The sequence below is a fragment of the Antennarius striatus genome, chromosome 9, assembly GCF_040054535.1.
Source record: "Antennarius striatus isolate MH-2024 chromosome 9, ASM4005453v1, whole genome shotgun sequence".
In the NCBI taxonomy this organism is placed as follows: domain Eukaryota; kingdom Metazoa; phylum Chordata; class Actinopteri; order Lophiiformes; family Antennariidae; genus Antennarius; species Antennarius striatus.
The window spans coordinates 3,293,011-3,365,099 of NC_090784.1; the positions used below are offsets into that span (position 1 = coordinate 3,293,011).

General features: G+C 44.0%; 2 protein-coding genes across 2 annotated transcripts in view; one reads left to right on the forward strand and one right to left on the reverse strand.

The window, feature by feature from the left end:
• LOC137601779 (pituitary tumor-transforming gene 1 protein-interacting protein) overlaps positions 1–5,592 on the reverse strand; it is a 10,588-nt gene extending 4,996 nt beyond the window's left edge. Inside the window, exons 1-5 of the mRNA XM_068324181.1 lie at positions 5,266–5,592; positions 5,069–5,115; positions 4,092–4,200; positions 2,799–2,913; positions 1–44 (exon numbers count right to left, since the gene is read on the reverse strand). The exon at positions 1–44 is cut by the window's left edge and continues 22 nt beyond it. Of these exons, the coding sequence (XP_068180282.1) occupies positions 1–44; positions 2,799–2,913; positions 4,092–4,200; positions 5,069–5,115; positions 5,266–5,380 (430 nt within the window). The 5' untranslated portion in view covers positions 5,381–5,592. The remainder of the gene's footprint in view (positions 45–2,798; positions 2,914–4,091; positions 4,201–5,068; positions 5,116–5,265) is intronic.
• Positions 5,593–32,322: 26,730 nt separating this feature from the next.
• Positions 32,323–47,975, forward strand: LOC137601387 (sperm-associated antigen 1-like). The gene is made up of 19 exons (XM_068323553.1): positions 32,323–32,424; positions 32,852–32,958; positions 33,217–33,376; positions 33,502–33,624; positions 33,705–33,775; positions 33,943–34,055; positions 34,173–34,278; positions 34,460–34,590; positions 34,715–34,821; positions 35,696–35,813; positions 36,259–36,714; positions 37,499–37,598; positions 38,353–38,505; positions 39,369–39,526; positions 42,577–42,718; positions 43,595–43,721; positions 43,982–44,140; positions 45,985–46,308; positions 46,834–47,975. The coding sequence occupies exons 1-19, from the start codon at positions 32,323–32,325 to the stop codon at positions 46,960–46,962; spliced, it is 2,886 nt and encodes a 961-aa protein (XP_068179654.1). The 3' UTR covers positions 46,963–47,975.
• The last annotated feature ends 24,114 nt before the right edge of the window (positions 47,976–72,089 follow it).

A 72,089-nucleotide genomic window follows, 5' to 3' on the forward strand; every position in this document is an offset into this window, starting at 1 on the left:
TCTCTTCTCTCTTCCTGTTGAATAGCTCCTCATCTCTGTCGGGCCTGAAGACACACAGACAGACAAGAAGAGACAATCAGAAGCACACAACGATACAAAACAGTCACATATTTGGAGCAAATCACACACGCCTACACAATGCAACAACTGCATTTCACATCTAGACCTTCAGTGATGTTCCCCTTAGTCAAACTTGCATAAAGACATCCCAAAATACTGTAAACGGCTCCTACCGCTGCCACCAATGTAGCATTCAGGACTTCCCTCAAAGTCCTGAACGCGTTCAGGACTTCTATAAAACAGGCTATCTAGCAGAGACACAGGTCTCTCTGTGTATTTCTACTACAATCACACAACTACACAAGTGTGCCACATTATTTACACACATTGCAGAAGAGCAAGCATTTTTCTTCAGTATATTTGTCATTTTATTTCGTTATAATTGATTTGATATAAATGAAATTGAATTACAAGAACATTAAATATGAAAACTTAGATAAATTAACAGCTGTTCAAATGGCTGACTTAAACACAAAATCCATTCTCCTTTCTTTCCTCAAGAACACGCCGTTAGCTGTAACAGGTTAGCTATAACAAGTTAGCTAGAACAGGTTAGCTAGAACAGGTTAGCTAGAACAGGTTAGCTGGGACAAGTTAGCTAGTTCAAGTTAGCTAGTTCAAGTTAGCTAGTTCAGGATACAGGTAAGGTAGTATAGGTTAGCTAGAAAAGGTTAGCTAGAACAGGTTAGCTACAACAGGTTAGCTAGAACAGGCTAGCTAGAACAGATTACCTAGTTCAGATTGCCTAGTTCAGGTTAGCCAGAACAGGTTACCTACTTCATGTTAGCTAGTTCAGGTTAGCTAGTTCAGGTAAGCTAGAACAGGTTAACTAGAACAGGTTAGCTAGTAAAAGATTAGCTAGTACATGTTAGCTAGAACAGGTTAGCTACAACAGGTTAGCTAGTTCAAGTTAGCTACAACAGGTTAGCTAGTACAGGTTAGCTAGAACATCTTATCTAGAACAGGTTAGCTAGTTCAGGGTAGCTACAACAGGTTAGCTAGAACAGGTTAGCTACAACAGGTTAGCTAGAACAGGTTAGCTTCAACAGGTTAGCTAGTTCAGGGATCGGACCCTTGTCTCACTCGAACTTCAAATGTACGTCTGCACATTGTCTGCATAGCTCCGCCTTGTCGGAGTGAGAATCCAATCACAGGACACGTGCATGTCAGGACTACGTGGACTAGCTAGCAGGTCCTTGAAGGCCTTTTCGTGATCTCATTGGCTATCACATCTGTCTATTAACTACAGTGATACCTCTACTTGCGAAATTTTCTACTTACGAAATTTTTCTGTAGGAAAATATTACATCTACTTACGAAAGAAATTTCCACTTACGTAATGTAAAAACACAGTATTGGCTGATACTCGAATCTCCTACAGGTTCCTGAACGCAACATTGTCATAGCTGCTCTTCCATTAGCTATTACCTATTGCGTATCTTCCTGGCATCCCATTGGCTAAGAGGGATGCCACTCCTCCTCTGTGTGGATCTAGATCAGGTGCTTATGGAGTGTTCGGCATTCGGCACTCGACCTGTGAGGTAGTCTGATAGTTTTGCGCAAATATGTGCAATTTCCTCTGGGATTATTAAAGTATCTATCTATCTATATAATAACTTTTTGAGTACGCATTCGCTATGGACCCCAAGAAAGTGACGGAGAAAAGATGAAAAGAAAAGACGAAGAAAAGAGTTTTTTTGTCCATACAAACAAAGCAAGAGATCATAGAAAAGCATAAGAAAGGGATGCGTTTGGTTGATCTCGCCAAAGAATATGGCCTAAATGCATCTACAATCGCCACGTTATTAAAACAAAAGGAAGTTTAAGGAGTTTAAGGCATTGCGTGGGTGGTTGGAGAAGTTCAAAAGGAGGACTGGAATTCACTCTGTTGTTCGGCATCGTGAGATAGGAGCGCATGAACCAAATAGGACAAAAAACAATGGGAACAGCTGTTAAAAGGTAAATGACCGTCATTATTATTCTTTATTCTTTGTTTTTTACGTTATACACAACTCTCATTTATTGTGTAATAATCTAATCGTAACATGTATTTGTTACATTTTTGATGCATTTTTATGCTTTATAAAACATTTATGTTGGAATTTTTGGGGGCTTGTAACGGATTAGGGCATTTGCTTGGAAAACGCGTCTCTACTAACGTAATTTTCTACTTACGTACTTTTTTCCGGAACCAATTAATTTCATAAGTAGACTCACAGTGCAGGGAGACCTGCATTCTAGATTCTTAAGGTCCTGGGCAGATTTCATTCAACCTGGCAACACAAGCTAGCTGAATTCTGATTGGATAAAACCTCTCCAACCTAAAAATAGAACACCAACCCAGTGTTGGTCTATGTCATATTACATCCAAATGTAATTATATATTTATACATTTGAATATATTTAAGGAAACTGCATTAAAATATAATTTTTATCATAAATATTATCATGATTTCTTGTTATGTTAGACCAGCAGAGAAGGCCTTGCTGGCCCTGACCCCCCACCACTTCTTAGCCAGGTAATCAGATTACCTGGCTACGAAGTAGCTTGTGAGGCAGAGACAGTCTAGTCAGGTAGTCCTGGTAAATTGTAAACTCCAGGGTTGTCAACATTAGAGACTGTTTTTGAAACTGTCGGGGTCAGACCCCACCTGAAGGGTCCCCCCAGGGGACCTGGTGGCTCTCCTGCCACACAAAAATGATTCCATCCACACTGCTGACGTTTTACACAACCTGACCTGGATTGGCGCTTCTTGTGGCAGCGACAGCAGCAGCAGCAGCAGCAGACAGTAATACTGACCAGGATGACCCCCCCCAGGACACCCAGGAGGATGACCAGGGCTTCAAAGCTCACTGAAACACACACACACACACACACACACACACACACACACACACACACACACACACACACACACACACACACACACACACACACACTATGTAATATATGACACATACACAGCGTTACACAAAAGTACAATCAGTTTGTGTGACAATGGCGTCACCTGTTGGTTTTTCATTGCACTACAGAAGACTGATGTCCCACTTTCATTTCCAGTGAAAACAGAGACGCTAGACAACATTTAGGCAGACAGAGTACAGCAGTAATAAAATAGTTAACTCAAGTCAATAATAAACCATCTGAAATCACACCAGTAATCACATTATTACCTCAACTGAAGTTATATTATCACAGGGTGAACTAGGGTGAACTAGAGTTTATTAACAGTTAACACAATGGTTTTCATTGTTACGTTTTCATGACAGTAGCCACACCACTCTCCCCATGAAGGAAGCTGACCCTGTGTGGAACCTCTGTCTAGTGGGTTTTAAGGATACTTAAGTAGTTTTAACCAGATGTCACACACTGTTCCAGACCAGGGAAACCTTTTCACAGAAGAAGGAACCCATCAGTTAGAAAAACTGGAGTGAAACTTCAGCAGCTGTAGAAAGAGCGTTGAAGCGGAACTCCGCTTAAAACAGACACGTTCAGGAGAAACAAACAGTACCGCCTGCTTAGAACCACGAGTATGGCTGCTGAGGACACCGGTGTCAGCAGATCCGACATATATTCTACATTAATCCTCCCTACATGTATAACAGAACATAACATATGGTTGGTATTCTAGACGCTTCAGTGAGGATTGTTGGTTGAGTGTTGAGAACTTCCCATAGTGTACATATCCTACAGCTACTCCTCACATAACCAACGAACACATGCTTCAGATGTAGCTGTAGAACTTCTACCTGTTTATCGATGTGAGTCAACACATTATCATTTATTGCATTGGCATGTATTTTAATATGCCAATGCACTACACTGAGATAAATGAATTGTAAAATATTATAGCACAATCTGTGTTTCCCTGACAGCGATCACTTGATGACTGATTACAGGTACCACCTGACCGTTAGGTTCAATCGTTTCCTTGTCATGTGTAATCCATTAAAAACTTTGTACATCCTTACTGTACCTGTAAAAATAACACCACTGGAACAATACATAAAAACATGAAATAAGAACTCACTCCAGCACAGAGCCCAGCGGGCCTGGGACAATGGACACTGTGACACTGGAGGAAGCAACCAGCTGACTGGATACTCTGTGCAGTTGTTGGTGGAGAAGCACCACAGACACTGGAAAGAAACACAACTGTTAACGCTTCAAAATATTACTATACCAAAATGAGGGGAAAAGAATCATTTGAAATGGAAACCACTTGACAGAACTACACAAATGGAGGGCACACCATTTCCTCAAATGTAACAAACACATACTGTTCCAAAGGTAATCCCTAATCTGCATTGAACATTCCATAATTATGACTGTGCAGTTGCTCCCCATTCATGTGACAAATATTAAAACCCAAAGTCACAGAGACTAGAGGAATTATTCTATGTCAGGGGGGTCAAACTCAGTTTAACTGAGGGCCACATCAGCATATTGGTTGTCCTCAAAGAGGCAGAATTAATCAATGTAGCTAAATGTAACTCATTGTAATTTAACATAAATGTAACTACTCCTAAATGTTAAATGATAATAACTTATTACTAATTCAAGTTACAAACATTACAGTTACATTTAAAGACAAAAGAGAGTAAAGAAAAATAACATCAAACACAAGTTAGGATGTTAACTTTGTTCGAAATGTTTTTGTCCAAGTTAAGATGGTCTGAATTACTGCATTGTGGGAAATGTAGTTTTTGTTTAAAGCACTTTTGACCTATTTATTTTTAGACACTCTGACTTTAGAATGATGTGGTGGGCCACATGTGGCCCCCGGGCCTTGAGTTGGACACATGTGTTCTAGGTTGGAAGCTGTTGGTTTTTAAGGTGACACCTGTCCACCAGCTGACAGGTTTTTAAGGTGACACCTGTCCACCAGCTGATCTCTCGGGGGGGGGGGGGTTAGTAGGTCGGTGTGCAGAACAACATTCTAGCATTATTTAACTTTAATGGTCGTTAGCGGTGAAGGTCCACTGCTCTCAGCCCGGCTAGCCTCACCTTCCGGTGGGGAACACACGTCTCACAGCTGTTGGACACGGAGCAGGCTGGAGGAGACACACATACAACACACATGACTCCACTGTCACCAACAAAATCCACCGACATTTATCAGAAATGTTCAGCCTGGTTTTATTTCTGACCCGTCCTGGAACAGGACCGGACCATCTCTGCTCATCACACCGGAGATCACTTACGGGTCGGCGGCGTCGGACTGCTTTGGCATTCCCCATGGCTAACGAAGCTAACGCACAGCACGGCAGCACACAAAACGAACCAAGAAGGGGTCCGTGTGGTTAAAATAGACGGCATGGTTAGACCAGCAGGAGTTAGACGGCTCCTAAAACACACAGACTCGGTTTGACGGCTGACTCCAGCCCCGACACAGTTATTGTTGTTCAGCCCCAGAATACTGCTGTCACTTCCTGTTCCTGTGAGATGAGCGCGTTTTATTAACCTATACCGCCCGGGCGGCGGGAGTTATGTGTTTGACTTGGGATACACATTACCACCCGCGTGGTTTCATATTTTAAATAAAACATTTGCTTCTGTAGTACGTTCTTCACTTCGATACGCCCACCGTTTGGAATGTTTACATCAAAGCACTGATCACCGATAGGCTGACCCTCATCACATGACTTTTGACTCAGAAAACACGCCCAGAGAATCTGGATCATGTTGGTATCAACATTATTTGTTCTAGAAAAAAGAATTTAATCACTGATTGCGGTTTGTTTGTTTTTTTCACGATGTACTTCCGTAATCTTTGAAGGTAAAGTCAAGACCAAACTGAATCGGTACAGAATCATCTTCAAATGAATCCACCAGAAGTCTGTAGGTTCAGGTCTTGGTTATCCGCAGGCATTAAAGACATTAAAGAACCTGAAGAACCAAAAGTCTTAAACAATTAAACTAAAATAAAAAGGTTTTTAAAATAAAAACTGGATTGTAGGTTGGGTCATGCCCCACCTCTCCAACAAATATGATCACTAAAAACACAAGAACTGTTAAAAAAAAAAAAAAAAAAAAAGCCTCCTTGGAGGTTATACGATAAATTAACAACTCTATTTCTGTCTAACTATCTGTTTTTACTGGGAGACTTCGATGGTAGAGCGGGTTGTCCAATGATCGCAGGGTCATTGGTTGGCTGTTCGATTCCCGCTCCCGCCCAGTCACCTCTGAGTGTGAGCTGACAGAGGGAGGTGTCAGCTCAACTCCCGACCACTGCCAAGACGCTCTTGAGCAAGACGCCGTCTCCTTTATAAGTTTCTCATTAGGGCACACCACTCAGGAGCTGCCCACCACTCTACCCCCCTACACTCCACAGGCCCCGTGTGTGTGTGTGTGTTACAGGCCTGTACACACTAATATATATATATATATGAGACATATATATGAGACATATATATGAGACTAAAACTAATAGTGTGATCTAGAGTGTGCTCATAATTTCCCTATAGGGACTATTAAAGTATATTACATTTACACATTACATTTACACAAGTTACACTTTAGTAGAGATCGCCCTGCGCTGGCAGTATGTCCGGAGTGTCTCAAGCCGTTTCTGCTCGGATAGGCTCAAGCAACCACCGTGACCCGTGAAAAGCAGAAACTAAACGGAAAATGAATGAATAAAGAAAATAGAAAGCAGTGACAAAAGTACATCTGGCACAACACAACACAACACAACACACAACAAAATGATAACAATTAAATATAAAGACAGATTTATGAAGAATAGATGTAAATAATAGTTATCATTTAAAGATCACACTGTTCTTCCTGTCCAAAGATTCAGAATTCAGTTTCTGAATAATTGTCAGTCTGAAGGTTTGACATGTGACAGGCAGAAATGTTGAAATTGGTCCTGACGATCCCATAAGATCAAATAAAATAAGACAGAATGTCATCATTTGCTCATCAATTTTGACATGTCAAAAGTGTAATGTGGTTATTATGGTGCCAAAAGCATGTTTCACACACACACACACACACACACACACACACACACACACACACACACACACACACACACACACACACACACACACACACACACACACACACATATACACTTGACAGAACTACACAAATGGAAGGCACACCGTTTCCTCAAATGTAACAAACACATACTGTTCCCAAGGTAATCCCTAATCTGCATTGAACATACCATTATTATGACTGTGCAGCTGCTCCCCAGTCATGTGACAAATATTAAAACCCAAAGTCACAGAGACTAGAGGAACTATACTATGTCGGGGGGATCAAACTCAGTTTAACTGAGGGCCACATCAGCATATCGGTTGTCCTCAAAGTGGCAGAAGTAACTAATAAATGTAACTAAATGTAAGTCATTGTAATTTAACGTAAATGTAACTACTCCTAAATGTTAAATAATAATAACTCATTACTAATTCACGTTACAAACATTACAGTTACATTGAAAGACAAAAGAAAGTAAAGAAAAATGACGTCAAACACAAGTTAAGACGTTAACTTTGTTTGGAATGTTTTTGTCAAAGTTAGTATATAGTGTATAGTATACATATACTATACACTATATGCTATATTCCTCTTCCTTTTTAAAGTATAGTATATACTATACTTTAAAAAGGAATTCAAAATCTGATTGTAGTTTTTTTTCTTGTAGTTTGTAATTGTATCTCACATTCTTCATCAGTGGATGAGGTTTTGTTCATGTGAGGGAGTTGGTTCAGTTGTCGCTGATGAACATCATGACTTGTAGCTGACAGCTCAAGAGGAAAGCTGGTGACACTTTGGTTTTATGTACCAGACATCAAAGAAAAAGAGATTCCCTTCACCAAATTCACTCCCAATTTGGAGCAGAATTAATTTTGGTCCTGACAGGCGTGATCCTGAACCAGATCTCATCAGACCCACTGAGGCTTGAGCCCACTCCCACACCAGAAGGCACTTGTTTCATTGTGAATGTCTCTCTGAATAACTTCACAGATGAAATGAGTGAATTCACTCATTTTCTCTACTCGGTTCTCGGCTCCGTAAGAAGGTCTATCCAGGGCTGGGACTGTGTGCAAAGGGTTCCAGGAAGTACAACCAATCTGCGTGGTGATGTCCTCACTTCATGCCTCGGCCCAAACTCAGACTCACTGGTGGGCCAATACATCAAAACACAAACATGTTCTCATCAAACTTTAATGTGGAGTTTCTCTGTTGTCGTCTGTTAGCAGAGCTGAACATCTTCCCTCCTGTGAGTCTCCAGGTCACCTGGAATCTGCTCTATCATGATCCCATCCTTCATGAATGATTAAAAATAGATATATATTCTATTAATCTCGAAGTACATAGTTAAAGTTAGTTCTACTAGTGTTAACGGTGGCTTTGAACTTAAAAACTAGCAATGTTTCTAACTACAACATATTACAGGTGAAAATGACACATTTGAATGTTAAGAATTGATTTTATTTGTAGATCTGGCCAATAGTTATAATTAATCTTTAGTATATCAGACTTCTGTCTAGACTAATGAACCTTTGTTACAGCTCTGGTTCTGCTGAGTCAGCTGTTCATAATTATTTCCATTTTGCTTGCAGTAAAATAAACCACAGAGAGACTCTCCAGTGTAAGGAAGGCATTGATTATCTGGAGCTCAGTGATCGATCACTGATGAAACTCTGAGGTCTGTTGTCTCGTCTTAATGTGTGAAGTTCTCAGTCCAGGTTGTCCTGAGAGCTTACCGAGACACTTTATTGACCTTTGCCCTTTTTGTGTCATCCATGTCTCACCACACGGTGGCGCTCCAGCTTCATGTGAAACAAACACACCCGTTTCTCTCATGAAGGGAAATCACGTTTACTTGATGACTCTAAAAACCGCTGATGATGGAAACAGGTTCCCAAATCTAAGGTGTGGGTTCAGGGTTCAGGAATTAGGTGGTGTTAGTTTGTTGAGCATATGTTCGTCACTGCAAAATCAATATACTGTGTAACATCTCATTGGGATTTAGTTTGGACACATCCTGAAGGCTAGCCGGATAAGATAGAAAGATGAGGGAGAAGGCCAGTGTGAGTAAGACCATATGCACTACATTTGATCTATGGTCAAAGCTATTGCATAGCTTTAATCTACCCTGAGAGGTCAAAGCTATGCACTAGTCAGGTACTACTTTCAGGGTACCCTGACCTACCCTGGAAGTAGGTCAGGATAAGTTGCGGAATGTTGCAGTCTCTGACTGCATTGGTTCTAGTTGTTAATAATAGTACTCTCTCCAGACATCACCAGTGGTTCCTGTAACACTCCAGCCGTTGGCAGCTTTTCATGGGTACAGCTTTGTTCCTGTAGAGGCGGTCCGGTACATGGGGACTTGGGACGACTTACAGGACCAACCCTGCAGTCGCTTGATTCCCTGGTTTCCTGACAGTTGGGTGTTTCCCTTCATTCTGCATGGAGTGTCATCATTCATTAGCTTTCTCTTACTCTGTGCTTACACTTACCATTAATACCATTAATGAGGAACCATGATTAAATAATTAGTGGCAGTAATGTTATAACAATAATGATGTTTATAACAATAAATCAATAGAAAACACCTCCTGATAACAAAAATATCTGTAACATCTGATCGAGCTAACCACACAATAAGTTTCTTCCATAAAATTTATAATGACATCATCCATGAGATGATGCATGGAGCCACAAATTGTTCAAATTACATGACATGATTTTGAAAGTATAATCTGTCTGTAAAGACAGACTAGGTTGCTGAAGTGTGCATATATTATAGCATTACCGCTTCACAAATGAAAGGAACAGGTCAGTGCAGGTTGTAATCATTTATTAATACCTGACATCATGGCTGAGCAATTAGGCAGAACAGTTGTGTACTTTCCTGATGAACAATGGGTGAAGAAAACCTCCCTGAACTGTCACATCCATCACCCAGAAACATTACAGACTTCTTCAAAGACACACACACACACACACACACACACACACACACACACACACACACACACACACACACACACACACACACACACACACACACACACACACACACATACACACACACACACACACACACACATCCTGCCGTTGCTGGTCCGTTGGAGGTGTTTCCATCGGTTTGATGAGTTTCTGGCTGATGTGCTCAGCCTCCCTGCTGAATGCGTGGCTGGCTCTTCTGCGCTTCCTCCTCCTCTTCATCTTTTCTCCTTGTCAACACAATCCCTACATCCATATGTCCTGAGGCGGGGCACGGCAGGGGCCACTTCGCCCCTTGTAGCCTGCTCTGGGGGTTCTTTGCCGTTCTTCTGGCCCCCTTCCCAGTGCACACACACGTTTATCTGTGGTTACATGTGGGGAATTCACATCCTATCACTCTGAAGAAGTTGAAATTATAGTGAAACATAAAGCTAAACTTTATCATGCCTATTTATGAACATATTCAGTTAAAACTAACCAATTTCTTTAACCAAAAACATTTCTGTAGCTTAACAGTTTTCAAGAGGTTTTAATAGTAATCTAGACTGAAAACAAGTACCCTTACATCCATATAGATGACATGAAAATTGGATATATCACACAAAAATGCACCTTGGGAGTTGTGAATGTTAAACTGTGTTTCAAAAGTGCCTTTTTAGTCTCAGTGACCACTGAGTATACTTTACAGCACAAACCTGTAATCTCCTTTATGAGTATATTTATATGGAGCCCACCATGGATGGAACCACCTACTCATGAGGACCTGATGTGAACACAGATGTTATTACAGCAGATGAACAGAATTAGAATTAGGTGGCGAAACTCCAACTTCAACATGTGTTTGACTGATGTACAAACGTTGACCGCCTGTACCTGGAGGCTCTGGGTGGATGTTGTGTCAGAGGCGGAGCACATGAAACAGACGCAAGGCGTCTTTGGTGATGATGGAGAATAACTAATTATATTATACATGTGTTCATCAGTGCAGCTCAACATAACTAACAAGCTTGCTTTACGCTATTCCCAGTCTGTGGTTTCTGGTTCTGTTTTTTTTTTTGTAGTTTGTTCTGTATTTTTTGTTTGTTTTGCTTTGCTTTGTTTTGTTTTGTGTTTTAGTTTTTGTCTTGTTTCTTTTTTGTTTGTTTTTTTTGTTGTTTTTGTTTGTTTGTTTTCTTTATCTTGTTTTTGTTTAGTTTTGTTTGTTTTTTGTGGGTTTTATTTGTTTAGCTATTGTTTTGTTTTCTTGTTTTTGTTGTTTTGTTTTGTTTTTTGTTTTGCTGGGAGGAAATAGTGTATCTTGTTTAGTCTGGCCTCTTTTTACTTGATTCTGTTCCACAAAGCAAGTTCAACATGATAACTGTGTAAACCTATGCTGGGTATGTAACGCTTTCCGAAGTGAAACAGGTGCGAGAGTCAAGGTGTCAATTAATCAAAAACCTTTAATCACTAGGTAGTCCAAAATCCAAGATGGGGTCAAAACCAGAAAATCAGGGAAGAGAGGGTACAAAGGAGGCAGGCAAAATCGTAATCCAACAGACAGGCAAAAGGTCATACACGGGGCATCCAAAGACAAAAATCTTAGTCAACAGGCAAAGGTCAAAATTCAGAACAAACGCAGAGAAGGCAAGGGAAAACTCATGGTCGTACGGAAGCGGTCTAGGAACAACAATCACAATCAGGCATACAAGATTCTCTGCTCTAATGGACACTGTGTTATGCTGCGACAAACGTGAACTGAAGTGATGTGCCTTAAATAGAGGAACCAGGGTGATATGTTAGTTGCAGGTGGAACTAATGATACTCTAATTGACTAGGGGAAGAACTAAACACGGATTGGTTAACGACCAAACGAAACAATCAGGGGAAATAAACCAGGTGCAGTGAAAATCATGAATGCAGTGGTTACAGAAAACCAGAAAAGTACATAAACTGAAAACCAATAAACAAAAGACAAAGTCAGAAACAAATGAATATGGCAAAACAGAACACAGCAGATGCAGATCATCACAGGGTAAGTCGCCTGGTCTGGAGAATGAATGACAACTGCCCAGCTAGCTGTCAGAACTAGCTGTGATTCTAAATTGTGATTCTAAACATAAGGCTAATTATCAGACTAAGCCTGTTGATGCTAAAATTTAAGCTAAAATTATAGATAAATGAATCAGAATAACTTTCAGAACTTCCATTCATTCATGTTTAGGGGTGGTGATTATCTATCTATTCTCATCAGAATAACGAGAGAGAAAGGAGGCATGCTTTAAAAAGAAGATCATGGTGGTATTGAACCCTCAGCCACTGGGTACTCATGTTCAGTTCATGATTCTCACAAATATATTAGTTATTAGAGCAACGCCACATAAAATATGGCAAGTAAATTTGGTATTGTTTTTGTTGAATGTGTTTGCAGTAGCTACAATACTGTTACCTGTTACTGTATGTTTTAATTCTCCACCTGTCTGGAAGTTCTGTTCTTCAGGGACCTGAATGTTTCTTCTTGTAGCTACGGTAAATCCATAGGATCTAAGTTTGACATCTCAAGCTGCTTAAAATAAAAGCATGATTAATTGATTAGTTAGGCTCATCCAAGTCTGTTGTTGGACTAATCCTTGCTATTTTGATGAGACGGGGTGTAGATTTTAATGAAAAGTCACAGGATCACTAAAGTTTAGTAAATTCATTCTGAGATTGCTTTTTGTTGATGATTGGACTACCGGTCATCTCCAGGACATCATGGATATTCAAACCTGCCCTTCCACCAGATCGACTTACCCTTACATGTTCTCCTGCAGATACATTGTGTTGACTGCGAAGAGAGTCTGTAATGACTGGATATGTCCTCCTTTGATAATAGCCATGAGGCTGGTGATTCTCATTAGTGGAATGAGAGATGGTGTGCTTGTTGGAATAACACATGTCCATTCATTACCGGGGAAATATGGAGTGAAGAGCAGAAGGGAGGGACTTCTGCTGGGCTCTTGTGGCCGTGCCAACTTTAGAGATGCATCAACAGGAATGAAGGCAGGGAGCAGAGGAGTTAAGGCTGCATGTCTACTCCCAATGAAACCCAGTTTGACTGGTTCACAAAGGTTGTTAATCTGCAGATGAATGTGGAGATGTTTGCAAGTGTCAGTGCACTCAGTGGTCCAGGTCATTAATTTTATACAGTGGTGGGGGTTTCGTTTCTCTTATGGACAGGAGACAGTGTGTAAAATACAAGGTATTTATTTGCCAATTCAAATCATGTAAAATATTATCAGTAGGTTGCGTATGAGTCCAATAACATCATCGATGATATTGACAGACATGTTCAACAAACAGACAATTTCAACAAATACTTATCAAATCATGATGAGAGCTCCGGAGACGATGAATGGTCCATTTGAGGTGTTGTTGTTGCAGAATATTCTGGGTACAGGAAAACTTCAAGTACAAACTAGGAAATGGATCACATATCTTTATATACTCTAAAGGCGTAACTATGGGAGGTGCGAATCAGTTGTTTAACTTCGGCCCCTCTGCTCTCCACCAATCTTTCCCCCAGTGTCAGTAGGCACATCATGACCTCAAGAAGTTAGCAGAGACACCTAGTCGACAGTTTCACATGGCTCATGACATAACCTAATCAGTCACGTGGACATTTAGTGCAGAAAAAATTCTTAAAAGATACTGAATTTACGCAAGCACTTCTAAAAACAGATTAGATTCTTGTAGAATCTTTCATGACCTCGAGACTTCCTGGGGCCGTTTCTCCCAAGTGCTGAAAGATTTGACACACACACACTCTAGATTTTTAGGTCAATGAAATGATATTATTTTATTATATGATTTTATTGTTTTACTTGTATTATTTCATTGTATTAAAACTTTCCACCACACATTTATTTCCCCTTTTGACACAAACAACACATGATCAAATTACCAGCCTTTGAAAGAGTAGAGCTCTAAAAACTGGGATTAAACCTGTTATGGCCTCACTCACTTACCTTATATTTAAGTTTACATCTTTATACCTTTATCTATCTACCGTTCAATCTTCGTTCCTGCCCTCACCTATGGTCATGAGCGATGGGTCATGACCAAAAGAACGAGATCGCGGATACAAGCGGCTGAAATGGGCTTTCTCAGGCGGATAGCTGTTGTCTCCCTTAAAGATAAGGTGAGAAACACTGCTGTTCGCGAGGGGCTCAGAGTAGAGCCGCTGCTCCTTCGCGTGGAAAGGAGTCAGTTGAGGTGGTTTGGGCATCTGGTGCGGATGCCTCCGGGACGCCTCCCTGGGGAGGTGTTTCTGGCACGTCCAGCTGGGAGGAGACCTCGGGGCAGACCCAGGACCAGGTAGAGGGATTATGTCTCAACACTGGCCTGGGAACACCTTGGGATCCCCCAGTCAGAGCTGGTGGATGTGGCCAGGGAGGGGGAAGTTTGGGGCTCCCTGTTGAAGCTGCTGCCCCCGCGACCCGACTACAGATAAGCGGTGGAAGATGGATGGATGGATGGATCTGTATACCTTCAGACAGAGGTATTCAATTCAATATGTTCCCTGATTTAATTAATATCTGTGTGCAATGCATCAGATCTCATAGCTTATGGTAAAGATTGAGCAGTTTCATCTACTTATTCTCATCATAACTGTGATGCACTGGCAGCGTGTCCGGAGCATCTCCTCCGCCTCACTCGTAAGTCCATTGGGACAGGCTCCAGCAACCCCCGTGACCCACAAAAGAAGAAAAGCGGTTTGGAAAACGAATGAATTCTCATCAAAACTCAGTACACTTGGAGATCTAGAGTTATTTTTAAAGACACAGAATCTATCATGTTGAAAAACTAACATTAATCATAACAAATCAGTTTAGCAAGAAGCAGGGCTTTCAACACATCTATTTCATATCACAATGGTTTTTGTGAAAAACTAAAGATTTAAATTTAATTTAAAGAAAAAAAAAATTGAACAAATGCGTCGTCTTCCCCAACCGAGGGGACATAGTGATATTCAAAACGAGACCCCCGCCTAACATGCAAGGCAACTGTTCCTAAGCAACAAAACACATTTTCCCTCTCCTAGTGCTGACAATGAGGGTTTTGGAGGTGTGTGTGTGTGTGTGTGTGTGTGTGTGTGTGTGTGTGTGTGTGTGTGTGTGTGTGTGTGTCCACAACCAGCAGGTTATTGTGTGTGTCATTCTGCCTCCTATAAGTGTGCATTTATCTTTGTTGGGTGTGTGTGTCTGTGTTCCCTCCATGGATTAAGGAGTGTTGGGGAACAGTGGATTCAGACCAGATGCTGCCCGTTCACTCAGACGTACAGTGATACCTCTACTTATGAATGTCTCTACTTATGAAATTTTCTACTTACAAAATTTCTCAGCAGGAAAATATTACCTCTACTTAGAAAGAAATTTCGACTTACGTAATGTAAAAGCACAGTATCGGCTGATACTCGAATCTCCCACAGGTTCCTGAACGTAACATTGTCTTGGCTGCTCTGCCACTGGCTATTACCTATTGTATCTTCCTGGGATGCCACTCCACCTCTGTGTGGAGCTAGATCAGTGCTTATGCAGTGTCTTCGGCATTCGGCACTCGACCCGTGAAGTAGTCTGATAGTTCTGCACAAATATAATAACTTTTTGAGTACGTACTCGCCATGGACCCCAAGAAAGTGACGGAGAAAAGAGGAAAAGAAAAGAAGAAGAAAAGAGTTTGTTTGTCCATACAAAGCAAGTTTAGTTTAAGGAGTTTAAGCCATCGCGTGGGTGGTTGGAGAAGTTCAAAAGGAGGACTGGAATTCACTCTGTTTTTCGGAATCTTGAGATAGGAGCGCATGAACCAAACAATGGGGACAGCAGTTTAAAGGGAAATGACCGTCATTATTATTCTTTATTCTATTCTTTGTTTTTTACGTTATGCACAACTCTCATTTATTGTGCAATAATCTAATTGTCACATGTATTTGTTACATGTTTTGATGCATTTTTATGCTTTATAAAACATGTCGGAATTTTTTTGGGGCTTGGAACGGATTAGGGCATTTGCATGGAAAACCCGTCTCTACTTACGTAATTTTCTACTTACGTAAATGTGTAAAGTTTATTTAAGAACTGAGATTTTGATCTAGTTCATATTATTTACTGTTTCACAAATGACCAAATTATAACATTTGCATGTTTGCATTTATAAATTTGGTTTGAATGGCCAAACCAGTAAAACCAGTCCATTCAAACAGATGATAATTGTAGATTTGATGACACTTTGACAAACTGACAACACAATGATAGAAAGACAATATTTATGTACTAAATTCAAAAAGAAAGTTTGCAAGAATTATTTATAATTCACTGCACATATAACCACATAAATAACGTCTGTGTTTAGTAATTTTTGGGGGTTGTTCTTTAACAAATACTCCGTCTGAAATGACACAAATCAAAAGAGAAGGTCACAGTTAGAATAAAGGCAGGGCAGACATGAAGAATGAGATAAAGACTTACAGATTGTCGTACCAAGAACTCCACGGGGTCCTGTGATTTGACGGTGCACCATTCCATCAGACCCTGGCTCAGAGTGGGAAGGACGTGTCTCATCAGGTAGCTCCTCATAGAGATGGACTGATCATCCAGCAGCTCCTTCTCCTGCCGCCTTAGGTCCTCCAGACCCTTCGACTGAAACCCAGTCATTCATCAAGCATCACATAATGTGAGGTCATTCTTGATACAGTCTGTGTGAGTTTTTCTTTATTTGGTTCTCGTTCCATTTTGTGAATAGAAATACCCTGTCAGGGCAGCAGTTCTGATCTTTGGAAACTTTCCCTCATTCAACTGCTGCATCTTTTCCTTTAAGGCTGACCAGACATTTTGCTATGTCAGCCGAAAATAGAAATAATCCAAGTCTGCCATCCATTTGATGTTTGATAGTTTTTGCATCAGTTTTTGCATCAGTTGTCCCTTTTCACAACCCCCCCCCCCCCGTCAAATTTCCACATTAAGACAGAAATTAAGACCGTCTTAATGTGGAGATTCAAGGCCGAATCTCCATATTTAGCCTTGATTTGAGTTCCTTCAGTTTCTCAACATGGTCGCTCTCAGATGGCTTATCATGTGTATTATTACGCACAAGTACGAATCATTTCAGTATGAACAAGGAAACACTCTCATGGCATATTTGGCAAACAATTATTTCAGCTGTCTGTGTGAAAATATTGTAATTTCCACCTTTCCTGGAAGCTGCAGCTTCACTGTCAACACGAGGCTGCCCCCATGTGGTGAGAAGAGATACTGCAGGCTCAATTTTTGTGGTGCGCTATTTAACACATTTCAATCAATCAATCAACTTTTATTTATATAGCGCTTAATCACGTCTGAAGACATTTCAAAGCGCTTTACAGATAGAAAGCCAACAATGCCCTCCAGAGCAAGCATAAGCAATGGTGGCGGGGAAAAACTTAAGGCACATTTATGTTAATGCAAAGCTAAATAAAGCTAAACAGTTGTCGGCTTGGGGTAAAATAGCACACAGCAGGCTTTCTATCGCTATTAATGTCTGACCAGTGAAGGTGTTTTCCATTTTTTATCCATCTATGCTCCACTGGATTTGACATCTGTTCATAAAATGATCAGTAGTATGCTATTTCACAATTGACTAACACACTCATTGTCTGCAGGGAACCGTGTGGTGTTTTTCCTGATGTAGTACAGGTATGACACCTGGTACCTGCTCTGGAGTTACCTACTGCATGTGTGAACATACGTACAGTGTGTGTGTGTGTGTGTGTGTGTGTGTGTGTGTGTGTGTGTGTGTGTGTGTGTGTGTGAGCTTTAGATGTGTAGAAGAACACAAAGCATCCGCTGGACAATCACTTCAAGAAATACAATTATATTATAATAATCTTCTTCTTTTCCTTTCGGCTCTTCCCTTCAGGGGTCGCCACGGCGACTCAATTGCCTCCATCTAACTGTCCTTTGCATCCTCTTCTCTCACACCAACTACCTTCATGTCCTCCCTCATTACATCCATAAACCTCCTCTTTGGTCTTCCTCTAGGCCTCCTGCCTGACAGTTCAAAACTCAGTGAATATATTGGTAGAAGGATACTATCTCTCCTCTGGTCATGTCCAAACCATCTCAGTCTGATAGATAGATAGATAGATACTTTATTAATCCCGGAGGAAATTGCATATATCCACTGCTCAGGCATTAAATAACAAATAATACTGGATAAACACCAGGAGAAAAGGAAACATTGACATCACAGGACATACCACAAGACATACATTACACTAACAGACACACATGCAGCACTAACAGGACTTATATACTAAACTATAACTAAAATATAAACAGTATAAAATTTAAAAATATTACAGTATTAAAATATAAACAGTATAAAATAAAATCTAAACAGTATAAAATTGAATTAAAATATAAAACAGTATAAAAAATAAATAAATTATATATATATATACAACAGTATAAAATTAAATTTAAATTAAATTAAATCCATATTCAACCCCGTGCTGACCTCGCCACCTCCCCCCCCGCTCCTCCTGAGAGAGTCATTGTACCCCCTGATGGCACGGGGCACGAAGGAGGACCTCAGCCTCTCTGTGGAGGCGCTGTGTGACAGCAGTCTGCCGCTGAAGGTGCTTCTCTGCTGGGAGAAGGTGGTGTGTAGGGGGTGCCTGGTGTTGTTCATGATGGCCTTAATTTTAGACATGGTCCTGCTCTCCAGAAGCGTCTCCACAGAGTCCAGGCTCAGCCAGACCACTGAGCCCGCTCTGCGGATGAGTCTGTTCAGACGGTCCATATCTCTTTTCCTGGCCCCCCCACCCCAACACACAATGGCGTATGACAGCACACTGGAGACTACGGACTGATAGAACATGAAAAGGAGCTTAGGACAGATGTTGAAGGAGGCCAGCCTCCTTAGGAAGTACATCCTGCTCTGCCCCTTCTTGTACACACAGTTGGAGTTGAGTGACCAGTCCAGTCTGCTGTCTAGCTGCAGTCCCAGGTACTTATAGTTTTCTACCACCTCCACCTCACTGCCTTTGATGATCACCGGCTGTGGAGAGGGAGGTGCCCGCCGGAAATCCAGAACCATCTCCTTTGTCTTGGAGACGTTGAGCTGGAGCTGGTTCTGTTGGCACCACTCCACGAAGTCAGCCACCAATGCCCTGTACCCCCCCTCATCACCCTCTCGGATACATGCCACTATCGCGGTGTCATCGGAGTACTTCTGTATGTGGCATGTATCCGAGTTGTGCTTGAAGTCTGATGTGTAGAGGGTGAAGAGAATGGGGGATAGAACGGTCCCCTGTGGCGCCCCCGTGCTGCTGGTCACCATAGAAGACAAACAGTCCCCCATACGGACGTACTGGGGTCTGTCCGTTAGGTAGTATGTAATCCAGCTCACGAGATAGGGGTCCACAGCCATGGAGGTCAGTTTATCCTGCAGGAGCTGGGGCTGGATGGTGTTGAAGGCACTCGAAAAGTCGAAGAAGAGCACTCTGACGGCACAGCCCCCGGCGTCCAGGTAGGAGAGTGTGCGGTGGAGGAGGTACATCGTCAACCCCAACCTTGGCCTGATAGGCAAACTGGAGAGGGTCCATAGCACCCTGCACCTGTGGACGCATGAGCTCCAGGACCAGTCGCTCTAGGGTCTTCATTACGTGGGAGGTAAGAGCGACCGGTCGGTGGTCGTTGAGCTCAGTAGGGCGTCCTTTCTTGGGTACAGGGACAATGCAGGAGGTCTTCCACAGTGACGGGACCCTCCCCAGCCGCAGACTGAGGTTGAACAATTGTTGCAGGGGGTCCCCTAGTTCCGAAGCACAGGCTCGGAGGAGTCTTGGGGAGACCTTATCTGGTCCAGCCGCCTTGTAGGGACGGAGCCTCCTCAGCGTTGTCGTCACCAGGTCTGCAGTGATGATGGTCTCGGTCGTGGTGGGAGCAGGAGGTTGTGGCGAGGTTGGAAGTCCAGTGGTTGAGGTGGGGCCGTTGAGCTTCGCAGTTCTTGGAGTGGGCTCGGGAGAAGTGGCAGGGGTGGAAGGAGAGGAAGCACATGAGGAGGGAGCATCAGTGGAGCGGTCTGTAGGGCCAGGAGAGGCCTGTAGGCCAGGAGAGGTCTGTAGGCCAGGAGAGGCCTGGGACGAGGAGCCGGGAGTGGTGGGGGAGCTGAACCGATTGAAAAAGCTGTTAAGTTCATTCGCTCGTTCAATATTCCCCTCCACAGTGCTGCGCCCTTTCCCGTGTCCGGTGATGGTTCTCATCCCATTCCAGACCTCCCGCACTTGGTTGCGCCCCAGCTGCTTCTCCAGCTTCCTCCTGTACGCCTCCTTGGCCTCCCTCAGGCAGAGTCTCACTTCCTTCTGGGCCTTCCTCATCTCCTCCTCGTTCTTGCTCCTGAACGCCCGCTTCTTCCTGTTCAGGACAGCCTTGACTTCCTTGGTTACCCATGGTTTGTTGTTGGGGTAACACCTGATTGTCCTGACAGGGGCCACGGTGTCCACACAGAAGTTCATGTAGTCTGTAAAACACTGAGCTGCCCCCTCAATGTCTTCCCCCTGTGAGCCCACAATAACATCCCAGTCGGTGGTCTGGAAGCAGTTCCTCAGCATCTCCTCTGCTTCCGGGGACCACCTCCTGACCTGTCGTGTTGTTGCTGGCAGCCGTTTCACCAGCGGGATGTAGGTGGGCTGTAGGTACACTAGGTTATGGTCTGATTTACCTAGTGGAGGGAGGGGGGTGGCGGTGTATGCTTCCTTAGAATTAGCGTAGAACAGATCGATGGTTCTGTTCTTCCGTGTGGGACAGTCTACACACTGGACCATTGTGGGGAGAGATGAGTCCAAGGTGACGTGGTTAAAGTCACCGGTGATGATGACGAGCGCCTCCGGGTGCCGGGTCCGAAGAGCAGAGGTGGTCCCACAGATGGTCTCTCGTGCAGTCTCAGGGTCCGCCCGTGGAGGGATGTAGACAGCGAGGAGAATGACATGTGAGAATTCACGCGCCAGGTAGTAGGGTCTGATGCTAACAGCTGTTAGCTCCAGGTCGCGGTTACACAGTGTTGATTTCACCGTCACATGTCCCGGATGGCACCATCTATCGTTGGTATAGATGATTAATCCACCTCCTTCCACCACCTTCTTCTTCTTCTTCTTCTTCTTCTTCTTCTATCTTCCTTTCTTCTTACCGGCGGTGTTCGTGTCCCGGTCCGCTCGTACGGAGGAGAAGCCGGTTAGTCGGACGTTAGCGTCCGGCACGTCGCCAGTTAGCCACGTCTCAGAGAACACCAACAAGCTGGTCTCCCGGTAGCGATGATCAGTCCTGCACAGCGCCGTCAGTTCGTCCAACTTGTTCGGTAGAGAGTTCACGTTCCCCATGATGACGGAGGGGACGGAGGGCTTGACTCTCCTCCGGTTAGCGGCTCTAGCCGTTAGTCTAGTCCTTTCAACTCGACCCGCTCGGCATCCGCGATATCTCCGTCGGAGCTCAGCGGGGATGAGATCGCGTGTTACTGGGTCTCCTTTGACCCTCATAGACATCAACTCCTCCCTGGAGTACACTAGCATATTACTATACATTATATAATTTAACGTTAGAAAAATACACGCAGAAACATAGAAAAAAACACAAAATTATGCAAACAAACTCGCTCTGAGCAGAGGAAACTGCAGCCTGCTCGCGCATGCGCAGAAGAGATTCTGTCAGTCTGGCCTCTCTGACTTTATCTCCAAAACCTCTAACATGTGCTGTCCCTCTGATGTACTCATTCCTGATCCTATCCTTCCTGGTCACTCCCAGAGAGAACCTCAGCATCTTCATCTCTGCTACCTCCAGCTCTGTCTCCTGTCTTTTCCTCAGTGACACTGTCTCTAGACCAAACAACATCGCTGGTCTCACCACAGTTTTGTACACCTTTCTTTTCATTTTAGCTGAAACTCTTCTATCACACATCACACCTGACGCTTTTCTCCACCTGTTCCATTCTGCCTGTACACGCTTCTTCATCTCTTTTCCAGACTCTCTATTGCTCTGGACTGTTGACCCTAAGTACTTAAAATCCTCCACCTTCTTGATCTCTTCTCCCTGTAATCTCACTCTTCCACTTGGGTTCCTCTCATTCACACACATGTACTCTGTCTTACTGCGGCTAACCTTCATTCCTCTCCTTTCCAGAACAAACCTCCACCTCTCTAGCTTCTCCTCCACCTGTTCCCTGCTCTCACTGCAGATCACAATGTCATCTGCAAACATCATAGTCCATGGAGATTCCTGTCTAACCTTGTCTGTCAGCCTGTCCATCACCATAACAAACAAGAAGGGGCTCAGAGCTGATCCCTGATGCAGTCCCACCTCCACCTTGAACTCCTCTGTCACACCTACAGCACACCTCACCACTGTCTTACAGTCCTCATACATGTCCTGCACTGCTCTAACATACTTCTCTGCCACTCCAGACTTTCTCATACAATACCACAGTTCCTCTCTGGGCACCATGTCATAAGCTTTCTCCAGATCTACAAAAACACAATGCAGCTCCGTTTGGCCTTCTCTGTACTTCTCTATCAACATCCTCAAAGCAAATACTGCATCTGTAGTACTCTTTTTTTTGGCATGAAACCATACTGCTGCTCACAAATGTTCACTTCTGCCCTTAGTCTAGCTTCCACTACTCTTTCCTAAAACTTCATTGTATGACTCATCAGCTTTATTCCTCTGTAGTTGCCACAACTCTGCACATCTCCCTTGTTCTTAAAAATGGGCACCAGCACACTTCTCCATTCCTCAGGCATATTCTCGCTATCTACGATTCTGTTGAACAACCCAGTCAGAAACTCTACTGCCACCTCTCCTAAACACTTCCATCAGGATCGACTGCCTTTCCACTCTTCATCCTCTTCAGTGCCCTCCTCACTTCGTCCTGACTGATCTTTGCTACATCCTGGTCCACAACAGTCACCTCTTCTAGTCTTTGTTCTCTCTCATTTTCCACATTCATCACCTCTTCAAAGTACTCTTTCCATCTTCCCATCACACTACTGGCACCTGTCAAAAGGCTTCCTTCCCTATCCTTAATCACCCTAACCTGCTGTACGTCCTTCCCATTTCTGTCTCTCTGTCTTGTCAACCTGTATAGATCAGTCTCTCCCTCCTTACTGTCCAACCTAGCATACAAGTCATCATAAGCTTCTTGTTTGGCCTTTGCTACCTCTACCTTCACCTTACGCTAAATCTCCCTGTACTCCTGTCTACTCTCCTCAGTCCTCTCAGTGTCCCACTTCTTCTTAGCTAACCTCTTTCTCTGTATACACTCCTGTACCTCCTCATTCCACCACCAAGTCTCCTTATCTACTTTCTTTCCAAATGACACACCAAGTACTCTCCTACCTGTCTCCCTGACCACATTAGCTGTAGTTTTCCAGTCATCTGGAAGCACCTCCTGGCCTCCCAGAGCCTGTCTTGACTCCTTCCTAAAAGTCATGCAAAACTCTTCCTTTTTTAGCTTCCACCATTTCGTCTACTGCTCTGCCTTTGCCCCTTTCATCTTCCTCACCACCAGAGTCATCCTGCACACCACCATCCTATGCTGTTTGGCTACACTCTCGCCTACCACTACTTCACAGTCACTGATCTGCTTCAGGTTACACGTCTACACAAGATGTAGTCTACCTGTGTGCTCCTACCACCACTCTTATAGGTCACCCTATGTTCATTCTCTTCTGGAAGAAAGTATTCACCATAGCCATTTCCATCCTTTTTGCAAAGTCGACTACCATCTGTCCTTCTGCTTTCCTCTCCTGCATACCAAACCTGCCCATCACCTCTTCATCACCTCTGTTCCCTGCACCAACATGTCCACTGAAGTCTGCACCAATGACAACTCTCTCACTTCTAGGTATGCTCTGCATCACTTCAAAGTCCAGCCAGAATTTCTCCTTCTCCTCCAGCTCACATCCTACCTATGGAGCATACCCACTAACAACATTGAGCATCACACCTTGTATTTCTAGCTTCAGACTCATCACTCTATCCGACACTCTTTTTACCTCCAGGACATTCCTAACAAACTCCTCCTTCAACATAACTCCTCCTCCATTTCTCTTCCTATCTACACCATGATAGAACAACTTGAACCCTGCTCCTAAACATCTAGCCTTGCTACCTTTCCACCTGGTCTCCTGGACACCTTCTACCTTCCTCCTCTGCATCATGTCAACCAACTCTCTACCTTTTCCTGTCATAGTTCCAACATTAAACGTCCCTACTCTGAGTCCTATACTCTTGGCGCTCCTCTTCTCTCTCTTCGTGCGTGCACTTTCCTCCTCTCCGTCTTTGACCAACAGTAGTCCAATTTCCACCGGCGCCCCGTAGGTCAACAGCGCCGATGGCTGTCGTTGTTAACCCGGGCCTCGACCGATCCGGTATGGAAATTATAGGTTTGATTCGCATCTTTGATTTGGCAAAAGTTTTATGCCGGATACACTTCCTGATGCAACCCTCTGTATTTATCCGGGCTTGGGACCGGCCCAATAAGACACTGGCTTGTGTCCTCTTGTGGCTATATTACAATTATATTATAATTTATATCATTAGATATATTTACACTAAACAAAAATATAAACGCAACACTTTTGTTTTTGCTCCCATTTTTCATGAGATGGACTTAAAGATCTATAATTCATTCCAGATACACAATATTACCATTTCTCTCAAACATTGTTCACAAATCTGTCTAAATGTGTGATAGTGAGCACTTCTGCTTTGCTGAGATAATCCATCCCACCTGACAGGTGTGCCACATCAAGATGCTGATCTGACATCATGATTAGTGCACAGGTGTACCTTATACTGCCCACAATAAAAGGCCACTCTGAAATGGGCAGTTTTGTCTCACAGCAAAATGCCACAGATGCCACAAGCATTGAGGGAGCGTGCAATTGGCATGCTGACAGCAGGAATGTCAACCAGATCTATTGTTCGTGCATTGAATGTTCATTTCTCCACCATAAGCCATCTCCAAAGGTGTTTCAGAGAATATGGCAGTACATCCAACCAGCCTCACAACCGTAGACCACGTGTAACCACACCAGCCCAGGACCTCCACATCCAGCAGGTTCACCTCCAAGATTGTCTGAGACCAGCCACTCAGACAGCTGCTGAAACAATTGGTTTGAATAACCAAACAATTTCTGCACAAACTGTCAGAAACCATCTCAGGGAAGCTCAACTGCATGCTCGTCATCCTCATCGGGGTCTTAACCTGACTCCAGATTGTCGCCATAACAGACTTGAGTGGGCAAATGCTCACATTCAATGGCGTCTGGCACGTTGGAGAGGTATTCTCTCCACGGATGAATCTCGGTTTACATTGTTCAGGGCAGATGGCAGACAGCGTGTGTGGCGTCATGTGGGTGAGCGCTTTGCTGATGTCAATGTTGTGGATCGAGTGGTGGTGCTGGGGTTATGGTATGGGCAGGCATCTGTTATGGACGAAGAACACGGGTGCATTTTATTGATGGCAGTTTGAATGCACAGAGATACCTTGATGAGATCCTGAGGCCCATTGTTTTGCGATACATCCATGAACATCATCTCATGTTTGATCAAGATAATGCACGGCCCCATGTTGGAAGAATCTGTACACAATTCTTGGAAGCTGAAAATGTCCCAGTTCTTGCATGGCCAGCATACTCATCGGACATGTCACCCATTGAGTATGTTTGGGATGTGCTTGACCAGCGTATACGACAGCGTGTACCAGTTCCCACTAATATCCAGCAACTTCGCACAGCTATTGAAGAGGAGTGGACCAACATTCCACAGGCCACAATTGACAATCTGATAAACTCTATGCGAAGAAGATGTGTTGCACTGCATGAGACAAATGGTGGTCACACCAGATACTGACTGGTTCTGAGTCCCCAGACCCCCAATAAAGCAAAAAAACCTGCAAATTTCAGGGTGGCCTTTTATTGTGGGCAGTTTAAGGTACACCTGTGCACTAATCATGATGTCAGATCAGCATCTTGATGTGGCACACCTGTGAGGTGGGATGGATTATCTCAGCAAAGCAGAAGTGCTCACTATCACACATTTAGACAGATTTGTGAAGAACGTTTGAGAGAAATGGTAATATTGTGTATCTGGAATGGCTTATAGATCTTTAAGTCCATCTCATGAAAAATGGGAGCAAAAACAAAAGTGTTTCATTTATATTTTTGTATAATATATATGATGTTATATACAAGCAAACCTTGGTTTTTGAACAGTTTAGATATTGGACAAATCGGAATTCGACTAAAAAATTTGGATTTTTTTTTGTCTGAGAAGTCGAACAAAATTTGGAAGTCGAGTGGAACCCGAACAATCACAAAGGTAAAAATTCTTATATTTGTTGTTCTTATGCTTTAACTGTAATGTTCTTTTTAATTTTAGTTTACTGAAAGAGAGGAAAGGATTGCTTAATGAAAAGAGATGTACTACTTAGCCAGAGCCAATGAATGTGGGCTATACAAAAAGTATGGCCGTTTGCACAATGACTGCTTTGGCCAAAAAGGAAAGTCTTATGTTTGTGACGTCCGTCCGTTTGCGAACAGGAGGGGATGAAAACTTTTCTAAATGCTGTTGTACCGTTGTCAAAAAAATGGGCAAAACTCAAAGGATGAAATCAAAGCTTTGCTTTTCACGTTAATTAAGTTTCCTTCCTTGCTCATGTACGCAATCAACAATTAATCTATGGCCAAAACAACAAGGAAACATCATCAGACCATCCAGGTGTGTTTCCGTTGCAGACTCTGTTGAGTTTATTAATGCTCCTCCAATGAAGATGAGCTAAATCCCTACTGTGATCTCATTTTGTACGGATGATTCTGAAAAGTCTCTCCACCAGATGACTGACTCAACGGAGGTCAGGATGGTGTCGGCACCATAATGGATATCCTGCTGGTTTTGGTTCCTGGTGTCCAATGCTCGCAACAGGATGTTTCCAACTCTGGAAAGTCACATCATCAAAAACTTAAACTTTTTATGTTCAAATAAAATGTAGAAATCACTGCTCAGGTGGTAAAGTAATCTAGAAGGAATATGCGCTAGCATACATGACATCACCATGTCTCACGTTGTGTTGCAGCAAAAGCTCGGCTAGCATCAGTTAGTCATTGTTTAGCTGGAGCTCTCCACGTTAGCAGTTTAGCGTAAGCTCCATAGAACAAGGAAGCTGTTTATTCTTTTCATATGTTTGGTATGAAGTCTTATACATTTGTTTTATTGTGGAATTTCCACGGGTTCCCGCTAGTGTATGTATATATATATACACTGCTCAGAAAAATTAAAGGAACACTTTTTAATTGGGTCTGGCATGAAATCAATTAAACCTGTCTTATAATTTTCTGGTTGGTTAAGCAGCTGAGGGCATTGTTGATCACTTTCAGCTGTATTGGTGTTCATAGAATTAACAACAGGTGCACTAGAGTGGCAACAATTAGAAAACCCTCAAAACAGGACTGTTTTTACATGTAGAAGTCATTTCAAGTTTCTCCCTTTTTATCTTTTTTGGCTGGTTTTTCACTCATGCTGGTTTTGGCTTTAGTAATCATCTCTTCTGACAGTATGAGGCGATTCCTTAACCCTACAGAAGTTGCACAGGTTGTCCAACTTCTCCAGGATGGCACATCCACATGTGCTGCAGCAAGAAGGTTTAATGTTTCTCCCAGCACAATCGCCAGAGCATGGAGGAGATTTCAGGAGACTGGTGGTTATTCTCGGAGAGCTGGGCAGGGCCGTAGAAGGTCCTCAACCCATCAGCAGGACCGATACCTGCTCTTTTGTGCAAGGCGGAACAGGCCAAGCACTCCTCGTGCCCTACATAATGACCTCCACAGGGCCACTGGTTTGAATGTCTCTACCCAAACAATCAGGAACAGACTTCATGAAGGTGGCCTGAGGGCCCAACGTCCTCTAGTGGGCCCTGTGCTCACTGCCCAGCACCGTGGAGCTCAACTGGCATTTGCTCAAAAACACCAGAATTGGCAAGTCTGCCACTGGCGCCGTGTACTTTTCACAGACGAGAGGTTCACCCTGAGCACCTGTGATAGATGTGAAAGAGTCTGTAGAAGACAAGGGGAACATTATGCTGCCTGTAACGTCGTTCAACATGACAGGTTTGGTGGTGGGTCAGTGATGGTCTGGGGAGCATATACATGGAAGGACACACAGATCTCTACTGCCTAGGACATGGTGCACTGACTGCCATAAGGTATTGAGATGACATCCTTGAACCCATTGTCAGACCCTACGCTGGTGCTGTAGGTCCTCCTAATGCACAACAATGCCCGGCCTCATGTGGCAAGAGTATGCAGGCAGTACCTGGAGGATGAAGGAATTGAAACAATTGAATGGCCTTCATGATCCCCTGACTTAAACCCAATAGAACATCTGTGGGGCATTATGTTTAAGTCAATTAGGCTCCACCAGGTTGCTCCTCAGACTGTACAACAGCTCTGGGATGCCCTCATGCAGATCTGGGAAGAAATGCCACAAGACACCATCCGTCGTCTCATTATGAGCATGCTGCGACGTTGTCAAGCATGCATACAAGCTCATGGGGGCCACACAAGATACCGAAAAGCATTTTGAGTTGCAGAAATTAAGTTTTTTTAAAAATGGACTAGCTTGCCACATCTGCATTTCACTCTGATTTTAGGGTGTCTAGACAAATGAGCCCTCTGTAGGCTGAAAACTTTTATTTCCTGTGGGAACCTACACAGGTACGCAGACAACACAGCTGCATCACATCCACTCGGTGGCAAGGTCACATGTTTTGGGTCCAATTAGGAAGTGATAAATGTTTGACAGTAGGATTATACTCTCCTTGTATTTTCTGTTTGCTGGTTGTGGGAGCTGCGCTCACTTGTCTGCAGGTACTTCATGGTAGAATATTACTCACTGCCATTTGATTTTCTAAATGCCTATCCATTTCATTTTACCAAGATAATGGTCTTCTAATTTCTTTTTTTTTTGTTCTTTGTTGCCCTCCTAAATTTTAGCTTTTTTAAGGGGTACTGTCAATGCTGGTGGTTCTCCTCTCTTGTAGGATACTCACTTTACAAGGCCGGTCCTATGCTGATGCCTGCACGTTGCAGGGGGATTGTACTGGTGGGACACGACATTGGTGCGTACTTTTAACCATTTTAACACGGTATGACATTTTATTGCATGCTTTTTGCTGATGTTGGGCCTGTGATTTTACCTTTGTCTCACCAGGGGCCTCTGCAGCAGGGGTCTCGCATCTGTAGGACCGGCCTCCCTAGACCGAGGAGAATCCACCAGCCTTTCGTAACAATGTTTTAAGGGAACTGTTTTTAACTAGTTTTATGCTGTGTCTCGGGGGCAGCAATAAATTTTGAATACAGCTACAGTATATGCCTGCCTCTTTTCAATTGTCCCTTAGCGGGAAAATACGTATATTGTCAGCCACACCACACTAAAAAGTTTTGTGGATCCTCCTGCCCATTTTCAGGAGGTGGCGTTGTTGGACTCAAGGGGAGGTTTGCCTCCTCCCCAGGTTCCACATTCCATTAAAAGACTTGGCATCCTTTCATTCCTAAGACATTGCCCTGTCGTTATTTGTAAAGATATCCAACTTCATATTGAGATCTAATGTATCTAATGTGTTTCTTTTAAGCGCTCCTTTAATTTTTGTGAGCAGTAGGTGAGGCACGGCCTCACCTGCCATCATGAAATAAAAAAATGGAAAATTGAATAAATAAATTAAATGATAATATTTATCCAGTGATGTGTATTATAAACTTATTTTCCGTTTAACGTCACCAATTTTAGGTCGTTTTTACTCAAAATCTCGCGATTTTACCTTATCGCGGATTTTTGGTAGATAGTCACTTGATGCCGTACGCGCATTCTATTGGCTGACGACATCCGGAAGTGCGCTGCATTTCTTGAGTCTTGCAACGCAACACACTTCCATGACACACAAAAGTGCTTTAAACAGTCAGTAAGAGTGTTTGAAAATGTAATACAGATAAAAAATGGTTTAATATCAGTATGGGGAAGGTTCATAGACATTTAAATTACAGTAAATAATAAGATAAATAGTTTGTCACTATATCGTTGATTCCGTTATTCGTGTGTGGTTCCTGGAACGCACTAACTGCGAGTAACCAGGGTGCACTGTATATATATTTAGTTGCGATTTGAGCAGTGCTAGTTTTTAGACGATGCGTATGGTCGCTCGTGGGCACATCAAAGGTGACCCCTAATTTAGACATTTGTACTAGTGATCTGAGGTTAATAGTTCACTTTATAGTTACTTGAAGCACAAAGGTGCATGTGGTATACTGTATGTCGTAACTCAAAAGCAGCCTCCACTCAGGTGGCTTTGTCTCTTAAAACAAGCTCGCTTGTTTTAAATGATTTCATTCCAGGTCTTGTACACCTGACCACATCAACCAAAAAGATAAATGCATGAGACCTTTAATTCTGACTCCAACCTTAACTGTTCAATAAATTTCAAACTTTCAAGGAAAATGCGGTTTTCAAATTTAAATGTCCTGCTCTTCAACACTAAAAACTACATATATTGATGTCATGATTTCATGACCAATTGAAATTGGAGTCCATCTATGTGATATGAGATGATGATAGATTATAACAGATGATATAAAATGTGATATTAGGAAAATAATTTCAGCAAGAGGATAATAAAAGTATGTTTCTTCTTCTTTCTTACTCTTCTTTATTAGAAGACAATGTGCTGAATTATGTAAATAGTACACATATACTGTATATAAAAGCAGTAAAGGGTAACTTTTATTTTATGTAGCATGCATGACCTGTCAGCTGTGGATGAGCATGAACTTCTCAACTGTAGGTGGTCTCAAAGTCCAGGTGGCCTAGTATAACTGCCAGGATGTGTTGTAAGTCCCTCTTTTTCAGCTCTGTGAGTATGTTTACCTTCCCCAGTCCCAACTTCCTGCCAATCAGTCCTGCCAATGGCATTGTGGTCTTGAACATGGCTGGGGTCATGTTAGAGTACCTTGGAGTACCTCAAGGATCTGTTCTGGGGGCAATGTTGTTTAATCTACAAATGTTACCATTAGGAAATTCATTCATTTTCAACCAATTGTTCCGCATATAGCGGGTCATGGGGGTTGCTGGAGCCGATTCCAGCTGACTTGCAGTTAAAGGGTGGGGGACACTCTGATCACGATTGCCAGTGCACTGTGGACCAACATGGAAGACAAAGCAATCAGTCACGCGCACACACCACATGGGCAATGTGGAACGATCAATACACCTAAGTTGTATGTTGTTGGAGGTGGGAGGATGCTGGAAGACACGGAGATATTAATACAGACAGACAAGAGAATGAGCGTACCATAGGCCAAATGGGAATCAGACCTTTCAATCTCTATTGATGCCATTTTCTGGATCCAATTTGGCAAAGGTTTTTGGGCATTTTTGGTACCTACCTACCTGTCTACTTACCTAGCCAGACTTCTTAGTTTTCTTTGATCATCTTTATTCTTCCATATGATTTCTTATGTTCTTGCACTTTCTCCTTTGTTCCTTCCCCTTGTGCTCTGATCTATGGTTCTTTGTTGTCCATTTGTGCTTTGATCTGCGGCCTTTGTTACACGCGTACAAACTAATTAATTTACTTACCTACGGAGGAACAAGCGCAACCTCAATACAGGTATCCACTTCAAACTATTATAAGGACACATGACATTAATTTTCAATGCTATGCAGATGATATTTGTCAATTAAAACAAACAAATCTGACCAATTAGTCAGAGACTTGCCTTAGGGATTTTAAGTCTTGGATGCTCCACAACTTCTTAATGCTAAACACTTACAAAAATTGGTTATTATTATTGATCCCGAGCACCTTACAGATGATTTTTCTAATACTGTAATTCATTTAGATAACATTGCTTTACCATCTAGTAGTGATGTCAGGAACTTGAGTGATTTTTCATCAGGATCCCTCCTTTAACTCTCATATTAAGTCTGCATCTCAGATAGTCTTCTTTTATTTATGAAGCATTTCTAAAATTAGAAATTTCTTATCCTTTAAAGACACAGAAAAAAATCATTCATGCTTTTGTTATTTCTAGATTGGATTACTGCAATTCCTTCGAAACATTCTGTGTTGTTTAGCTCAAAATACAGCTGCCGACTTGCTGACCTGAACTGGGAGGAGAGAGCACATTTCTCCTGTCCTGGCATCCTTACATTTGCTCCCGTTAAAATCTAGAATACAATTCAAAGTCCTCATGATCACATATGAATCTTTTCACTTGTAAGGGTCCGTCTTACACTGAAGACGGACGCTTTGAACGCTACCACTCTCCCAGGGCTCTTTGCTCTGAGGATGCAGGATTTCTGGTAACCTATCAGGTCTTTAAGAGCAGAACGGGAGGCAGAAGCTTTAGCTATTTGGCTCCCTTACTCTGGAACAATCTCCAAGCCTCGGTCCAGGGGGCAGACACCCTTAGCTTATTTAAGGGTAGACTCAAAACCCTCATCTTCGATGAAGCTTACAAGTAGAAACAACACAGATTCCACTAGATAAGCTGCTATAGGCCTGGACTGCTGAGGATATTTTCTGTCTCTCCTGCTAAAGGGAGTTGCACTTTATTACTTTAGGAGTTTCTGTTACTTTTCTTTCCATGCTTTTCTTGCTAATACTACAATGACCCTTCTCATGTCTGCAAGATATGGCCACTATCTATGTGCTTCTACTTGACAGGTGAGTATAGAAGACAAGACATCTGGAATGAGTACAGATTCCTTTTCCTCTCTTCAAATCCAGACTGCCATTGATTATCGTGGCAGTGTCCCTGTGGAACACCTGGATTATGGGTACATAGAAAAATGTAAAGATGTGAAGTACTTGGAAAAAATTTTGAGACAACTCAGGTAACTATGTCTATACCTAGATTACTTAAAGGAATGATTTTGTGCATTCATTAACGATTTTATTTCAAGGGTGTTGGTGAGCTTTTGTGATTCTGATTAATTATCTCCTGAGAAAATCCATGTGCAGTTCTTGCAATACATTAATTCCACAAGTTGCCAAAAGGAAATGAAGTACAACACCATACAGCATAAAAAGCAGGACAGATAGATTTGTTGTTATTCTGGATTTTGAAAAAGTAATTTTTCATTTATTTTAAGGTCTGGGAAGGAAGGCATGTTCCCTCATCTGATCAGGTTTTGTGAGAGTCATTTGGAGACACTGGAGCCGAGGAGCCCAACTCTCAGGAAGGAGACCCCCGTAGCCACAGCCGCCAGCCTCTCCACAGATGAGTGGAGCCAAGTGGATGATGAGCTAAAGGTGCAGAATCCTAATCATTGTAGTGCTGTTTTTACCTTAAACCCTCTTCCCCTGCTGTCGTGTATGAAGCTTTCTTCGGGAGTGAGAGACAAACATTTTAATATTAAATCTTTTCTTCTTGACAGACATGGCAAAATGAAGTAAGAAACAGAGACACTTCACTTAAACAGAGGTCTTTGTTTGATGACCTTATGAAAGAAAATGTGCCGCATGTAAGAGTTTCCAATTCCACAATTCCATTAAGCAAGGTAAAGATCCTACAACATTTACTTTATATGACTATTTACTTGAAATAAAAATAATAAAAACAGGTTTTTTGAAACCACAGAATACAATTACAAAAAAAAAGAGAAATCCTTCAAAACGCCCTCTGCCACGAGATTTCCGAGAATGGGACAAGTAAGCCATTTTGTCTCCACATTTGTTTATTATTATGTCGGCACCAGTTACATACAGTACTGTACATGAATGGCTCTACAGTGTTTGTTTAGGCTAATGTCATTATGATGTTAAGGATTTGATGAGAAGGTACTCCGACTAGAAAAAATATTTTCTTCTCTTTCAAGGTTTGATGTGGAAAAAGAATGTGAAGCAATCGATGAAATTGTGGCCAAAAATGATCCACCTGCCTATATAAACACAGAACTCCCAAAAGTCAAGACTAAAGAGGACGCTTCATGTAACATATTATACGTTATGCTCCCATATTTATTTAATACTCATTGTAAATTGTTGCATACACTCCATTCATATGGGTCTGTATCTTGAAATGTCTGTGGTTCTCAAATTGATGCAGTGCTGACACAACAAGAGAAGCTGATTCTGGCAAATCACGAAAAGGACAAAGGCAATGAAGCTTTCAGAGCAAAGGATTATAAGGAGGCAGTTGTGTATTACTCCAGGTGAGGTTCTAGATACAAGAACTTTACTATAGAAAGCATTTTACTTCTGCAAATAAGTTTATTGTCTGTGGCCTGCTATCAAATTAGACCATCGTCTTTTATGAGGTCTGATGCCTCTCCAATCTTTACTGCCATTAATGCACACAAATAAAGGTCTTTTTTATTTGTTGCTCCATTACAGGAGCCTTTCTGTTTTACCGACGGTGGCTGCATACGGCAACAGAGCACAGGCAGAGATTAAGCTGCAGCACTGGGACAATGCCCTGACAGACTGTCAGAGCGCACTGAAGCTGGAGCCGTGCAATGTGAAGGGTGCTTTCCTTTAGTGTACTCTACACCTTTAACTGTTCCAGCCATGCATTTAGATGGAATAGAAAGTTTCATTAATGTCGTCATTAATGGTAGTCTTAATGTCTGATTTGTTTTGTGTTGTCAGCGCTGCTCCGTCGTGCCACTGTTTCATTTCATAAAAGAAAATTCCAAATGGCAGCTGAAGACCTAAGGATGGTACTGAAGGAAGAGCCCCAGAATCCTACAGCCACTGTGAGTATTCCACATGTCAGATAGTTTTTTTGTCCACAAGGTGTCGCTGGATTAATATGAGAGCACACAGTTAAGCGCAGAACATACAGTAGCTGCTGCAATATATTAGTGTCATCATATACAGTATTGTCTGTCATCAATGGAAAAGGGAGGGTAGAGTAGCAGTGGTCCGTTGCTCTATGTCAAAGGATGAATCCAGATCCTACTACTATTGTTATTACTATAAGTAGTTGTCCACCTGAGAATGTTGTTTATATTTTAACAACATGTATTCAGGATTTTCATGTACTATCCAAAGCTGTTTAAGTCAATCCACTGGACGTTAAGAAAGTTCTTAAAGACATTTCATCTCTCATCCAAGAGACTTCTTCAGTTCTGAAGGTGGCTGGTCATGTCCCAGCTTATTAACCCTGTGTGGTGTGGTCAGTGTTATTCACATTCCAACAACCCATCTGGCTCCCCAACGATTGTTGATGGGGGTGTCAAAGTTGAAATGTGACTTTCACCTTTGTATGCTAATGAGGGTCATTAGCATGAGACACATAACCTGGGTCAATCTGTTGAGACAATCTATTAGGGAGTTTTGAAAGGACATAATTGTAAATGGGAGGTGATGTGGCAGATCACCCCCCCCTCTTTAGAGATGGCTTCTCCACTTTGACGTGGATGGCCTCTTTCAATCCTCTCTCAAACCATTTATCTTCCCTGTCCAAGACCTGAACATCGGTGTCCTGAAATGAGTGTCCCTCTTCCTTGAGGCGGAGGAAGACTGCTGAGTCATGTCCTGATGTGTTGATTCTTCTGTGTTGAGCCATGTGCCTGTGTAGTGGCACAAGTTGACAGAATTCTAATGTTTGAATTACTTGTCATTAAGCAACTTTTGTCTGAAACTGAGAAGAAGCTGAGAGAGAGTCAACTTGAGGAGAAAAGCAATGGAATTCTCTTCCAAGAAGACGAGGGAGATGATGATGAAAAAAAAGCAGAACAAACTGGTGAGACGGTCAAATTGCCTCCACAATCAATAAACTGTGTATATCTATGACTTGCAGACAGAGTGTAAACATGCCTGTGATCATTTATATAATGTGATCAGCACATTGAACTGAAAACTGTAGTGGATTGACACCAGTATGTAGAAAATTGTAGCTAAATATGCTAAGATATTTTTTGAAAAGTGATGTTCCTCCTGCATCTGTCTGTGCTGGAGAGAAAACCTCCACAGTGCCTCAGGGTAGGGGGACACATCATCGATGCCCAGCCCCCATTCACCTGTAATTCCCCACTGACACTGGCTACTTCCTGGAACTCCCTCTCTGAAGCGCTCGTGCCTGCCATCCCCTCCCCCACAGTGATGTAACACTGACTCCTTCCTGTGGGTGTGTCTCCCTTTCTGTCTGTCTCCCTTTGCCTCTCCCTCCCTCTCTCTCTCCCTTCCAGCTTGTCCAGTTGAACCTATCCAGCTTGTGGGAGGGGAGGACAGTTTAGCTGCTCCGACTGACAAGGGACACATTGGTAACTCTCAAAAAAAGTCCCACAGCAGAGGAGATGGGGGACCACACAGCGAGTTCAACAACTCCCACCATGGCCATGGGAAGGGCAAAGGAGGCAGCTCTGACAAGTACAAAGTAACACAGGAGTCAAAGGAAAAGTTAACCAATGGAACGAGCAAGAGGGGCTCCACAGCTTCAGCCCAGGATGAGAGAAGCAACACTAAGGGGACTTCAGCCGGAGGAGGAAACACGGAGTCAACTGTCAACTTGAATGCTCCGTGTGGAGCCCTGCCCCCACATCTGTCCCGATTAAAGAACGAGGGAAACCTGCTGTTTAAGAAAGGGCAGTTTGCCGATGCACTAGAGAAATACTCGCTAGCCATCCAAGGATACACAGATTCAGGTAGGATGGAGGAGTCCTCACAGGTGATTCTGTCGAAGCTGTTAGAGTATAGCGCACAAGCGTTCATGCATGAGTACAGACAGCTTTTATACTGACGCCAGCGTGTTACAAACATGCTGTGAAACAAACAGCCGATAGTTTAACCGACACATATTTGAATTTTATGACATTTCTTTGTTCATGGTGTTCACCTACTCATTGGTCATGACTTTGCTATTATCCTGCAAGTGCCTCCATGTATTTTTATTTTATCATTGTGCATAAGGTGAAAATTTAATTAAATAATTCAAGATATGTGATACAAATCAACAGTAGTGATCTCTCTCTGAGGCATTAGTCCACCTACACGATAGAGACACTAATAAATGTCCAGGAATGGACGTGCTGGCCTGGTTGTTGTGACTTTGCCCCCACAACAATGTGTCATACTGTGGTAACAAAGAAACATCCACATTGAGTCGCAACAGGAACATTACTACAATCACACTTAACACCAAAGGTAGAATGTGAAGACATACTGTCAGAATAATTAGTGAAATTCTTGTCTTTATATGAAGCGGTGCTCCCGTGTTCTGTATTACATTAGTCTGGTTTAGCAGTAATCTCTGAACATTATCAGACACTCGTAGCACATTCACACTTGCTCTAGTCAACATCACATCTAAGTAAACCTTCACATCTTATTTGATGCATTTGTACTTGAAGACATACTCTGTTAAACATCTATGTAGAGATCAGTGGAAAAAATCTGTAAATGAAAACGTGTCCATGTGTCTTCATGCAGGGATTGACAGTGTGGAGGAACTGTGCATTTTGTATTCTAACAGAGCAGCTTGCTACCTGAAAGGTGGCAACAACCAAGACTGCATACAGGACTGTACAAGGTGAGACAGGTTCTGCAGCCCGGCAGCTTCACGTTGCTCTGGAACTGGCCACTTTATTGTTGAGATGTTGTATTGGTTCACATTTCAGCAGCACTGCTTGCATTTCAGATCGATTAGAGTTTTTGTAGCCTCTGTTTTCACAATTCTGGAAACTATATGTTACTTGCTATTGAGAATTTCTTACTGCAGCTACACAGAACACTAGAATGTGTGACTGACAACATTATAGATGTAGACAGAGCACTGACTCAACAACAGGTGATCAGGACTTCTCGCAGTTTGATCGGGGTTTTTGAGCGTGATGAGTTTTCCCAGTATTTATTCATTATGTAATGCCTGAGCAGTGGATATGTGAGATTTCCTCCGGGATTAGTAAAGTTATCTATCTATCTATCTATCTATCTATCTATCTATCTATCTATCTATCTATCTATCTATCTATCTATCTATCTATCTATCTATCTATCTATCTATCTATCTATCTATCTATCTATCCTTGTATCTATCTATCTATCTATCTATCTATCTATCTATCTAGTTAATTCAAACTCAGATCAGTCCACATAATATGTGCAATACTGTGTATGTACAATAATCATCATTGCAAGACAATGTCTGTTTTGTATCAAAGAGCACTGTCACACATATATATTGATTCACAGTCTGCAGACACAGACCTCTGAGAGTGGAATCTATGTTAAAGCCAGCAGACTTGATCCTTAGCTCTTTCTTCTCGTTTATTTATACCATCCAGAGCCCTGGAGCTGCAGGCTTTCTCCCTCAAACCCCTCCTGCGTCGGGCCATGGCATATGAGTCCCTGGAGCGCTATCGTAAGGCCTACGTGGATTACAAAACTGTACTGCAGATAGATGTCACCGTGCAGGCAGCACACGACAGTGTCAACAGGTATTAGCCTTCTCACCTCAGATCCACAGGGCAGGGATCACCAAGCATCTCTTCAATATTATTTAAATCCAACAACTGCATTATTACATGGTCTGAGGCCTAAACTGAAACACATCAAATGAAGAAGCACATAAAGATGATTTGTTGGCCTACAGATTTAGCTAGAAAGAAAGAAAGAAGAAGAAAGTCAACTTTATTGATCCTCTACGGGGAAATTATCTTTACACTCTTTTTTACATGTGTATATGTATCAAACCATGCATACAGTTGTGTACAGGCCCCTGAACAAACACAACACACACTAGGGGCCTGTAGGCATGCGGTTAGTACAATTGTTGGTACATGAGGAGGCAGAGTGAAGGGTCGTGACTTCGGGGTGCGCCCCAAATGAGCAGTTTGTGGGGGGGGGATGCCTCTTGCTCAAGGGCGCCTCGGCAGTGGCCTGGCACCTCCCACTGTCAGCTCACGCTCCGAGGATGTCTGGCGGGAGTGGGATTCGAGCTGCCTATGTCTGGGTGATGTCTGGTCTGAAGACTTCTGCTCTACCGCTGAGCCACTGCCGCCCCACCAGCTAGTGGTCAAATGCAATTCTAGCTCCATACTAATTAGGTTTCAGTGTCTATATCCTCTCTGTTATGTAATAGGAACCTCACCTCTCTGCTTTACGTTCAGGTCAGCGACATAAGAAACACTTTGACGCATGCATACACGGAAATAAACCATGCGATACTTGTTTCAAAAACACACTTAACAGTACAAAGATGCTAATTACAAATACTTTACAAATACTGAAAAACCCTTTTATTTCCTGGTCTGGTTCATGTGTTGCATCCTCATACTGACTACTCTTTATCTGTCTACAGGATCACCCGGCTGCTGATTGGGCAGGACGGCCCCGAGTGGAGAGAGAAGCTTCGCAACATTCCCATGGTGCCTCTGTCAGCTCAGCAGCACCGCAGAGAGGAGCCCCCCAATGTAGAAGTTCTCCTGGCGCGAGCAGAGAAAGCAGCCAGGGATGCAGGTCTGAATTAAGAAGAGCCAGTGAGACAGGCCTTCATCATTTTAAAAACATGCATGTCTGCAGTAACATAACCGACCAGTTTCCTGCTTCATGTGGCTGTTAAAGGGGCTGTTAAAAACACGCATGTCTGCAGTAACATAACCGACCAGTTTCCTGCTTCATGTGGCTGTTAAAGGGGGTCTATAATGAAAAAAAAAATTTTTTTTCAGGTCTCTACTTTAGATAATACTGGTTGACTTTGCACTTTGCGGTCAGCTGCAGGGTCGTCAGCTGATGCCACCGTTCACTGATGTTTCACTCCCTAGCCAGGACACCTCCCGGTGGGGGCAGTGGCTTTGTGGGGACGTCTTCCCACGCCACTCCCTGCAATTGACCTCACTGGGGTGTTGAGCCCCAACTGCTGTCACTCCTCCGTAACCACATCGAGAAACTTGCCTTTTCTGCCTCTTCTGCCAGCTCCTTGATGGCCCTCTTCAGACTCCAGTCATTCCCGCAGCACGGAGGAGCCGGATTGCAGAACCCCCTACAAAGCCCCTGCATCCGATCTCCACTGGGTGAATAGTCACAGACCAGCCTCCTCCTCTGCACTCCTTCGCCAGGTCGCTGTACTTCGACGCTTGAACTCGTGAACTGTTATCCCCTCTTCCCAGGGCACAGTCAGTTCAATGATTAGGACTGTCTTTGCAGCTGTGGACCATATCACAATGTCTGGCCTTAGAGTTGTCTGTGTGATCTCAGTTGGAAAGACCAGCTGCTTTTCCAGGTCAACGCGCATTTCCCATATCTTTCCAAGGGTAAGCAGGCTTTCCAATCTTCCACACACACTCTGTCCTGCCTCTCCTTGTTTGATAAAGGCAATGTTTTGCCATTGGGACACAGAGGAGTTGTTTGGCCCGACTCTGCATCTCTCCAAGCTCTGTGAGCTTCCTCAGCACCTGATTGTGCCGCCACCGGAAGCATCCCTGTGTCAGTGCGATGTTGCACCCTGACAGAATGTGTTGGAGTCCTGCATTGTTCTTGCTGCACAGGGAGCACTTGCCCTCACTTCCAAATCACCGAGAGAGGTTTTGGGAGCATGAGAGGATGTTATCGGCTGCCCTCACAAGGAAGCCGAGTCGTGACTGTGGAGTTCGCCAGATGTCTTCCCAAGTTATGACTCTGTTGATGGTATCCTTCCAGCGAGTCCATGCTCCTTGTTTTGACTTGGACTCGCCCCAGGACCTCCTTTTGTTGCAGCTTAGAGGCGGCTTGCTCCACTTCCTCCTGGACTTTCCCCTTCCGCCCGATACGGACAGTGACCGCTGCGCCCTTCACCGCTTCATCCCTGGATTCCCTCAGTTCAAAAACCAGGCGGGTTTTCTCCCACTTGTATCCTACATATACAGTGGTCCTCCCTAACCATACCAACTCCTAGAACCTGGAAAACAAACGCAATTGATGCAGTCAATAAATATTTGGATTTTTTTTTTTTTGGCTAGACAGCATGCTGATTGTTGGGAATTAATGTTCTAGCTAGCAGCCACACTGACCACACAGGAAGCAAAGGTTGCACTCAAATCTCTTATTGATGACAGCTCTGGATGAGTGCTAATGACTTATGCTAATGGTTCTGTAAGGCAGGCAAACAATTACCATATTATGTCCAATAAACAATAGTTTCAAACATAAAATTACAGTGGACAAACAGTGGACAAAAATACAGTGACAAAAAATATTGACAGTGGACAAAAATATTGTTTCTAATTAAAAACCAATGATACGACCTAAGTATGATCACTGGCTGTATTGGGCTCAGTGGTAGAGTGCGCGGTAGAGTGGGTCGTCGTATGATTCAAGATCAGCGGTTTAATTCCTGCTCCCACCCAAAAACACCCAAAGTGGGAGGTGTCATTTAATTTTTTATAATACACTCGCACACACACAGTGCACTGCCAAAACTAAAATATACATGTTTTGCATACTTTGTGTTGCAGACAGTTTTATTCACAGGTTTTCTGCAAAATGCCACACACTTCAAACTCATGTCAACTGATATTTTAGCATCCAGTAGATGTCGTACTAAAGTAAATGAAGCTTCAAGAAGCTTCGAACCACAGTGAACCGATTGGATGAAAAGCTTCAATGCTTCATGGGGATTCATCTGCGCATCACTACTATTCATGTTTGTATTTATAGGGGAGGCAATGTTAGACAGGAAGAACTTCCACCACCTTGTGGAGTGGAGGGCAAATGTAGTCTATGGTTTTTTTGTTATTGCTGACGCCAATGATCCATTTGGTCACATCTCCCGTCTTTGACTTCAACAGCTTGTGAGGAACTTTCAGTGTGTAGCTCTGGGCCAGGTCATTTCCACACACTGCTACCTTAGCCTGAACACTAACTCCACCCCAGGGATGACCACGTCCTTACCCGGGTGGGCATGTCAATCAATCAAATATGGCTCAGGATATGTCAATCACTCTGCAGACAGCAGCTGTGACAAAATGGATTGTTTTGATGCTGTCTAGCCATTTAGTCCAAAAGATTCCAAATATTTATTGATGCAAGAAGCATTTGTTTTCCAGATCCTAGGAGTTGGTAGGGAGGACCACTATGTATATGTAGAGACCTGAAAAAATGTGTTCTTCATGATAGGACCTTTTTAATTATTGCCTGTCCGTAATCATCTGTTGTCTCCTCCACTGACTTCTGCCCCATTTTCTCCACAAATCCTCCATGATGTTTACCAGCCGGTAAAGCTGTTGTTTTTAGACTCTAATGATAAAAGAAACCTGCTAGCAAAAATTTTCCTCTCAGGAGACACTCGGCAGCTGATTGTCCACACCGACGTTGGTTGCTGACTTCAGTTTCATGCCTCTCATCCAGTCAGCACAGTATAAATTTCTAGGTTTCAAACCTAAAGCCACATAGCATACAGGGCTCACGTATTTCCATGCGTTTGGTTTTCTCACACATTACATAAAGGTCTACTGAAAGGTAAGGCAAGTGTTAATACATCGACAGAAAGCAGAGATAATAAGCAGTAATCACCTCCTTATTTTGTCTTCCAGAGAGGAAAGCAGAAATCCGTTTTGCAGGTTTGAAGCTAGGGGGGAATGACTTTGTGAAGAAGAGCAAATACCAGGATGCACTGGAAAAATACACTGAATGCCTTAAGCTAAAGCCAGAGGAATGTGTTATCTACACCAACAGGTGAGAGGCCCTGTCGCACTTGACCACAGACAAACACAGACCCCACTGTCGTCTGTCTTTAATATCATTCCTCACCACGGCTCTACACTCCTCATGTTTTGTTTCCCAATAAACGGAAATGCAGCATTTTGGAAAACACACAGATGTATTTATTCGTAAGGACATGTTAAACTGATCTGTTGTTGTCATCTGTCAGATGCTGTACCCACCAGTCTGTCACTGGCAGTAAATTAGCATTTATTGTAAATTTGAACAGAGCAGCCAAAGCTCATAAAACATCTCTCTACTTGCCACAGGTCTCTTAAAGCATCACCATCGTATTACATACATATAATCACAGCAAGCACAGTGGATGCAGCAGGCCAACCTAACTTCATTCTTCATACACTCTCACAATCGCTGACCACTTCTGATCTTATGCAGAGGAAAGTCTGACACTAACGTGAAAAATGTACCATTGTGAGGTGTGTATGTGGTGCTGTGCTGTGGAAACAAAGGCTGGACGTACAGCAAAAGAGTAAACAAAGCAGCAAGTGACAAAAAGCCTTTTTGACGGAAAACACTGATTAACTAAGAAAGGAATATAATAGAGCCAACCAGAGATGTAAATACTAATGTTTTACCCATTGGAAATAAAAATGATATATTCCATACTGCCAGCCTTCATAATCAAACAACAATTGATGAGACAAAAACACCAAATACATATTAACATTTGTGTAACATATAGAGTGTAAAAAGAATTTCCACACTGAGTGGAGTGGAAGTTTTTTTTTAATTCCCTTTCAGTTATGCAATAAAGATAAGTGGTTGATGATGACAAAATGAAAATCTTACGTTGTGTGTGCGTGTGTGCGTGCGTGCGTGCGTTACCAGAGCTCTGTGTTATTTAAAGCTGGGGAGGTTCACTGAGGCCAAACAGGACTGTGATGCAGCGCTGAAGCTCGACCCGGTCAATAAGAAGGCCTTCTACAGACGGGCGTTGGCCAAGAAAGGCCTCAAGGTGAACATAAATGGCCGTCAGTCCCAAAGCAGGGCTGGAGCAAATGCTGCTGGTTCCTGTCACACTTTGGTTGAACAGGTTCTATCATTTATTTTCTCACACCCTCTCTACAATCTTTGTGCTGCTGTCTGTCGTGAAAAGGCCATTCTAGTAAAACTGATTTAATTCTCAAAAAGACTTTCCTGGATAAATTAATAAAAATACACATTATTTAAAGTGTAAACTGTTATCTGAAAGTTTATTGTCCGTGTCTCCATCAGGACTACCTGGCATGCAGCTCTGACCTGCAGGAGGTGCTACAGCTGGATCCCAATGTGCAAGAGGCTGAAAAGGAGCTAGAGGAGGTCACCTTAGTGCTCACACAGAGTCTGCCTGATGCTACACCGTCCAAACACAGGAAGTCTGTCCCTGTCACAGAGGTATAAAACAAGGTTTTTTCCAATCCATTATTCAAAATGTTGGATAAATGTGTATGTGAATCTGTTTAGGAGGTCCGTGACACAATGATGATGGGACCCTAAATAGGTCTGGTTCAACCTGCCCACAAGGCATCCTTCAGTAGTTTTGGCTGCATCAACATTTAAAGAGTTTATGGGCAGCACAAACATAAAAGATACAGCATATTAACACTGCACGAGGAACGGAGGGTTGTCAATAAGCTGGACCCAACCCAACATTACAGATGCAGAGTTGTTGTTTGCGTGCGTCCTTGCCGCACATTTTTGACAGGGACGCACGATCGTCAAACAGCGTCTGACATTTAATGCCTGCGTCCCTTAACAGTTTGTTTGGTTTTTATATTGTACTATTGGCAAAACTCAATCCTTCCGTATGCTTGTACCATATATTCTGTTATTACTTATGGGATGCATAAACGTCATGCTGGGATGCACAGATTTTTCTTGAAGCACATCCCAGGGATGCACTACTTTCTTGAGCTAAAATTAACTCAAGAAACTCAAATTAACATGTAGTATGTCCCTGAAATGTTGTTTCCTCACAAAAGAACACAGATGAGTCTCACACACATTCTCTAGTGTTCTGGCACAGAGAGCTATAATAATAAAACCCAGTACCTAATGATTCTAAAGTCAGGAAAATTATACATGCAGAAGGTTCGTGTTTATTATCTTCCTCTTTTCTGCTCAGATAGTCAGAAAGTAGAAGACTATTCAGTAGAAGATGGATGTAAGTCAAAGTCAGCTTTATTGTTAAAGTACTGTATATGCACGACAGACAGCACAGGTGAAATTGCAGTCCTCTCTGACCCACGCTTAACAGGCAGTACAACAGGCAGTACAGCACAGACAGTACAACATGCAGTACAACACAGCACAACACAGGCAGGACAAAACAGGCAGGACAACGCAGGCAGGACAACGCAGGCAGGACAACGCAGGCAGGACAACGCAGGCAGGACAACGCAGGCAGGACAACACAGACAGCACAACACAGGCAGCACAACACAGGCAGCACAACACAGACAGCACAACACAGACAGCACAACACAGACAGCACAACACAGACAGCACAACACAGACAGCACAACACAGACAGCACAACACAGACAGCACAACACAGGCAGGACAACAGGCAGTACAACACAGACAGTACATCAGACAGTACAGCACAAAGTATGGGACGATGTAACTCTGGTTCTGGAGAATGTGTGTTTGGATCACAATAATTTCTGGGATTTGCATTTATATCCACAGAAACAGAATGGATACAATCCATAGGAATACAAAACCTCTCTGATTTGATTAATTGACATTGCTCTTCTTGTGTATCGACTACTGTCATGTTTCCAGTCCTGTCCAGAGCCTCTTTGTGTTGCTAGGTCCGGAATACAATACTCAAAAAGAAGAAGTGGAACACCTGCCCTCTGGCCCTTTGTAGTATATTTACTTACACAAGTCTAGACCGGTTCCGGATTCGTGTCCCTCTCTGTGTGGAGTTTGCATGCTCTTCCCGTGTGTGCGGGAGTTCTCTCCAAGTTCTCCGGCTTCCTACCACCTCCAAAAACATGTGCTTCATGTTAATTGGCCGGTCCCAAATTTACCATAGTTGTGAGTGTGTGCTTGTATGTTTGTGTGCGTCTCTGTCTGGCTCTGCGGTGCACTGGTGTTGTTCTCGTAGTGTCTCATGCCCAAGCCAGTTGGGCTCCAGCTCCCCACGAACCACAACAGTAGAAGTGGTGGTTAAGAAAATGGATGGATAGAAGTCTAGACTGACTTTTATCACCTCTGTTCATCCTGCACAGGTTGACAACAATGAGGAGACGACCACCATTCCTAACTCAGAGATCAGCTACAAAGGAGATGACGTCAACATCAACCTTCACCTGACCAATGCTTATGAGTTTGGCCAGGCTCTGAATGCAGCCCACTGCCACAGAAACACAGTGGCTTGTGCGGAACTGCTTGCCAAAACATCCCCAGAAATGCTTCCTAAATTCCTGAGCACCCAGCTGGATGGAGACACCATCAGCTTCATTATGCAGGCGCTGGACTCCCAACTGTTAGAGAAAGACCCCAACCTTGTCTACCAACACCTAAACCAGCTGCACACAGCCAACAGGTTTTCGGTAAGGTGCAGCACATGTCCCATTTAAAGAAAGTTATAGTAGTCTATTTCCTTACTGCACATTCGGTGACTAACAGGTGTTTAAAATATGTAGGGAGACAACAGAAGAGTGAAACCCTGTTGATTATTGAGTCTTCTCCTTTCGGCTTTTCCCTTCAGGTGTCACCACAGCTAATTAGTTGCTTCCATCTAACTCTGTCTTCTGCATCCTCTTCTCTCACACCAAATACCTGTTTATTATTAAGTAACTGCGGTTTATTTCCAACACAGAAGACCTCGTGTCTCTATGTCCTTGTCCCTTACTTTTTATTTGGCTCCTTCTCTATCAACAGTGAGACCAAAAAATAAATGAAAGCATCTTTTGGAAGAATGTCATGATTGAACACTTAAGTCAAACTCAGTATGCATGTGGTTTGGACTGGAGAGCCACTTGTGAATCTTTAATATTGTTTTGTAGGCAGTACATCATCGACTTGTGCAGCTGAAGTGTTGGTGGTGAATTGTGATCCCACATTGACTTGTCCAGGTTGCCCTGATGCTGCAGGAGAAGGATGGGCGTCACCAAATGATTCAGCTGTTTGAGGGTCTGTCTGCAGTGGAGTGCACAGAGTTCACCAAGAAGGATGTTCAGAATCTGGCCAACAAATACATCTGACCCTCCTGCCCCAGCTCTCTGCTGCGTCACTACACCTCCTGGATCTATGCAAAATTCTGCATAAGTACTCAGAGTGTTTGTATCATTTTTAGCAATTAAAATGTTCCATTGCTTAAATTTATGTCATACATATATTCATTTAGACTTATGTATGCGATTGTTCAGATTATAGTTTCCTAATTTACATACATTGTGTTCTTGTTGAGTATTAAACTAGTTTATATTTAAGTGAACTGAAATTTCTGTTTGTAAGCGTTTTGTCACATATTGATGAATGTACCAACTTTAAATCAAAATGACAAATTGGGGAGGGAATCATTTCATATGATCCAGTTTCTCTACACTGTTCACTCAGTCATTATCAATGTTTTCAATTGGGAGTCTCTCTCTAACACTCAATAACTTTGTAATATCAAAATTACAAAAGGAAACGTGAAGGAGTATGAACACAAGAACATGAAGGACACTCTAGTCCAGGGGTATTCAATTAAAAGTCACAGAGGTCCAGTTATAAAAATTTCCTCTTAGTTAAAGGTCTGAACCCAAGTCCAGTTTGTGTCCTATGGCCAGTCCCTATTGTCCACATTATCATTTATTAACAAATTTTATGCAGGATATGTTTAACTGAGTGCACAGGCAAATAAATGAATTATCACTGAAAAACTTCTTGGTGACACAAAGTTATCAGTCCTTTACAGTGTTCTCGTCCCGTACTTGACTGCATGGCGATAAGGACATTCCCCCAGAGCCCAACCCCTAATGGTGTGAGGATCTCCCTGCTTCACTGACATTGAGACGAGTGGAATCTATACATCCACCCCCCCTTGTAGTCAGACTTCCCCTCACACCGGTGGGTGAGTTCTGGCAGGAGTCCCCACCGCCGCTGTGCGCGTTGTAGAGGGACGCCTCACTCATCTTTTCCTCTGGGATAAGTTGTCCGGATCTTTTCCTCTAGAATGAGTTGTCTGGATCTTTTCCTCTCACACCAAAACAACCGACGTCCTCAGTTGAGGCCATTGCCTTTGTTGGTTCCTTAGCTGAAGAACTCTGGGGTTGCAAGAGCCAAAACCTCTGTTTCCAGATCAGGGCCTGGAGTGGCACCTTCACCAGCTGGTGGAGGGAGAGTAGATCCTTGGTCAGCTCTGGCTGGTCTGGTTGATGAGGTGTGGCAACACGTGTCCCCCTTTCCCAGCAAACGGACTGCAGTTCCCGTTCGCTCAATCACTCATTTTTGTTTTGTTACTTTCAACCACACACACTTTCACACACATCCATTTCTCTGGAGACATCCGCCTGTTTTTCTCTGAGATGGGAGAAAGTAATAGTTGTCTCAGGCCTGGTTGTCTCAGCCTTTGGCTGTCAGTGGAGCTGTAGGAGCTGGAAAAGGTCTGTTAGTGTGAATCCAGCCTGTGGAAGAGTTCAGTGACGTCCAGGACCACTCCTTATCTCCCTTCTAATTCTGCTCTGTAGATTCTTAACATCATTATTGTATCACTTCGCTTTGGGGAATTGCATAACTGGAAACTGTGCTGTATTATCATCCCCATCATAGCCAGGAGGAGAAGAAGGAACATTCCCCCCTTCCAGGGAATCCTTCCCCTGGCCTCCATCTTTGTCACTGAAAATGTCAATGGGTGCTTTTAAGCAATGCTTTAAATGACACCACGTAGGGGATCCTTTGACCTGCACTGCAGTGGAAGTGGCTCTTACCACCTCGTACGGACCCTCCCGTCGGGGGATGTTCCACTTTCGTCTGAACACCTTTATGTACACCAAGTCTCCTGGTGTCACTGAAGGTGGATCCTCCTCACGGTCAGCTTTTGCTTGTAATGAGATAACACGAGCAGAGATGCTCCTGTGGATGTCATTTGTCTGACATATGATTTCATGTCATTTGTCAAATAGCTGTTTTGTAAATTGGAGAAGGCATTGACCTGCCGGTTAAAGCTTCATGTAGAGTTATTTTCAGGTCTCTATGAGCACTTGATCTATATGCCATGAGCGCAAGTGGCAGTGCATCTACCCAATTTAACCCTGTGCACATGCAAATCTTCAAAGTTTGTTTTTCAAAATCCCATTCACTCTTTCCACAATACCTTGACTTTGAGGATTGTACACACATCCAAATCTCTGCTTGATTTCTAACTTCTGCAACATGCATTTCACGGTTTTATCCACAAACTCCTTTCCATTGTCTGAACTTATTCTTAGTGGAATCCTGAACCTCGGAACGATTTCACGGCACAGAAACTTTGCAACAGTTTCTACATTTTTGTGCTTGGTCAGTGTCGCTTCAACCCATCTGCTGAATCTAATTATCACCACCAACATATACCTCTTCCCTTGCACTGGTCTCACCATATCAACATAGTCCATGACCAGGTGTAGAAAAGGTCCTTCAGGTGCTGGAATATGTCCAGCAGGAGGTGTTTCTCCTTTCCGAATGTTACTTTTCAAGCATGTTTCACATTGACCAATCACTTCATCAACATGTTGTAGTTTAGGAGCCCAAAAATTCCATTCTCTAATTTTCTCATCACTTCACCTCTAGACTCATGGCCTACCCCATGAGCCTCATTGATCAGTAAAGACAGAAGTCCACTAGGAGCAACAAATAGCCCCTCGTGGTTTCTCCACAATCCTTCAGCATCTTTAGAAGCTCCTCTCTGAAGCCATAAATGGCATTCTGCTTCTGGAGCTTCTTCCTGTAACAATATCAAATCTTTAGAAGTTATTTGTTCCTCAAAATCCACAGCATGAGTTACCATTATAGCTTTATTGTTCATTGAAGCTGCACTTTTAGCTGCTTCATCTGCTGCTGCATTTCCTTTGGCAACCCATGAATCATTTTTCTGATATGCAGCACACTTTATTATGGCTAAGGATCTTGGTTTCATCATTGCCATTAATAATTTCATGATGTGATCACGCTGCTGAATGGGAGAGTTGTCAGTTTTTCTGAAACCTCTCCCCTTCCACGCTGCACCAAACATGCCTATGTGAATAGGCAGAATCAGTATAGATTTTAGCATTTTTACCCTTTGCATACTCACATTTATACATCAAAGCCTTTAGTTCTGCCAACTGGCTACAACATGGCTGCACACACTCTTCCATTCGAACAATCTCAGTTTTGCCATGTTTTAACTCAATAACTGCACAACCTGCTCTGTATGCTTCCCTATCTCTGTAGCAGGAGCCGTCCACGAACAGTGTCATGTCGGCTGACTCCAAAGGGAAAGCACTCAGGTCAGACCTTAGTTTAGCATATCTCTCCGCCTCAGCCACACAGTCATGTGGTTCTCCCTCAAACGGGAGTGGAATGGAGTGTGCTAGGTTTTTCACCCTGCAGACATGCAATGTCACATCCGGGTATTCAAGAAGTCGGTGATAGTCAGTCAACCGTTGTGTGGGTAACACAAATTTTCCTCTTTCAATTAAGTTTATCAACTTATGATGTGATAAAATCTCTATCGAATAGCCCAGCGGTTCCCAAACTCTTCAGTCCGCGCACCCACTTCTACCTCCCGACTTAGCTGACGCTTCCCAATGCCCAAAACATGAAAAAAAAGAAATAAAAGGCATAGTCTTTATAGCCATATAGGTATCAAGTTTAATAATATAGGCTCCTGTTAACACAGAATAGATTGTGCAATAATGGGCCTAATGATCTCTCACTTTAGAAACGGTGGGGAGAATAATAGTAACAATATAAAAATGACAATAATAATATTTTAAGTCAAAATGGTCGCCAAGCGAGCCGACTACAGATGAGTGATGAATGAAAGTTATTACTATGCAGGGCTCGAAATTAGCTTTTTTTCTTGGTGGCATTGGTGCTCCCAAATTTAGAAGTTAGTAGCACCAGCAAAGAGCAGGAGCACCTACCCAAAAGCAAGGCAGTGACGGAGCGATAGAGACGCTCCGTTCATCTCCGTCCGCCTCTCTCCCTCGCCCAGGAGAGCAGTTGCAGCTGCGCTCTCATTGTTTCCTGGCAGGACTGCAGGAGCACGGTCTCACAAAAAAAGGCGCACCAGATTTTTTTCCCTAGTCGCTCCCAAATATATTTATTAGTCGCACTGACAAAAATTTGGGCGCATATGCGACCAAAATGGGCGCAATTTCAAGCCCTGCTATGTAACAAATAGGCCTATTTAACAAACTGTAACAGTTATTAAATGGTAACAAATATACTACTCCGCCACAAAGAATCAAAATAACATAAGCCCAAGTTCAACATCATATTTTCACTTTCGAGTACGAGTCTCTTTGTGTTCTTTACCCCCTTCTCCCGATGAAGTGTCCGGGTGAGTTTTCTGTGTTCTGTGCTCCTCATTTTCAGTTTCCCCTGTCTCGTCATCATCACTCTTTTTCCTGCTCGATTTCTTCAGCCTGGTAGACTGCACAGCTCTCCGTTGTGGCCAATGTATCCTGTCCTCTTTCATTTCTCCCAGATTTAATACCGGACAGACTGCCCGTTTTTAACCAGTTATGCATTTCGGCATATTATTGTTGTCGCTATCACAACAAGCTAGTACGTAGCTAGGAGAAAGCCAAGTGCATTTTGGGTATTTTTTTTTAATTTAAATTTTTCCCAAAACGTTTTTTAATTGAAAATTACTAATGATTTCCATGAATTAATTTAAATATTTAAACTGTTAATCCTCCATTAAAATTATTAAAATTATTTATTTAATTATGTATTTCAAGGTGCTCAGCTGCCATTACACTCACGCACCCCCTAGTGGCAGCTCGCGCACCACAGGCGCACCACACTTTGGGAATCCCTGTAATAGCCCATAGTAAGACCTGATGCTTTTTCATACAACAATTGAGCGGCAGCCAGGTGCTGATAGCAGTCTGGCAAACCTAGTTCTACCAGCGTTAGTGCAACAGAATAACAGGCAATTGGTTGAGCATGTGTACCTATACCTGTTTTCTGGCCTAACATCCCTACTGCATGTCCCTGACGACACGACACAAACAACTGGAACGGTTTCTCATAGTCCGGAAGAGTGAAAGCCGGCGCCAGCTGTAGCAAAGTTTTATTAGTTTCAAAAGCAGTGTGTCCTTCTGATGTCAAAAGTAATCTGCTTTGCAAATTTCCACCTCCATTTTCTTTAATCATGTCTCTCAGAGGCAGGACAATAGCAGAATATCCATCAACCCATTCTGAACTGTACCCCCTCATTCCCAGAAATGTCATAATTTCTTTAACAGTGGTTGGCCTGGGAGCTTTTGACACCGCCTCCAACTGGGAGGGAGAAACTGATCGTGTCCCTTCTTTGATCAACCTACCCAGGTACTCTACCTGATCCATGCAGTACTGTAATTTCTCTTGTGAGGCCTTGTGGCCTTTTTTAGCCAGCATAGTTAACAGGATCATGGAGTCCTTATGGCAGGTTTCCAAGTCTGATGCACACAAAATGATGTCATCCACATATTGGATAACTGTACTGGTAATTTTACCAGCCAAGACAGCCATGTCTTCTTTCAGTACTTGGTTAAATACATGATGGCTATGTTTGAAGCCTTGTGGCATGCGCGTGTACGTATAGGATTGGTTTCTGTACGTAAATGCAAAAAGATGCCTGCTGACAGGACTTAGAGGTACACTAAAAAATGCAGAATACAAATCAATGACAGTGAACCACTTAGCATCGGGTGGTACATTTGACAGCAGTGTGAGGATTAGGAACCTCAGCAGGGAAGTCCTCAATTACTTCAATCAACCCACGTAAGTCATGTACTAAACGGTACTTCTTTTTATTTGCTTTTAACACTGGCAAGATTGGTGTATTGCTGCATGGGTTCGGCTCAACCAACAGCACTCCAGCCTCCAACAGACCTTGAATAGTTCCCTCAATTCCCACTTCAGCTTCAGGTTTTAGTGGATATTGAGGTGTCCAAGGTGGTCTACACCCTGGTTTCAGCTTGAAATCAACAGGTTGAGCTGACTTGACCAGACCAACCCTACATCAGTGTCATGTTTTGACCACAAGTCAGCTGGTACAGTAGCCATCATTTCCTTTCTTAGGTCTGAATGCTGAACACAGCATTCTGGTTGACATGGAAGCCTGATTACCTGTGGCTGAGACCAGCCAGATGCAGAAATAAATATTTTAACAAAGGATCTATCTTCAATAATCCAAATGCTTTTGTTCTCTGTTTGTATGTAATTCATGCTTTTTGCTTCAAGAGCCATAGGTCCTTTGTGCTTAGGCTCATAACCTGGATTTACAAGTAATGTCACATTAGGAAGGCTATTTTTAATGTTAAATTGTCTGCCTAAATATGTATTTTTATGTACCTCCATCGCAGCTCCCTGTTTTCCTAATATTATGTAACCGGACTGAATCTCAACCCTTTCAGGTTGATCATTAACCCAAATGTTTGGTCTGGCTTTTGATCCATCTTTAAAAAATTGAAGTGTACAATGTTTTGGGCATGTTGGTGGCTTCGCATCAGGCAAGTTCGCTTCAATAAAGTTCATCCACTCATTGGCTGAATTCAGAAAAGAGTCACTCAGGTTTCCAAGCCAATTACACCATTTCCTCTTCTGGTATTAAAGTCATTTGGAGTTTTCTTGCATCAACAATTACTCCCGCTGGAGTGCACGAAATGGTGCACTGAAGTTTACACAACGCATCTCTCACAGGAGTTTGATCCCATATTAGCACAGGCAGTTCTATAGTTTTTCCTTGGAATTGCAAGGGAACTGGTTCGGAAGTAGGTATCAGCTGATTTGTCCCAGAGAATCCAACGATTCAAACATATTGTCCTGATCTTGGGAGGTGTTGCGAGTCGGCCTGGCCCACACAGTGTAAGCAGCACCTGAATCCGCCATCATCTTCATCGGCTTTCCCGCTAATTTAACCTGCAGCATCGGTTCTTCATCAGGGCGTGATGTAACAGCCAGCTGATGACCCCCTTTAGGATTCTCAAGGCTCCCCTAGTACCTAGCAGGAGGTCCCTGCCAGGGGTTCACAGGTCCCCGAAAACTCTGTTGGTAATTGTTCTGTCCTTGCATGTTTTGCCAAGATCCAGAATAACAAGGTGCCCTGCAATTGTTGCGGAAGTGTCCCATTTTTCCACAATTATGGCATCTAGGTGGTCCCGTCTTAGGATTGTTCATTCGTCCTGCTGTCATTCCTCTGCCTCGTCCCATTGCAGGATCTACCCAGCCTGGAGGCTGCACATATACCACTTGGGGAGGTACAGGTATTGGAGAACTTGGTGGTGTCTCTTGTGATGGGGCGACTGGTGCCACAACAGCTTGTATCTTCTTCTTTCCTTCTGTAAGCAGCAGCTGCATCAGTTTTCTCATGCTCATGGCTTCTTCATCAGCCTGCTTTTGGTGAAGGATCTTAGTTTTTGTCTTTGTCACAGCATCCACCACATAATCTGTGAACTGATTAAATGGCATTGTATATAGTCCCACAGCATCTGCTCTGAGCCGCTGTTGGCAATCCATCAGCAATGATCTTCCTGAAAGCAACGTTGTGGAAAATGTCTTGATCTGGTTGTGCACCAATTTGTCTGATCCACTCCTTCCGGGTGTTGTGAACATAGGCCTGTGGGCTCTCACTGTCTTTGATTGGAGAAATGACGATGCTGTCAGGTCTGATTCTGGCAGGATATCACTGTCTCAACGTTGTCCACAGCAAATTGCGATATATGTTGAAGATGTCTCCATCGTGTACCTGAGTCCCCACATACTGTTCAAGTCCAGCTTCTCGTAGAATTTCTTCTATGTCCTTTTTCCCACTATTTTTCCCCAAAGAGCTTTAAGATCTCCCATTGCCAGGAGTGTAGAAATTGTTTCTTCTTCAAAAGTAGCAATCCATTTTCGTGCTCCTTCGTGGATACAGGGAAGTTTTTGTATTAATCCTTCCATGTCCATTGTAGCCCAGGGAACTTATTCCAAATTTGGTCCTTTGGCTAGCAGGGGGTACTCTGATGCCTCTTGCACTGCTTTAGCAACAGGTGGTTCATGCGTCACAAATGTGATTTCACCATTCAATTGTCCTCGTTCCTCCACAAGTTCATTACTGCTAAATGGTAAGGAAGTTCTTGGTCTTGGCTTTGACATGTGTTCTGGAACACTTGGAGGTTCAAAATTTCCCGTTTCATCATGATGTCTGGGTCTGGGTCTGCCTGTACGAAGCCCCATGGATTCTTTTGGTCTTGCCACTTGACCTGCTCCTGCTTGCCTGGGTGTTGGTGGAGGGAGTTCAGAATAAGAGTCTGGTGATTCTTTTTCATCTGTCTTTTCATTGGCTTCTTCCGTTTCTTCTTTGTCATACTCGCCACCTGCTGCCTGAGCCTTTTGAAGACTCCATTCGACTCTGGTACTGAAGCCACTTGTGCGTCTGCCTTTCTTCTGTGTTTTTGCCTGGGTGCAGGTATTTCATCCTATTGTTCTTTTTTTTTTTTTTTTTACTAAGTCTGATACAGGATAAAGTGCATCCTTCTCCGACTTCATCACATAATCTCCCATCAGCAATACTTTTCGGATCGGCATCTGAGAAGACTACGTAGGAGGAGACACTTTCCTGCATCTACTGACTTTCCTACATGTTTTTTAGAAGTGTCTCTTAATTTCTTTCTTTGGGTTTGAAACAACTGCAAAATAGCTAATTCTGTATTGCGCTTTTGAATACATTTAGAATTTTTTATCCTTTGGTTTATAGTTTTTATTAAAGCTTCCATCTCTCTACACTGATTTAAGTCAAATGTACCATTCGCAGGCCAGGGAGACTGATTGCTTCTCGTACGCTTGCTCCATTTTTGAGAGACTTTATTTATGTCATCAGACAACAGTGGGTTCAGTTTACTGAGAATCCCCACTGCAGTCCAACTCCGCGATTCAGACCCCATGATTCACAGAGCACAGACAATGTAAGCAGTTATGTAGTGTTGTAAAATGTGTATATGTATATGATAATGAATGGAAAATAAGCAGTTATGTTGTGATGTAAAAAATGGTGCAAAATGATACTGATTCAAATTCAAATATTTCTATATGTGTAGAATTATGTATGTATGTGTCTATATGACCTCTCCGAGGAACCATCACCTTATCGTGGTGGAGAGGTTTGTGTGCCCTAAGGATCCTGGGAGCTACGTTGTCGGGAGTCCTGTTCTCCTGGTAGGGTCAGCCAAGGCAAACAGGTCTCAGGTGAAGGGCCAGACAAAGAATGGTTCAGAAGATCCCATGAAAAATGGAAAAGGGAAAAATGTGACCCTGCCCGGAGGAAGCCCAGGGCCCACGTCTGGAGCCAGGCCTGGAAGAGGGCCCGTCAGCGAGCGCCTGGTGGCCGGGTCTGCCACGGGGCCCGGCCAGGCTCAGCCCGAAAAGGCAACGTGGACGACAGGGGGTCACGACAGACCAGACCCGGGCAGCAGAAGTTGGCTTTGGGGACGTGGAATGTCACCTCACTGGCAAGGAAGGAGCCGGAGCTTGTGTTGGAGGTGGAGCGTTACCAGTTGGATCTGGTGGGGCTTACCTCCACGCATAGCCTCGGTTCTGGATCCAAACTCCTGGATAGGGGTTGGACCTTGTTTTACTCCGGAGTTGCGTCAGGCATGAGGCACAGGGCGGGTGTGGGGATACTCACAAGCCCCCGGCTGAGCGCCGCTGTCTTGGAGTTTACTCCGGTGGATGAGGGGGTCGCTTCCCTACGCCTTAAGGCGGTGGGGGGAAAACTCTGACTGTTATTTATTTGTGCATATGCACCAAATATCAGTTCAGAGTATTCGGCGTTCTCGGGGTCCCTAAATGGGGTCCTTGAAGGGATCCCTGCAGGGGACTCCATTGTTCTCCTGGGGGACTTCAATGCACACGTCGGCAATGATGGAGACACCTGGAGGGGCGTGATTGGGAGGAATGGCCTCCCTGATCTGAACCCGAGCGGTGTTATGTTGTTGGACTTCTGTGCTAGTCACGGATTGTTCATAACTAACACCATGTTCGAACACAAGGATGCTCATAAGTGTACCTGGTACCAGAGCACCCTGGGTCGGAAGTCAATGATTGATCTTGTGATCGTATCATCTGACCTTCGACCGTGTGTATTGGACACTCGGGTGAAGAGAGGGGCAGAGCTGTCAACTGATCACCACCTGGTGGTGAGTTGGGTCCATTGGCGGAGGAAACCTTTGGATAGACCTGGTAAGCCCAAATGAGTAGTGCGGGTGAACTGGGAACATCTGGAGGAGGACTTTGTCCGTGAGGCCCTCAATTCACACCTCCGAAGGAGCTTCTCGTGCATCCCTGTGGAGGCTGGGGGCATTGAACCTGAATGGTCGATGTTCAAAACTTCCATTGCTGAAGCTGCAGCTGAGAGCTGTGGTCTCAAGGTCTTGGGTGCCTCAAGGGGCGGTAACCCTCGAACACCGTGGTGGACCCCGGTGGTCAGGGAAGCCGTCCGACTGAAGAAGGAGGCCTTCAGGGGCATGTTGTCCCTGGGGACTCCTGAAGCAGTTGCAGGGTACCGACGGGCCAAAAGGACTTGAAGCCTCGGCTGTGACGGAGGCAAAACAGAAGGTGTGGGAGGAGTTAGGAGAGGCCATGGAGAAGGACTATCGAACGGCACCAAAGTTGTTGTGGAGGACTGTGGGACACCTCAGGAGGGGGAAACGGGGAACCATCCAAGCTGTATACAGCAAAGATGGGACACTGTTGACCTCGACTGAGGAGGTTGTCGGTCGGTGGAAGGAACACTTTGAGGAACTCCTGAATCCAACTACCCCCAACTGACCCGTCCTCTGTTGCAGAGGCAGAGCTGGAGGATGATGGGGGATCAGAGTCAATCTCTCGGGGCAAATTCACCGAGGTAGTTAAACAACTTCACGGTGGCAAGCCCCGGGTGTTGATGAGATTCGCCAGGAAATGCTGAAGGCTCTGGGTGTTGAGGGTCTGTCGCGGATGACACGCCTCTTTAACATTGCGTGGAAGTCTGGGACAGTGCCGAGAGAGTGGCAGACTCGGGTAGCGGTTCCTCTTTTTAAAAAGGGGGACCAGAGGGTGTGTGCCAACTACAGGGGCATCACACTCCTCAGCCTCCCTGGGAAAGTTTACTCCAAGGTTCTGGAAAGGAGGGTCCGGCCGATTGTCGAGCCTCAGATTGAGGAGGAACAATGTGGGTTCCGTCCTGGTCGTGGAACAACGGACCAGCTTTTTACTCTCACAGGGATCCTAGAGGGGGCTTGGGAGTATGCCCATCCAGTCTACATGGGTTTTGTAGACTTGGAGAAGGCGTATGATCGAGTCCCCAGGGATATACTGTGGGAAGTACTGCGGGAGTATGGGGTGAGGGGGCCTCTCCTCAGGGCCATCCAATCCCTGTACGCCCAAAGTGAGAGCTGCGTTCGGGTTCTCGGCAGTAAGTCGAACTTGTTCCGAGTAGCTGTTGGCCTTCGCCAGGGCTGCGCTTTATCACCCATTCTGTTTGTGATTTTCATGGACAGGATATCGAGGCGTAGTCGTGGTGAGGAGGCTTTACAGTTTGGTGGCTTGAGGATTACATCGCTGCTTTTTGCAGATGACGTGGTCCTGTTTGCTTCATCAGCCTGTGACCTGCAAGCACTCACTGGTCCGGTTTGGAGCTGAGTGTGAAGCGGTGGGGATGAGGATTAGCACCTCCAAATCTGAGGCCATGGTCCTTAGCAGGAAACTGGTGGACTGCCTTCTCCGAGTGGGGAATGAGGTCCTTCCACAAGTGAAGGAGTTTAAGTATCTTGGGGTCCTGTTCACGAGTGAGGGAACAATGGAGCGTGAGATTGGACGGAGAATTGGGGGAGTAGGAGCGGTATTGCAGTCGCTTTACTGCACTGTTGTCACAAAGAGGGAGCTAAGCCGAGAGGCGAAGCTCTCCATCTACCGTTCAATCTTCGTTCCTACCCTCACCTATGGTCATAAGCAATGGGTCATGACTGAAAGAACGAGATCGCGGATACAAGCGGCTGAAATCTGATTTCTCAGGCGGATAGCTGGTGTCTCCCTTAGAGATAAGGTGAGAAACACTGCTGTTGGCGAGGGGTTCAGAGTAGATCCTGAAACGGGTGTGGTTTGGACCCAAATGCAGTACACAGGCGCACAGGAATAGTTGGTAATGACCTTTATTATCACCAAGAAGACGAGCAGGACGCTCTGCGTTCTGGAGAGCCGGCTGCACGTGCTGTGAGGCCGACGAGGAGTGAGCTGAAGAGAGGTCGGAGACAGGCAGGGGGGTCGTAGCCAAATGAGCAGTCAGCGAAGACAGAGGCACCGTTGGGGAGCAGGCAGGAGAGGAGACGAGGCCAGGCGGAGGAGTCAAAACCAGACGAGCAGGCAGATACCAGAGATGCTGACAGAAGGCAGGTGAGTTTACCGGGAGGCAGACGAGGACGGCAGGTGAGGGACAAGCAGAGTCGACACCGGGAGATCAGACAGGGAATGAACGCTGGAAAGTCTCTCATGACGCTGAAGAACAATCTGGCAAGGAGTGAAGGTGCTGGAGAGACTATATGCAGGCGTGATTGCAGTGATCTGCAGCAGGTGAGCAGAGTGGGCTGGTGCAGTAGGCGTGGCCGGCAGGTAGAGTGGAGCAGAGGGAGGGAGAGTGGAAAAATACTGCAGCAGTGTGACAGGAGGGGAATGAGAGGCAGGGACTGTGACAGAGCCGCTGCTTCTTCGCATGGAAAGGAGTCAGTTGAGGTGATTTGAGAATCTGGTGCGGATGCGTCCGGGACGCCTCCCTAGGGAGGTTTTTCTGGCACGTCCAGCTGGGAGGAGACCTCGGGGCAGACCCAGGACCAGGTGGAGGGATTATATCTCAACGCTGGCCTGGGAACGCCTTGGGATCCCCCAGTCAGATCTGGTGGATGTGGCCGGGGAAAGGGAAGTTTGGGGCTCCCTGTTGAAGCTGCTGCCCCCGCGACCCGACTACAGATAAGCGGTGGAAGATGGATGAATGGATGGTGTCTATATGGGATTAATAAAGTATCTATCTATCTATCTATCTATCTATCTATCTATCTATCTATCTATCTATCTATCTATCCTATATGATGTTTATGTATAAGTACTACAACTCCCCCTTTTTTTAAAAATCAAATCTCTATATAAACTGTACGATAGTAACTACAATTTTTAAAAAAAAGAAGTATATTCAGACATCCCAAGCAACCACAGACAAAGAACAAATTGTCAATTTACACGTATCTAGGATGTTTTTGTATTAGCTTTGCACACACGCTGCCAGCACAGCTCCTCCAGTCACCGAAACAACCAACTGTTCACAATTAGCAATGATAAGCTAAGTAATGCTAAGCTTATTATGCTATCCAGAGCTACTACATTAAAGTATAATCAATTAAATGCGCTATTTTATGCTAAGCTAACATGCTAAGCTAACATGCTAAGCTAATATGCTAACACGCTAATATATGCTTGTCCATGCTAATTAATGCTAGTTTGTGTTAATTTATGCCAAGCTCAGTCAGAATTGTTTCAGTGAGCATCTTATCAAACAACCCAATTTTCTGACAAAAATAACTTTTAACTCCACATTAATGTTTTTCACAAGATGGCGTTTGTAAATTGGATAACCTCCAACATGAACCCAAAACAGTATTCTTAAACTGGATAGCCTCCAACCCCAAACATCTAAGCCTTACCCACTATTAGAGAAATTAATTCCACGCTTACTCTGAATATTCAGGGAAAAAAAATTAAAAATAAATTGTGCAACAAATGAAAATATTAGGGGTAACAGTTTATATCAATTATTGGGGCTTTCAGATAAATCTTTAACTGCGTCTAACGCAATCAAACTCAAACAAAGAGAGAAAGGCAACCATTGGCTTTCTCTAACAAAAAAATAACAAAAAATAACAGCGTTGTTCATTCACACCACAGTTATCATGCAAGAATCTAAAGTTCAATTACCAGCAATTCAAAAATCTATTTTCCTATTACACACTGGACACCAATACACCAAAATATTACTCATAAAAATATGACAGTTTATCACTCAGCACTAACACACACACACACACAGCCTGAATCATCCACAATTTATCTCATCCACATTTGTCTCACTTCTGTCCATCTTTGTCAACCACACACACACACATCCAGACACAACACACACACACACACACGCACATCCAGACACAACACACGTAACAAATTCCTTTTCGGATAAACAGAGGAGTGTGAGGCCAAGGGGAGGGGGTGAGAGAGAGAGAGACGAATAGAGAATAGAGCAGATGTTTAGAGAAATAGACAGATATTTATAGGCAGATCACCAATTTATCAATCTCCACAAACACTTAAGCAATTTGTATGGCACTAGAAAGAGTCTAACAGGAACATAAAAATCATCCCACCCCAGTCCAGACAAATATTTAAAGAGATCTTAGGTGGACCGGCCGTACTTTCACATTCCACATGGAAATCCAGCTTAAGGCTCTACGCAACGGCTGGAAATGAATCGATCATTGACGCACTACATGTGTTTATCTTCCTGTCACCTATGGAACACCAGCCTGAATGACGTCAAAACTCTTCAACAATCATCAGCTTGATCAGAAATCCTGACCTCATAACTGCGGTCCACACGGTTCAACAACCCTGAAGTTAGAAAACCGTGCAGCACCCGATCTGAATTCCATCCAAAGACAGCAAACAAGTCACTAATTTTACTGTGGCTTTCGAAGCTTTGTTTGTTCTTTAATGATTCAAACATAGGCCACCGGTGGGCTTTTACGGCTGTGCCCCACCAGGACGGAAAACGTCGGACCTTAACAGTCAAACAAATAATTTATGTGTGCAAATGGACTGTCAGCCAATAACCAAAGACCCATGATTTACCGATTCAATATTGGATCTGACATCTTCACAAAACTTTCTCGCCGAATAGACTGACTTTTAATACCTCAACCTCAACCTTTTTATTTTTGTTTTCTAAAAGTTTATTGATAGTGAAGCAAAGTCTTTTCACAGCTTCTTTATTCTGTGGGTTCTTGTTATTGAGGTAAAGTAGGAAACTTAGCCGATCGTCATAAGTTTAAAAAGTTTATTCCTGACAACAAGTCTAATACAGATATCCGGCCTCTCCACAGTCCCTGACTGCCGGTACTACACAGGTCTTACATCAGACGCAGCTGAAGAAGAGCAAATTCTATCTTGGCCCGGTCAGACTTAAACAATTTCAGATTAAGAATATGCATGAGGGGATGTGGTGTCTTCTGGACCAATCCGTGACAGGTTTCCGGCCGCATCTTCTCAACGTAGTTTCCATCTCCGGTCTCATCCTGTAAACAATCCTGATCACCCCATAACTGTGAAGACTTCCATAAATGGAACTGTTACCTTGGATGTGTGGGGGTGTGGAGGTTTGTGTGTGTGTGGGGGGGGTGGGGTGGAGGTTTGTGTGTGTGTGTGTGTGTGTGTGTGTGTGTGTGTGTGTGTGTGTGTGTGTGTGTGTGTGTGTGTGTGTGTGTGTGTGTGTGTGTGTGTGTGATCAAATGTGTACAGACTTCTAGGGTGAGAAAAGATTAGATGAGTTCTGTGAGCTCTGTGTGTACTGGGATAGGGTTCAACTGTCTGCAAAGATTAAATGAAAGTGTGATTAAAGTTGACTACTGTGAAGCTAGAAAAAATAGCAAATAGCATTAGCAAATAACATGTGTATAATGTCTAAATCTCTTCAATAGTCACCCATTTCATAAGAGAAAAGAGTAGACAAATATTTTTTAATGCCAAGCAAACAGATATTAAGCAGACAAACAACATATATTCAGACAAATACTCAACTCATGATGACCCACACAGGTAGTTTTGGGAAGACTAACTAAACAAATTTATTTTAAAATTATGTTTAGCAAAAAATCTCACCAGAATCCATAGCATCTCTTTCAGGCAGACAGTAATGCAATATTTAAGCCAAAAAGCTTACCTCATAAGTGTGCACAGTGCACGAAACTCCCACCACAAAGTGGCGTCACGAACAGCGAGGGTTCCAAGACTTCATCCGCTGCCATTTGCCCCTCCTTCAGTCTGCCTGAAGGAGGGGCAAATGGCGGCGGATGAAGTCTTAGAACCCTCGCTGTTCGTGACGCCACTTTGTGGTGGGAGTTTCGTTTCTCTTAGGACAAGACGCAGTGTATTAAACACAAGATATTTATTTTGTCAATTCAAATCAAAGTTGAGTAGCAATACAGTAATATCATCACTAGGTTGAGTATGAGTCCGATAACATCATCGATGATATTGACTGACAGACAGGTTCAACAAACAGACAAGTTCAACAAATACTTATCTAAGCATGATGAGAGCTCTGGACACGATGAAATTGTATTGTGTTGTTGCAGAATATTCTGGGTACAGGAAAAAACTTGAAGTACAAACTAGGAAATGGATCACGTATCTTTTTATACTCTGAAGGTTTGGTTACACCTTTACAGTGTATGGAAGGTGCGAATCAGTTGTTTAACTTTGTTCCCTCTGCTCTCCACCAATCTTTCCCCCAGTTTCAGCAGGTACATCATGACCTCAAGAAGTTATTTGAGACATCAAGTCGACAGTTTCACATGGCTCATGACATAACCTAATCAGTCACGCGGACATTTAGTGCAGACAGAATTATTAAAAGATACTGACATTTACGCAAAAACTTCTAAAAACAGATTAGATTCTTGCAGAATCTTTCATGACCTCGAGACTTCCTGGGTCCGTTTCTCCCAAGTGCTGAAAGATTAAACACACACACACTCAAGATTTTTGGTTCAATGAAATGATATTATTTTATTATATAATTGTATTATTTTATTGTATTAAAAACTTTCCACCACAGAACCTGACCCAAACAAAAGCTACAACTCATCAATGGCCACAGATATGCATGGTGCTCTCTGAGTAGCTGCATCAAGATGTTCTGATCAAGTTAGTTCTGATTTTCTGGTTGCTGTTGAAGCTAACATTGGGAGTTTTTCCACACATCTCATCTTTCTGATTTCCCTCAAACAATATGTCAGCAACAGCTTTTAAGCTCTTCTTCACAACTATCCCATCACTAAAAGATGTTTTATGTTGCCCCAAACTCCACCATGCCTTTAGTGAACATTCGTTTGCATTTTTCTCAGTCATTTTGCCCTCAGCTCGGACTTCAGGAGATAATTCTGCGCAAAAGTTCTGTGCTTTGTTTTGTAGTGGCGCTTCACGTTATTAATTAGTTCTACATGTTTCAGTCTATATGAGGTAAAATGGTTTTGAACTTCCTGACGGAAGAACAAACATAAATTTCTCCGTCCACTCACTGTTAACCAGCAGTTTTCCTCAATAACCTCCCTTCGTTTGGAGCTATGGTGTCCTCACTGTCTCCCTTTCTCTGTGCTCCTGCAGCAGTAAACTGAAGTCGTCTCACTTCCAGGTGCGCTGACAGCGCAGGTAAACAAACAATTTGATTGGCTGAACTGAGTGGCGCTACTACTGTCTTAACTGGAGTAGCTGTGCCCGCCGTGTGTAGAAAGAAGAAGAAGAAAGATCTCTTTTCGTCATTATACACAGATGGTACAACGAAATTGCAAGGCCAGATGGAGAGTTGATCCAGAGCCGCTTGTTTTGTGAAAAACTTTAATAAATAGGTTCGTAGGAGGTGGGTACACAGAAAACTCACTCACACAATGAATCAAACCACTTCTCTAGGGCTATAATGAATGTGTGATTTATTACACGCAGAGCATAGAAATACTAAGAAACAATAAGTACAAACAAACAAACAAACAATAAGTCAAAAGACCTCTATGATGCTAGAATAAATGTGTCGTTTAGTCCCCGCAGCGCACAGCAATGCAAACAAACAATTCTATGATGCTACAATAAACTTGTAGTTTAATTCCCCACAGAGCACAGAAACAATTCTATGATGCTAGAATAAACTGGTAGTTTCATTCCCCACAGAGCACAGAAACAATTCTATGATGCTAGAATAAACTGGTAGTTTCATTCCCCACAGAGCATAGTAATAAATAAACAAATATTTGGTTGAGCTAAGGCAATATATGGTGGCATTCCCAATATGCTTCGCCTCTTACCTTGACACAGGGAAGGAGAGCCCACAACCCAGGCAGAGTAGCTTCAACCAGGCTGGGCGTCCGTATGTAACCCGCAGCTGACTCTCTCTGGAGTATGAAACTCCTCACCTTTTATACCCTTGAAGAAGAAAGGCCTGCATGCGAGCAGGAATGGCCAGTTCCAGCTCTCAGGCAGCCCTCCTTTTGGTGGTACCCCCAGCTGAGGAATAAACATCACCACCCTGGAGAATGCAGTGTAGGAAGCTTTCACGCACTCGTAAACCATCTTTATCAGGAGACCTTACACCTTTGGAATGCACCAAACCTATCACACCAAAACTAAGAAACCTAAGAAATCTTTATTACACCTTGGAATTCAATTTAAAGGCTTTCATGCACCCATAAAACATCTTATACCTTGACTGAAAACAGGTCTCCATCTCCTCTCCATCAGTTCTCCTTTGAGACAGGTACTGGGTCTGCTGTATCTGGTTGAATGGGCTGTGACCTGCTGTGACCTCTTTGTCCAAACAAACTAAGATGTGACTTAGCCCAGCGGTTGCATTGAGAGGTTTTGAAGCAAGTTCTCAGTAATGACATGATGAGTCAAATCAGGACACACACAATACAAATTTCCATTACACCACTGCACCCTAGGTGCGCCGCCACTACGGTCCAACATGACTTAATGTTACTTAGATACATGTTTTTCCTGATAATGGGGGGAAACCGGAGAAAACCCATTTAGACACGGAGAGAACATGCAAACTCTTCACAGAAAGGCCATGTTTGATGTGATGTGGTAGCCGCGAACGTTAGAAAAAATGCGCCAAGAAAATCTACTGGAGTAGGGCACGGGGTGGAGTGGTCAAGGGTCCGGAGTGGTCAGAGCCATCACTCAGCCCAGATCCGGACCGCGGTCCGCCATTTGGTGACCCTTGCTCTAGTCCATATCGCCTCTTCTATAGAAGAGTTAAAGAAGGAATTTAAGCCAATGCAGGACACCATGGAAGAAATGATGAATGAGATGAAGCAAATGCAGAAAGATTTGGAAGAAAAAGACCGGCGCATTGTTATCTTGGAACAGGCACAACAAAGAATGGATGATTTGGAGCAAACGTTCACATGAATAATGTGATCATCTCTTGCATAAAAACCAAGCCTTGCAACTATGCACATCCTGTGGCCAGGCGAAGTGGAGAGGAAACTGAATACATCGCTGACAATGAGACAGTAGAGCATAAGGTGATTTCTCAACTCATGGATCTGAAGATAATTATAGATCCGAACCAGAATAAGTCATGTTATCCATTGCTGACTGGGGGGTAGAAGTGTTGACCTAAGAATGACATTTCTTTTTTTTTTCACATGACACAAGAGGCACAGAGGAGTCTTAGCCAGAACTACTATGTCCTGCTCTCCCAATTTTGGGCAAATGAGACAGAGACTCCAATTGAAAACATTGATACTTACTGAGTGAAGCTGAGGGGTTACAGTCAGAAGCTTCATGCAGTCTACCACACTCACGAACTGCATTGAATGAAAAACGTCCTGTCAGCACCTTGTTTCTCTTCTTTGTCTTTTCCAGATCCATTGGGGAACTGCCTCCGTGTTCCACGTAGCACAATGAGCTCAATTAATAAAATATCACTCTGGGTAAGGGGACTACTTTGTTTTAGTGAAGGGGACTGGATGCTGCCCGGAAAAAGAGAAGAGTTTATTTCTGTGTTTGGATTTAGTTATTTCTACTCATCGTTGCAAAGTCATATCTGAAGAGCATCTACAGCTGAGGTATCCAGTATTTACTGCTGTCTAACTTTTCCATGTTCTTTTTCAATCACTTTTTGTAAGGCAAGACTATATGTCAGACAAATTCAAAACAAGGAAATCACAGACTGCAACATCTCGTGACACCCCTGAATTCAAAATTTTACCCTGACCTACTTGCATAGGTCAAAGATCAAAGCTAGTGCTCTGACCTACTGTCATTGATCAAAGCACTAGCTTTGATCTATGGTCTTACACACCCTGGCCTTCTCACTCGTCCTTCTACCTTATCTGAGTGTACAAAAGTTGAAATTTGACCTTGACCTACTTTTGTCAAGGTCATCATCTCATTTTCATCCCCTTTGCTTCCCAGGTAATGTGATTTTTGTTTCATCTTTATATCAGCAACGGTTGCGAAGATATTTGGTGGACATAGTAACGGATGAATCGACGATCACATTAACACTTACCACTACAATACTTCACTGCTTTGAAGCGAGATGTAACAAGAGGCAGATTCAACCCTCTGCAAGATTTCAGTGCAAAAGCAGGGTTTAGCTGGAGGTCACAAACTGTTCTGCACAGAACAATAGTCAGTTGCTAGTCGGCTGCTGTCAGATGTCTTGTCCTATAATGAAAAACAAATAAGTTTGACTCTTTTTTGGCATAGAAGAAATAAACAAGCTTCCAAGCAGGATTTTCAGAGGTTCACAAATGTGTGTCTGTGTGATCCAGAGAGTTTGGAGGCTTTCATTTCATGCAATAACTTATCACAACAGAGGAGATAAGCAAGATAAGTGAAATCAGATGGTACAGTGCCTGCTCGGCAGGAGGAGCTGCAAATAGTTGGCTGGAGATAGCTGAATGTTTGAGAATAGCTGAGTATAATGTCCTTTGAGGTATCCTTTTCAAATGAATGCTGGCTGCAGTTTCCCTCAAAGAAACCTCCACACACAGCTTGGGCTCTGGTACCAGTCCTCTCGAGAGGGTTTGGACTCTCTTCCACTCTGGAGTTGCCCATGGTGAGAGACGCCGAGCAGGTGTGGGTATACTTATAGCCCCCCGGCTTGGCGCCTATACATTGGGGTTCACCCGGTGGACGAGAGGGTAGCCTCCCTCCGCCTTCGGGTGGGGGGCCGGGTCCTGACTGTTGTTTGTGCGTATGCACCAAACAGCAGTTCAGAGTACCCACCCTTTTTGGAGTCCTTCGAGGGGGTGCTGGAGAGCGCTCCCACTGGGGACTCGATCGTTCTGCTGGGGGATTTCAATGCTCATGTGGGCAATGACAGTGAGACCTGGAAGGGTGTGATTGGGAGGAACGGCCCCCCCAATCAGAACCCGAGTGGTGTTCAGTTATTGGACTTCTGTGCTTGTCATGGACTGTCCATAGCGAACACCATGTTCAGACATAAGGGTGTCCATATGTGCACGTGGCACCAGGACACCCTAGGCCGCAGTTCGATGATCGACTTTGTGGTCGTGTCATCGGACTTGCGGCCGCATGTCTTGGACACTCGGGTGAAGAGAGGGGCGGAGCTGTCAACCGATCACCACCTGGTGGTGTTGTTGGCTCCGATGGTGGGGGAAGATGCCGGTCCGACCTGGCAGACCCAAACGTATTGTGAGGGTCTGCTGGGAACGCCTGGCGGAATCCCCTGTCAGAAGGAGTTTCAACTCCCACCTCCGGCAGAACTTCACTTACGTTCCGGGGGAGGCGGGGGACATTGAGTCTGAGTGGACCATGATCCGCGCCGCCATTGTCGAGGCGGCCGACCGCAGCTGCGGCCGTAAGGTGGTCGGTGCCTGTCGTGGCGGCAATCCCAGAACCCGTTGGTGGACATCAGCGGTAAGGGATGCCGTCAAGCTGAAGAAGGAGTCCTATCAGACCTTTTTGGCCTGTGGGACTCCTGAAGCAGCTGATAGGTACCAGCTGGCCAAGCGGAATGCGGCTTTGGTGGTTGCTGAGGCAAAAACCCGGGCATGGGAGGAGTTCGGTGAGGCCTTGGAGGACGACTTCAAGACGGCTTCGAAGAAATTCTGGTCCACCATCAGGCGTCTCAGGAGGGGGAAGCAGTGCAGCATCCACACTGTATATAGTGGGGATGGGGAACTGCTGACCTCAACTCGGGACATTGTGACTCGGTGGGGAGAATACTTCAAAGACCTCCTCAATCCCGCAGACACGCCTTTCCATGAGGAAGCAGAGTCTGGGTTCTCTGAGGCGGGCTCTCCTATCTCTGGGGTTGAGGTCACCGAGGTAGTTAAAAAGCTCCTCGGTGGCAGGGCCCCGGGGGTGGATGAGATCCGCCCGGAGTTCCTAAAGGCTCTGGATGTTGTGGGGCTGTCCTGGTTGACACGCCTCTGCAACATCGCGCGGACTTCGGGGACAGTGCCTCTGGATTGGCAGACTGGGGTGGTGGTCCCCCTTTTTAAGAAGGGGGACAGGAGGGTGTGCTCCAACTACAGGGGCATCACACTCCTCAGCCTCCCTGGTAAGGTCTATTCAGGGATTCTGGAGAGGAGGGTCCGTCGGGAAGTCGAATCTCGGATTCAGGAGGAGCAGTGTGGTTTTCGTCCTGGCCGTGGAACAGTGGACCAGCTCTACACCCTCCGCAGGGTCCTTGAGGGGGCATGGGAGTTCGCCCAACCAGTCTACATGTGTTTTGTGGACTTGGAGAAGGCGTTCGACCGTGTTCCTCGGGGGGTTCTGTGGGGGGTGCTTCGGGAGTATGGGGTACCGGACCCCTTGATAAGGGCTGTTCGGTCCCTGTACGACCAATGTCAGAGTTTGGTCCGCATTGCCGGCAGTAAGTCGGATTCGTTTGGACTCCGCCAAGGCTGCTCTTTGTCACCGATTCTGTTCATAACTTTTATGGACAGAATTTCTAGGTGCAGCCAAGGCGTTGAGGGTGTCCGGTTTGGTGGCCTCAGTATCACGTCCCTGCTTTTTGCAGACGACGTGGTGCTGTTGGCTTCATCAAGCCGTGATCTCCAACTCTCACTGGAACGGTTCGCAGCCAAGTGTGAAGCGGTTGGGATGAGAATCAGCACCTCCAAATCTGAGACCATGGTCCTCAGTCGGAAAAGGGTGGAGTGCCCTCTCCAGGTTGGGGATGAGATCCTGCCCCAAGTGGAGGAGTTCAAGTATCTTGGGGTCTCGTTCACGAGTGAGGGTACAATGGAACGGGAGATCGACAGACGTATCGGTGCAGCGTCTGCAGTGATGCGGACTCTGTATCGATCCGTCGTGGTGAAGAAGGAGCTGAGCCGAAAGGCAAAGCTCTCGATTTACCGGTCGATCTACGTTCCTGCCCTCACCTATGGTCACGAGCTATGGGTCGTGACCGAAAGAACGAGATCCCGGATACAAGCGGCCGAAATGAGTTTCCTCCGCAGGGTGTCCGGGCTCTCCCTTAGAGATAGGGTGAGAAGTTCGGTCATCCGGGAGGGACTCAGAGTCGAGCCGCTGCTCCTCCGCATCGAGAGGAGCCAGATGAGGTGGCTCGGGCATCTGGTTAGGATGCCTCCTGCCTCCCTGGTGAGGTGTTCCGGGCACGTCCTACCGGGAGGAGGCCCCGGGGACGACCCAGGACACGCTGGAGAGACTATGTCTCCCGGCTGGCCTGGGAACGCCTTGGGATTCTCCCGGAGGAGCTGGCTAGTGGCTAGGGAGAGGGAAGTCTGGGCTTCCCTGCTTAAGCTGCTGCCCCCGTGACCCGACCCCAGATAAGCGGAAGAGAATGGATGGATGGATGGATGGATGGATGGATGGATGGATGGATGGATGGATGGACTAATAAACATGTGCATCAACCTTACATCAAGTTAGAGGAATCTAACGGTATGATTTAAAGGTCCCATATTATGTATTTTTAACTTAATGTCATTCAGCTGCCAGATGTCCAACTAGACTATATTCCAAATATTTTGACCTAAAGTAATCTGTGGTCCTAAATATCAGCTCCGCTGGTCAACACCTCCTTCACCTGGGCCACACCCCTCTGAAAGAGAGCGTTAGGCTAACGGGACACTGACTGCATTACGTTTGTTATCATCATGGCGTTTGGAGGACCCATCGTGTTGCCGTACATTTATGACCCTGAGTTGGACCCAGAAGCGGGGACTCCTAAAGAAACACCGACTGTGCGGCTGCAGCAGGACGTTTCCGAATGGTTAGTCCGTGTGAACGTTACTTAGTTGGTTCTATGTTGTGTTGTTTTGTAACCTACATCATCACAGGACGTTAGCCTCGTCCGGTAGCTACTTTTGTTTCTACTCCCGCCTCTCATCGCACAGTAATAATGTCGTATGTCTTATTATGTATTTTTTGTATATGTGCAGATGTGTTGACTGCTAAAATGTTCCTGTACTTCTATAAGTGACAGTAAAGTCTGATGGTGGTTCTGATAGTTATTACCATGTGGCTAATGCTAGCTTCTGCTCACCTAAGTTACTTTATTTTTCTATCACATTGATTTAACCTGTTACTAAGCTGCTAAATATTTGAGGCAGTCCTCTGTGACAAGACACACAGAGCTGACACCTGCCACCATCACACCAGGTTAATGGTGAAATGATGTAACCATATTGCAGTGATGCCTTTATTTACTCTATTTTGAGGTGTCTTCACCTGTTGTACAGGTGTTCCTGTGGACACTGAATGTATGCCAACAGAAGCAGAAAACATCTGCTGTTTGGAGATACAAGTAGCAAGCTCAGAGCTAAACCACAAAGTTATTTCTCTACGGTATTCGGCTACTTTTACAATTGTAAATTCAAAATACCTTTACCATGTTTTTCACTGTAGGTTAGGAGCCGTCTGCAGGAGGTTGATGAAGTTCCGTGCATGACTCAACATCCTGGGTTCCAGCCTGTGTTCCTAAACGTGTACACCCTAAAAACGGCCGGTCACGTACTGAGGGCCGAGTATGGCCCTTCACGTCTGAGACCATACATTTTTCTTTGAAATATATCGGAATAAAAAGTAGTGTAACTGGGTGGAAACACGAAACCTAATTGTTGCTAAAATATGTGGGGAAAAAAACGTTAAAATATGAGAAACATATTAAACTTATGTTCTTTCTCTTAGAACACCTTTTTTATTTGAATTCATACATTTATCATTCAATCCTTCTTATTTTAATTTTTTTCATTTATAATTTCATTTTATCCCAGAGGTCTTTTGCTTCAGTAGGTGGTCCTGTGAAGAAAAAAAAGTGATTCCATTGGTTTGTTTCAGTTGAGCTGAGTTGCTATTGGCTAGGGCGACGTATGTCCCGCCCCCTTTCACGCGAGGA

Coding starts and splice junctions, on each gene's coding strand:
- LOC137601387 (XM_068323553.1), top strand. CDS start 32,323: ATGAATCTTTTCACTTGTAAGGGTCCGTCTTACACTGAAGACGGACGC. Junction 34,056..34,172: donor GACTAAAGAGGACGCTTCAT/GTAACATATTAT, acceptor AAATTGATGCAG/TGCTGACACAACAAGAGAAG. Junction 43,722..43,981: donor TGGCCAAGAAAGGCCTCAAG/GTGAACATAAAT, acceptor TGTCTCCATCAG/GACTACCTGGCATGCAGCTC.